The sequence below is a fragment of the Schistocerca nitens genome, chromosome 4 (genome assembly GCF_023898315.1).
Source record: "Schistocerca nitens isolate TAMUIC-IGC-003100 chromosome 4, iqSchNite1.1, whole genome shotgun sequence".
NCBI classification, from domain to species: domain Eukaryota; kingdom Metazoa; phylum Arthropoda; class Insecta; order Orthoptera; family Acrididae; genus Schistocerca; species Schistocerca nitens.
The window spans coordinates 894,016,967-894,089,055 of NC_064617.1; positions in this window are offsets into that span (position 1 = coordinate 894,016,967).

Consider the following 72,089-nt stretch of genomic DNA (forward strand, 5'->3'; position numbering starts at 1 on the left):
ATTTTTCTTAGCCTGTCTTTCTGAAACTGTCAGAGCATAGTATTGAATCCAGTCATAAGGTTGGAACACGAATCCTAGGTCGTGTGAAGCAAAATTTAGCAAAAAGGCAAACCTTTTGTCCTGTGTAACAGAAATATGTGTAGTGGGTATTTACGAGGGTCATTCATTAATTAAACTAATAGCTGTTCAACATAAATGGTACATTAAATGAATACAATATTTTGTCTATTTTCCCACGTAATGTCCACCACCTTCTATACACTTGTCCTATCTTCGTAAAACTTTTATTTCCACCACCTTCTATGCACTTGTCCTCTCTTCGTAAAACTTTTATTATCATCTCAACGACGAATCGTTACCTTGATAGCGAAGACAGTTTTGTACTTATTTCTTTATTTCGTAGTTGCCGTTGAACCTGATGTTACGCAAAGCCTCTTTTATCGGACAAAATAAAATCCGAAGTGGTAAGACAGCACTGGTAGGTGGAATTCACCAATACTTTCCAGCGTCAGTTGTGCCGTATGACCTCTGAAGTTATGAAGAAGAAACACGTTTTCCCTCTGCCATCCCGAACATTTCCTCTTCATCATTACCATGACATCGTTTTCAGTCGTGCCTGAGTGGTACAGACAGTTGATAGTGCACTTCTCGAAAAAAATCACAGAAAATTGGATCATGAGGACTCCAAAACATAATTGTGACCTTATCAGCCGATGGTTGCGCTTAGAATTTCCTACGGAAAGGCTACTCATGGTGTTTCCACAGCATGCTTCGACATTTGGATTCCGGCAGAAAATGATGTACGCAAGTTTCTTCGCAGTCTAAAATACTGTCCAAAAATTTATTACCTCCAGTAGTGGAACCATTTTTGAGATCGTTGAAAATGCGAAATGTCTTGTTCTCTGCAGTGAACGATAAGCCCTCTGGGAACCCATCTTATACTAGTACTGCGGTAGTTTCAGTTGGTTCTGAATTACTACATGAGTTGTGTCAACACTCGACAGCTTTTAGCAATTTCTGCAACAGTAAGTCGTCTGTCTTCTTGGATGAATGAATCAATACGAGCTTACTACGTTACCGTCGATACTGCTGCCGGATGCCCGGAGCGGTGTTTCGGTTACACTTTTGCGGCCACTTCAAAACTTTTCCATACAAGCGTAAAAACTCATGTGGTTCACACATACCGCTGACGCGTTGTTTGTTCATCTATGGGAATACTTTTGATCACTGTAAAGTTTCCGAAAGTAAAAATTGAAACTCAGAAGGATGGTTTTGAGAAGTACCTTTTCTCGCGTGGACACGCCATTGTAACTAAGACCCTCGACATCATTTTACGTGGAAGTTAACTGAATAAATGAGGTTGCCAACTAAAACTTACAAAAGTTTCAGTACACTAGATTTAGCATTTAGCTTTTCCTACAGTAGATATGATGTAAGTAGCCTGTTTATATGTTTGTACGTTGGCAGCGCTCTGCATTAATATCACTGAAAGCGCTGTGCGCCCTCTGTGGCTGGTCGGACTCGCAGTTAGAAGTTAATAGTTAGCAGTGTTAGAGGACGGCAGTGTTAACACGACGGTCTGCACATGTGTCCATCAGGCATATGTAATATGGGTTGGCCATGGATTGTAAAATGCGAGTAATGGATATAATGGATATATATAGTTATTGGAACTCGATGTCACGTGATTAAGGCGAAATCTACTAAATACATTGTCTGATCTTCAACATGCCTCTTAGTAGTTAGAGGCTACATTAGTTAGAATCTTTTTATTTAGCTGGCTGTATACTTGTTGTAGTGAAGAAGATTTTTTGTGGGGTAATGACATTTGAAATGTATGTGCTATTGTTAGGATTTCTTCTAGTTCAGGGCCATTATTTTGTGTTAATTAATAGACAGATTGCATTATTGTTGTATATTTTGGGTCATTAATAGATAAAATAAGTCCGAGCTGTATTTGTCAAGCACTATTCTGTAGGTCAGTGTTGAAACGATAAAGACAAGCCGGCCGGGGTGGCCGAGCGGTTCTAGGCACTACAGTCTGGAACCGCGTGACCGCTACGGTCGCAGGTTTGAATCCTGCCTCGGGCATGGAAGTGTGTGATGTCCTTAGGTTGGTTAGGTTTAAGTAGTTCTAAGTTCTAAGTTCTAAGGGACTGATGACCTCAGAAGTTAAGTCCCATAGTGCTCAGAGCCATTTGAACCATTTGATAAAGACAAGCAAAGTGACAAAACGTTCAGTTTTACTCAGCAGTTTAAGAAGGTTAACTTGCTTTCAATTTCACTCAGCATATATAAAGAAGTTTCAGTGTTTACCAATTTAATTACTGAATGATTCTCACATTAAGATATGTATCATGAGAAAACAGAATTACTAATGGATCATGTGAAGCTAACTGGAGCTTCAAATAATACCGAACAGCGTGACACGGACAGTACTGGAAAAATAACATATCCTACACGTAGAGATAAAACATCATCATCATCATCACTTAAGACTGATTATGCCTTTCAGCGTTCAGTCTGGAGCATAGCCCCCCTTATACAGTTCCTCCATGATCCCCTATTCAGTGCTAACATTGGTGCCTCTTCTGATGTTAAACCTATTACTTCAAAATCATTCTTAACCGAATCCAGGTACCTTCTCCTCGGTCTGCCCCGACTCCTCCTACCCTCTACTGCTGAACCCATGAGTCTCTTGGGTAACCTTGCTTCTCCCATGCGTGTAGCATGACCCCACCATCTAAGTCTGTTCGCCCTGACTGCTACATCTATAGAGTTCATTCCCAGTTTTTCTTTGATTTCCTCATTGTGGACACCCTCCTGCCATTGTTCCCATCTACTAGTACCTGCAATAATCCTAGCTACTTTCATATCCGTAACCTCAACCTTGTTGATAAGGTAACCTGAATACACCCAGCTTTCGCTCCCATACAACAAAGTTGGTCGAAAGATTGAACGGTGCACAGATAGTCTTGGTACTGACTTCCTTCTTGCAGAAGAGAGTAGATCGTAGCTGAGCGCTCACTGCATTAGCTTTGCTACACCTCGCTTCCAGTTCTTTCACTATGTTGCCATCCTGTGAGAATATGCATCCTAAGTACTTGAAACCGTCCACCTGTTCTAACTTTGTTCCTCCTATTTGGCACTCAATCCGTTTATATTTCTTTCCCACTGACATTACTTTCGTTTTGGAGATGCTAATCTTCATACCATAGTCCTTACATTTCTGATCTAGCTCTGAAATATTACTTTGCAAACTTTCAATCGAATCTGCCATCACAACTAAGTCATCCGCATATGCAAGACTGCTTATTTTGTGTTCACATATCTTAATCTCACCCAGCCAGTCTATTGTTTTCAACATATGATCCATAAATAATATGAACAACAGTGGAGACAGGTTGCAGCCTTGTCTTACCCCTGAAACTACTCTGAACCATGAACTCAATTTACCGTCAACTCTAACTGCTGCCTGACTATCCATGTAAAGACCTTTAATTGCTTGCAAAAGTTTGCCTCCTATTCCATAATCTTGTAGAACAGACAATAACTTCCTCCTACGAACCCGGTCATATGCCTTTTCTAGATCTATAAAGCGTAGATACAATTCCGTGTTCCACTCATAACACTTCTCCATTATTTGCCGTAAGCTAAAGATCTGGTCCTGACAACCTCTAAGAGGCCTAAACCCACACTGATTTTCATCCAATTGGTCCTCAACTAATACTCGCACTTTCCTTTCAACAATACCTGAGAAGATTTTACCCACAACGCTGATTAAAGAGATACCTCTGTAGTTGTTACAATCTTTTCTGTTTCCATGTTTAAAGATTGGTGTGATTACTGCTTTTGTCCAGTCTGATGGAACCTGTTCCGACTCCCAGGCCATTTCAGTTATCCTGTGTAGCCATTTAAGACCTGACATTCCACTGTATTTGATGAGTTCCGACTTAATTTCATCCACCCCAGCCGCTTTATTGCACTGCAATCTATTGAACATTTTTTCCACTTCCTCAAATGTGATCCTATTTCCATCATCATTCCTATCCCATTCTACCTCGAAATCTGAAACATTACTGATTGTATTTTCACCTATATTGAGCAACTCTTCAAAATATTCCCTCCATCTGCCCAAGGCATCCACAGGATTCACCAGCAGTTTTCCTGACCTGTCCAAAATACTTGTCATTTCCTTCTTACCTCCCTTTCGAAGACTGCTAATTACACTCCAGAATGGTTTTCCAGCAGCTTGACCCATAGTCTCCAACCTGTTTCCTAAGTCTTCCCACGATTTCTTCTTGGATGCTGCAATTATCTGTTTGGCTTTGTTTCTTTCTTCAACATAACTTTCTCTGTCTACCTGGGTTCTGGTATGTAGCCATTTTTGATACGCCTTCTTTTTCCTTTTACAGGCTGCCTTGACTGTGTCATTCCACCAAGCTGTTTGCTTCATCCTACTTTTACACACTACTGTTCCAAGACATTCTTTAGCCACTTCTAGTACTGTGTCCCTGTACCTTGTCCATTCCTTTTCCAATGACTGTAATTGACTACATTCAACTAACTGGTACCTTTCTGAGATCGCTGTTATGTACTTGTGCCTGATTTCCTTATCCTGAAGTTTCTCCACTCTTATCCTCCTACATATGGATCTGACCTCCTGCACTTTCGGCCTCACAATCCCAATTTCACTGCAGATTAAATAATGATCAGTGTCATCAAAGAATCCCCTGAATACACGTGTGTCCCTCACAGCCTTCCTGAATTCCTGATCTGTTATTATATAGTCAATGACAGATCTGGTTCCCCTGCCTTCCCAAGTATACCGGTGAATGTTCTTATGTTTAAAAAAGGAGTTTGTGATTACTAAGCCCATACTGGCACAGAAATCCAAGAGTTGTTTCCCGTTCCTGTTGGCCTCCATATCCTCTCCAAATTTACCCATAACCTTTTCATACCCTTCTGTTCGATTTCCAATCCTGGCGTTAAAATCACCCATGAGCAGAACACTGTCCTTGTCCTTTACTCTAACAACTACATCACCGAGTACCTCATAAAAACTATCCATCTTATCTTGATCTGTCTCTTCACAATGCGAATATACTGACACAATCCTAATTTTCTTGCTAGACACTATCAAATCTATCCACATCAGTCGTTCGTTTACATACCTTATTGCAACTACCCTGGGTTCCATTTCTTTCCTGATGTAAAGCCCTACACCCCATTGTGCTATTCCTGCTTTGACTCCTGACAGGTAGACCTGTAGATAAAACAGAAAAAATTAAATGTTGATAACCCTATGCCAGCGAGGATTTTTCCTCAGTTATAACGTACACACAAAGAGAAACGATCTCAATCGCTTCTTTTACAAGATACTAGGCACTGCCTTTCGTTTCTGATGCCAACGTCCTTTTCAGGGCGACGAACTGGATTTAACTACACCAGCCACATAGGTAAACACCGAAGCATTGTGCTGCTTGTAGCTGTGAAACTGCGTGCAGAAAGCTTAATTGCTACGTCATTCGCGCGAAGGCTGCACAAACAAAACTTAATTTTGCACTGAAAGGTTTTTCCACAGCGTACGATATATAACTGCTGACGACCCGTCTGGAGCCGCTGCGTTGTTGCTGAGCCGGAAGCTGGCGCGGCGTTCCCGACGCACTGGCGGAGTGTTAAAGGCTTCCGCACTGGGCGGCCATTACCACGTAGAGCGCCCCTTCCATCTCGCACGTGCCAGATAGCCGATAGCGTTAATCGAATACCTCTGTCGACCCCTGCACAGAGTAATGGGGCATTGTTTCAGTTTCCAATTTGCTGAGCGCCGGTCACTTTACCAAACGCCTGAGCGGATAACAGTGTATGCGCCATCGCCCTGCCTGTAATCCTCAGCAAGAGGATCTAAGAGACTGACAGATGGGTTCTGGTTGCTGCGTGTTACTGCCATCTGCTTAATCTGAAGGATTAGGACAAGAAAAGAGGACTTAGGGCGTAGTCCATAACTACACCTGCACTCGGAAGAATGGGCTTTAGTGTCATATAGTGCAGATAATCCGTGCACCGTTCTCAGACGTAAAGTGGAATTAAAATACCTGGTTCAGCCTGCTTTTGTGATGGTTATTTTATTTTTACAGTCTATCTTGGATAGAGAGACCAGACACTGAAACAGAGGATGACACGGCAGAACCTCGCACTGCACATTCACCTTTAAACAGTTGTACGAACAACAAATCTAGTGATGACTTCTCTTGGTTTAATGAAGTCTTTAGAGAAGAGGTACGGGAAACATAGGAGAGAAAGGAAGTTAGAAAACAAACAGCTATATTCCTTCAAATAATGCACGACAAAAGCTTCATCTGTGTTCAGACCCAATTTGGAAGAACTAATTGGTTTATGATTTTTACAGGTTTCAGACAAGGAAGTGTGGCTTCACCATTATTATATGGACGAAATTCTGGAAGAGACAAAATAAGCTGATAGAGGAAGAGAGATAAAGTTATTACTATGATGTTATTGTGGTCTGGGGAACAAATAGTAGGTATGTGCAAGAAAAAAAATCGACATATTAAATGAAAAAAAATTGAGAAATGTGGAATGAAATGCTGTATAGAGGAAAGAACATCTATGGTACTAACCACAGAAGACAGAGAAGGCAGTGAACAAATTTATTTCAAAGAATAGGATAATGAAGTCGTGGATAACATTAATTATCTATGAAATTTGATAATGGAGAATGCCGGAATGCAGGCACAAGTTAGCAAAAGGGAGCAACAGAGTAATGCATTTTACAAGTGTGACGGGCTTATAGTCTGGGGAAGGGATGTGGTTGTGAAGTATGAGGAGTCGTTCACAAGACGTACTCTACACCCATATTTGCATATGCATCAGAGACCTTGACAGTGACATGAAGACGGGAAACTAGAATCCAAGCCAGGGAAACAAAATTCCCAAGTAGTATATTCGGGAAAACGAGAAGAGATAGAGTGATAAATGAAGACGTTCGGAATGAAACTGAAGGAGGAAAGCTGAATAAAAGAAACGAGGACAACTGCTTAAAATAGTTTATATATGTGGAATGGAAGGCGACAGAATACCAAAACGAATGATGGACGCCAACTTTGAGGGCAGGAGGGACACCTAGAACAAAATAGGTTGACTCAATAACCACCAATTTAGGAAGAAATAATCTGGATTGAAACAAAGGAGTTGTAGAAGAAATATGGTAAAAAATTGGGGGAAGAGGAGAAGTGGCGTAAATGACTCAGCATGATCTGATGCTAGGTAAACAGGAGACGAAGAAGAAGAAGAAGAAGAAGAGCGACAAAATAATAATACCGAAATGAGTTACCAACGGATATAAAAGCAACTGAAACCTCAAGCGAAGGAAAAGCCACAGGACCCGACGGGATATCAGCTCGATTCTACACAGAGTATGCGAAAGAACTTGCCCTTCTTCTATCAGCAGTGTACTGTAGACCTCTGGAGGAGCAAAGCATTCCTAATCATTGGAAATATTTTTCAAGGGGCCTAGAACAGTCGCACAAAACTATAAGCCCGTATCTATGACATCAATCTGCAGTAGAGATTTGGGACATGTTTGATGCTCACGTATGACGACGTTTTTGGAGACCGAAAATCTCCTCTGAATCAACTTAGATTCCGGATACAACGATATTGTGAAACCCAGGTCGTTCTGTTCGTCCACGAGAGCCAGAAAGCAGTAGACACAGGTGCCCAGGTAGATGCCGTGTTCCTCGAATTCCGCACAGATGCCTAATGAAGTAAATACGAGCATACCGAGTATCAAATCTACCGTGTGATTGGATTGAAGAATTTCTAGCAAGAAGAACACAGTTTCTCATTCTTAACGGAGAGAAGTATTCAGACATAAAAGTAGCTTCAGACGTGCCCAGGGTTGCCAGATCAAACTGACAAAATTACCGAACACTGCTTGGTGAGAGGGCTGGGGATGAACACAATTAAACGCATGGGAAACATTGCAAATTATATTTAATATTACTAGGTAAAGCTATCTAGTACCCGTGGTCTAGGGATAGCGTCTTTGATTCATAATCAAAACAACTCTGCTCCTGCGTTAGAAACACACCATTGTTTAAATTTTGATTAATAATCAGGTTGGCGGACGAAGATTTCTGGCATAAGACGTCACCATCATTCTGCCAACGGCCTTGTCACAGAGGGCGGATGAGAGGACAGAGGTTTTGCCCTTGGGGCGGGAAACTGCCCCGAAAGGTGGAAGAATCAGCAATGATCAACGGTATGAGGATGCAGAAGGCAATGGAAACCATTGCATTAAAGACAAATAACATGTATCCACAGGACATGTGGCCTGTAACTGAAAAAGTATAATGATGATCTCTCCATTGGCAAAAGTTTCCGGAATCGTCCCCAACTCGAATCTCCGGGAGGGGACTGAGAGGGGGCAAGTGATTATGAGAAAGGATAACGTTCTACGAGTCGGGACGTGGAATGTCAGCATCTTGAGTGTAATAGGAAAGCTAGAAAATCTGAAAATAGAAATGCAAACGCTCAATCTAGACATAGTAGGGGTCTGTGAAGTGAAATGGAAAAAAGACATGGATTTCTGGTCACATGAGTATGGGGTGTATCAACAGCAGCAGAAAATGCTGTAACAGGAGTAGGATTCGTTATGAATTGGAAGGTAAGGCAGAGAGTGTGTTACTGAGAACAGTTCAGTGATAGGGTTATTCTTATCAGAATCGACAACAAACCAACACCGACAACAATAGGTCAGGTGTACATGCCGACGTCGGAAGCAGAAGATGGAGGGATAGAGAAAGTATATGAGGATATTGAGAGGGTAGTACAATACGCAAGGGTAGATGTAAAGGTAATGGTCATGGGGAACTGGAATGCAGTTGTAGGGGAAGGAGTAGAAGGGAAGGTTACAGGAGAATATGGACTTGGGACAAGGAATGAGAGAGGAGAAAGACTGATTTAGTTCTGTAATAAATTTCAGCTAGTAATAGCTGTTCAAGAATCACGAGAGGAGGAGGTATACTTCGAAAACGCCTGGTGATACAGGAAGATTTCAGTTAGATTCCATCATGGTCGGACACAGAGTCCGAAATCAGATACTGGATTGTAAGGCGTATCCCGGAGCACATCTAGACTCAGACACAATGTAGTAGTGATGAAGAGTAGGCTGAAGTTTAACAGATTAGTCAGGAAGAATCAATACGCAAAGAAGTGGAATACGGAACTACTGAGGAATGAGGAGAGACACTTCAAGTTCTTTTAGGTTGTAGAGACAGCAATAAAGAATAGTCCAGTAGGCAGTTGAGTTGAAGAGGAATGGACATCTCTAAAAACGACAGTCGCAGAAACTGGAAAGAAACACATAGGTACAAAGAAGGTAAAAATGCAGAAACCATGCGTAACAGAAGAAATACTTCAGCTTATCGATGAAAGAAGGAAGTACAAAAATGTTCAGGGAAATTCAGGAATATGGAAATAGAAGTCGCTGAGGAATGAAATAAATAGGAAGTGCACGGAAGCTAAGACGAAATGGCTGCATGAAAAATATGAAGAAATCGAAAAGAAATGACAGTCTGAAGGACTGATTCGGCATATAGGAAAGTCAAACTAACCTTCGGTGAAATTATAAGCTAGGGTGGGAACATTAAGAGTGGAACCGGAAGTCCATTGTTAAATGCAGAGGAGAGAGAGGATATGTGGAAAGAACACACTGAAAGCCTCTAAGAAGGGGAAGATTTCTCTGATGTGATAGAAGAAGAAACAGGAGCTGATTTAGAAGAGCTAGGGGATCCTGTGTTATGAGGAATTAAAAGAGATTTGCAGGACTTAAGATAAAATAAGACAGAGGGGATCGATAATATTCCATCAGAATTTCTAAAATCATTAAGGGAAGTGTCAACAAAACGACTATTCAAGTTGGTGTGCAGAATGTATGTGTCTGACAATATACCATCTGACTTTCGGAAAAACATTATCCACACAATTACGAAGACTGCAAGAGCTGACACGTGCGACAATTATCACACAATCAGATTAACAGCTCATGCATCCAAGTTGCTGACATCAATAATATACAGAAGAATGGAAAAGAAAATTGAGGATGTGTTACATGACGGTCAGTATTGCTTTGAGACAGGCACCAGAGAGGATTTCTGACGTTGCGATTGATAATGAAAGCAAGACTGAAGGGAAACCATTACACGTTCATAGGATTTGTCGACCTAGAAAAAGCGTTTGACGGTGTAATATACTGCAAGATGTTCGAAATTCTGAGAAAAATAGGGGTAAGCTATAGGGAGAGACGGGTAATATACAATGTGTACATGAAACAACAGGGAATAATGAGAGTCCACGACCAAGAAAGAAATACTCGGATTAAAAAGGGTGTAAGAGAGGGAAGTAGTCTTTCGCACCTACTGTGCAACCTGTACGTCGAAGAAGCAATGATGGAAATAAAAGAAAGGTTCAGGAATGGAATTAAAATTCAAGGGGAAAGGGTGTCAATGATATGATTCGCTGATGACATTGCTACTCTGAATGAAAGTGAAGAAAAATTACATGATATGCTGAATGGAATAAGCAGTCTAATGAGTACAGAATACGGATTGAGAATAAATCGAGGAAAGACGAAAGTAATGAGGAGTAGCAGAAATGAGAACAGCGAGAAATTTAATGTCAGGATTGACGGTCACGAAGTAGATGAAGTTAAGAAATTCTACAACCTACGCAGCAAAACAAACAATGACGGACGGGGCATGGAGGACACCAAAAGCAGACTAGCAATGGCAAGAAGGGCATTCCTGGCCAAGAGAAGTCTACTAGTATCAAACGTAGGCTTTAATTTGAGGAAGAAATTTCTGAGAATATACGTCTGGAGTACAACATTGTATGGAAGTGAAGCATGGAGTGTGGGAAACCCGGAACAGAAGGAAAGCAAAGCATTTAAGATGTGGTGCTACAGACGAATGTTGAAAATTACGTGGACTGATAAGGTAATGAATGAGGAATGAAGGCTTTCACGACCGGGTGACGTGGCTGTTGATATACTTTCCGGGATGTGAGGTCGTGGTCTAAGAACTTTTCTGCTCCTTACGTTTCGTCCAGGACTGCGCTGGACTTCCTCAGAGGCGCTGCTCCGCTGAGTCTTGCCGACTGACTGGTCGGGTGTTTTTTTTTTTTCTTTATTGTGGTTTTTATCACCTTACACAAGGCGGGCTGTCAGCAGCTGAATACGCCGCTCTTCAGCCTTGAGGTTTACAATAAGTAATACATAGAGGGGGCACAGAGAATACAATCAAAACAACGGGCAAAACAATCTAGACACTAAAAAACAAAAAACATGGAGCCGTTCACGCTGGACGAGAAAACATCACTAACACTAGTTGACACGGCGGACATAACAGGGATGATGGCGACGGTACACGTGAATAGTGGCGGCGTGACGGCGAACAAACACTAAACACAAACGAAGGCACACACACGAGACACTGATGGCGATTTGGTCGGGTGTCTGAGAGCGACTTACATATTGTGAGAAAGGGGGGCGTGGTTCAGGTGACACGTGATGAGCAGTGATAATCCATAGCAAAGATAAGGTTGACTATCGATTACCACCTTGTCAAAGATAAAAATTGTTAGCAATTTTGTAGAGCCACTGTCCATATATCACTAAGTTTATAGCCTCCTCTTTCCTATTAAAATTATCGTGATGTTTATAAATTTCAATAGCTTCTCTATATAGCCGTGGATAGTAATTTAACGTTGTAGATATAACTTCGGTATCCGAAAACTCCACTTGGTGGTTGCCTGGTTGAAGAGCATGTTCCGCTACAGCTGATTTTTCTATTTTTCCAAGTCGACAAAGACTTTTATGCTCTTTCAGTCGCGTGTTTACGCTTCTTTTGGTAGTACCAATGTAAACTTTACCACAGGTACATGGAATTTTATACACACCACATGTCGACAGGCGAGGGCGTTTATGCTTCACAGATCGTAGTACTTGACTTATTTTCTTTGTTGATTTAAAGACAGGTTTTATGTCATGTTTTCGTAAAATCTTACCGATCCGATCTGTTACTTTTTTAATAAAAGGGAGAACTACTGTATTTTTCTGTCGTTTGGTACAGTAGTTCTCCCTTTTATTAAAAAGGTAACAGATCGGATCGGTAAGATTTTACGAAAACATGACATAAAACCTTTCTTTAAACCAACAAAGAAAATAAGTCAAGTACTACGATCTGTGAAGGATAAACGCCCTCCCGTGTCGACATGTGGTGTGTATAAAATTCCATGTACCTGTGGTAAAGCTTATATTGGTACTACCAAAAGAAGCGTAAACACGCGACTGAAAGATCATAAAAGTCTTTGTCGACTTGGAAAAATAGAAAAATCAGCTGTCGCGGAACATGCTCTTCAACCAGGCAACCACCAAGTGGAGTTTTCGGATACCGAAGTTTTATCTACAACGTTAAATTACTATCCACGGCTATATAGAGAAGCTATTGAAATTTATAAACATCACGATAATTTTAATAGGAAAGAGGAGGCTATGAAACTTAGCGATATATGGACAGTGGCTCTACAAAATTGCTAACAATTTTTATCTTTGACAAGTTGGTAATCGATAGTCAACCTTATCTTTGCTATGGATTATCACTGCTCATCACGTGTCACCTGAACCACGCCCCCCTTTCTCACAATATATAAGTCGCTCTCAGACACCCGACCAGTCAGTCGGCAAGACTCGGCGGAGCAGCGCCTCTGAGGAAGTCCAGCGCAGTCCTGGACGAAACGTAAGGAGCAGAAAAGTTCTTGGACCACGACCTCACATCCCGGAAAGTATATCAACAGCAATGAATGAGGAGTTTCTGCGCAGAAATGGTGAGGAAAGGAATATGTGGAAAACACTGACAAGGAGAAGGGACAGGATGTTAAGACATCTGTTAGGACATCAGGGACTGATTTCCGTGTTACTAGAGGGAGCTGTAGAGGGCAAAAGCTGAAGAGGAAAGCAGAGAATGGAACCCGACCAGCAGATAATTGAGGACGTAGGTTGCAGGTGGTACTCTTAGGTGAAGAGGTTTTGCACAGGAGAGAAACTAAGGATGGGCCACTTCAAACCAGTCAGAAGACAGATGACTGAAAAAGAAAAGGTAGAGCATTACACAGGTTTTCGTTAACTTTTCTCTTTTGGTAAAAGTCGTTGCATGTTGTAAACTTCCAATTACAATGAATGCATAATATTCTGCTTTATCATATCGACACTCAATTTGTTTCTAGCGTCACACCATAAATGATTCAAGTGACTGAAGACTGTTTGCACGTAGGAATTGTTGCATGGAACCGCGATTATACTTTAGATAATATTTTAGTATACAGATCTCTTCGTATAAACTATTTTTATAAATGTCTTCTTCAGTACCTACCACCTTTGAAACGTGTACATATTTTGCATATGTATGAGCTACTTTTCCTTATCTATGTAATTGAAAAATTTTATCTTAACATTCCTTCGTTAGCTTTTGCTGCGAACAAGCAATCTTTCCTAAGTGATTCAATAGCCTCGTCTAATGTGACCATAATATTATACAATACTACAGAATTTATGTATTCGGATTCCAGAAGTTTTATACGTTTGTGAAATAAACTTAATAAAATATGTACAAAGTAAATGTAGTACTCCGGCAATCCCCTTTGCCGGCCGGTGTGGCCGTGCGGTTCTAGGCGCTTCAGTCTGGAACCGCGTGACCGCTACGGTCGCAGGTTCGAATCCTGCCTCGGGCATGGATGGGTGTGACGTCCTTAGGTTAGTTAGGTTTAATTAGTTCTAAGTTCTAGGCGACTGATGACCTCAGGAGTTAAGTCGCATAGTGCTCAGAACCATTTGAACCATTTGAACCAATCCCCTTTCTTCATTAGCGGCAAAAGACTGTAGGGTAGAAAATTATTACGAAATAACATTCGATGAAGTAAGGCACGCAACCGTGTAGCACGCTGGGTTCAGGATGGCTGCGTTTCTTCTTCGCTCTGATTCACAGCATAGCTGACTCTGCCAGCCGTGAGAACGGTCTCAAGTAACATTCAGTCGGTACGCAAATTCATGCCCCCTACGAATCTAAATAAACCATAGTAATTATCATCTGATTTTTTCAAACTTGTTACGCAATCTTTTGTCATTAAGGAAGGGATCCTGTCAAAATTTCAGAATTTTATCTATTATAGTTACGGAGATTGAGTAAATTACTTGTATATCCTAAAACCGACACTTACGTTTCAAAACTCAGTTAGGAACAATAACCAAATGTCTTTTATTATCATCTGAAGTCATAACAAAGCTCACAGTATATAAAATCACTTAATTGGAATTTTCTTTTCAAAACTTTAATCACTCTTCATTATGTAGTATAAAAATCATTCAGAATTATTATTTGGTTATTATTTTTTGTGTGAAATACGTGGGAATGAATGAGAGAGTTTATGCGGGACATACGTTAAAGCTTAATGTCATTTTATGTAAAACCTTATAAAACTGAACGGTGGGAAAATTGTGTTTGCAACCACGATGCTGATGACTTATGTCGATGTGTGCTTGCTTTTGCAGGAGAGCAGCCAGAATAAAAGTCCGAAGCGGAAAAAGTTTTTATATTAATTTAAAGAATATTTTGCCTTTCGTTCTACTTTATTAAACAATATATTTTAAATTGAAATTGTAATGACATAAATGACAATCTGATTAGTGGTTGGCTAAGGCAAGTTTTGCCGCGAGAATGATCTGGAAGGATTATTCTGATTGGTCATTCAGATCAATAGCCAGTCAGAATTAAGCAGTTCCCGTGTGCAGATACAGTAGTTAGATAATCAGAGAGGAGCATCGAGGGAGCCGCTCGCTAACCTGCTTCCGAGTAACACTATGCTAGATGTCTCCGCGAAAATAGTACATTAAATGAAGAGCTAGTGAGATCATGTAAAATAGAACGTGTCGTGACTAAAGCGTTTTAAGTTACGAACATTTTGAGGAAGTGTGATGTTTCGGAATTAACTAGTTGAAGCTTTATAAGCGTGAGATCTTTTGGTCATAGAGAAATTCCGCGTGGCATATTCCGTGTCCTTGATGGAATACTTTGGCGAGCGCTTCTGACCTAGAAGACCACTGAAACGAACGAATGTTCAACTCGCTAATAGTGGTGGGTCAGTGACTGTTAGGTCGCAAATTTAACAGGGTCGGACTTGCAGGAATTCTGGCTGTTTTTAGGTCTGAAATATGTTGAATAGACAGTGAACTTTGAATGATAGAGTATTGCCATAGTAAATACGGACTTGATAGCCATTTCATGTGCTTCCTTATGAATACAAAGACGTTAACAGAATTTTCGAATGCTTGCTACAATTAAACTGCATTCTCCTACAGCCCGAAATTTGTGAAAATGAACTTACAGGAACTGATTTGCAGCTTGAGTTGCGCGGCCTCTGTGTGGTAGGAATTAGGTAGTGGTGTTATGAACGGTGCTTTACACTGCCTAGCGTGTATCTGCTAATGCAGAGTGAAGGGCCGTCAGAAGGAAGAAATATAGAGGTAGGTGAACTGTTCAATGAAAATGACTGAGAGAGAGTAAGGAGACGAAAGAACGACAGAACGACCACGCCCCACTGGAAGACCAAATAAGCTTATTGCACTCATTCTTGCCCTCTTGGTGGAAGTACATTTTGGTCGCTTTTCCAGACAAGTAAAAGCCTTTCCACAGCTGGCAGCGAGGTTGGCCACCCTTATAAGGAGAGACACTGCAGGATATTCATTATCAAAAGAAAAGCATTCACTGCTCACCTGACAGAACATCACCAAAAATCTCAAGCACAATACTTTCAGTATGAAAATATAGTAATAAACTTCACAGTTTTGCTGCATTATGCAACGCATAGTATTGCAGTTAGCTTTAACGATATTTGGACTCAGACTTTGTAACTTCTTAAACACTGGTCAGGTTCGAACATAATTGAACGAATAATTTTCAGGACTATACAGGGCGTTCCAGAAATGTACAGACAAATTTCGATGAGGTATAGGGGTTGTCCTGAGTAACAAGTCGAGCATATGAATTCGTGACGGGAAGCGTCATCCAACAAAGCAACAGAGCATCGCATTCATAGGAGACGAAGCCTTTCTACGTGGCAGCAGCCAGCTCCATCTCCTCCACCGTCGATCGTGGCAGTCAGTCGTAATCACTGAATAACAAACAGCACTGCGAAACGCACCGCCTACGGTCCGTCAGCGTACAAACTCGCGTTAGCTGCCGAAGGGGTGTCCAGTGGCAGGCGCCAGCGCTTATAACTTCGACGCTCTATAGCCTCGTTGTATGGCGTGTCCGGACACGGGTTTCTACCCGTGATTCGTTCCTCAAGACACACTCTACAACCCTTCGAAGTTTTTAGCAACGTTTCTGGGACTCCCTGTATGCAACAACATCTGAAAGTTCCAAATAAAGTTTTTCTAGTGCTTTGACAATCGTACTCATAGTAAACTGGTGTTTCAGCTGGTTCTTCGTAAAAATCTAATATGTAATATACTATTCCATCTTTGTCATCAAAGATATTACTATAAATGGAAAAGATTTCTATTGGCTTTATTGAAGGTGTAAATAGATAATGAAAATGAACTGTTTTGATATTTTTCTTTTTTTTCGTTTCTACTGCTTCTATAGAATATCACACCAAAACAGTACTTATGACAGCCTCCATTGCTCTAACTGCAAATTTGAAGCCAACTCAAACATTATAGAGTACAGAAACTAATTTATTGCCACAGTCAGAGGAATTGTATCTGTAGCCACGCTTTACTGCATGACTGGTTTTAGTGAGTTCAACAGCTGCTATTTTTTTTAATATCTGGAAGCAGAAACAAGAAATTTACTGATGCAGATTGAAACAAATTTCTGATCGAAAAAGGTGTTTCTGGCCGTTTTGGTGTTGAAGAAGGACGTCCTGCAAATCATTCTTTACATTAAAAGAGCGTGAAAAAACAGACGATCTGGCCTGGTGTATTTCGTCTGCTTGACTAATCCAACTGGAAAGTCTTTCATCTTGTAGCCACCTCTTTTTTAAACACATAAGAACCATGACGACGTTTTGTGTTCTGGCGGAGAATCCATATCTTATAGTGGGTACATAATATCCTTTCCAGTGGTTCTCTGACAACCAAAATAATAACACGTAACAACAAAAGGTCTTAAAGAAGGTACCTGTATCTAAAGAATTTTTTTGCCATAAATCAAGGCATACGTACGATTAAAATTATCCTGTGGTACACTAATATTAACTTACCATATCAGTAGAAATCTTTCTTTCTGTTATGTTTTATTAGTTCTCAAATTGGTTAGTTACGATAAGTAACACTGCAACCAATAATGCCAAAACGGAACTGCATTCAGCTCTAGGGTTCAACTGATTGATCGGTGCGTGGCGTAAGATGTTGATCGGTGCGTGGCGTAAGATGTAGGGCGCCGGGCGGCGACAGCCGAATGCAGAGAACAAAGAGACGAACAACGATCAGTCGAGGTCCCGGATGCAGCAGTTGCCGGCTGGCAACTTTGTATCACGTGTTAATGACTTGATTTTGCGAATCAATCAATAAATTAGCGATATGAATGGAATTCTAAAATTATAGAACGACTCGTATTTCGGTACTGAACGGGGAACACGGGCTGAAATACTGAACAGTTCGGTAGATAACCGAATACCTGACAACGCAGAGCGCACCCCGACGGAGTGTTATAAGATCATTACCTTTCGCACTATACGTAAAAACGACTTAGTCAGTAACGTCGAAAATCCATGAGGCTTTTCGCGGATGATGTCTTACAAAGGGAAGTCGCCACACTAGAAAATTGTAGGGAAATGCAGGAAGACGAGCGGAAGATCGACGCTTGGCGCAAAGAGTGGCAATTGACCCTCAGCATAAACAAATGTAGCTTATACGTAGACAGAAAGACCCATTATTACATGATTACACGATTGCAGAGTAACCACTGGAAACAGTTACTTTCAAAAGAGATCTGGGAGTATGTGTATGGAGCGATTTAAAATAGAATTACCACATAAAATTAATCTTGGGTAATCAGGTGTCAGACTGAAACTCATTGGGAAAATCCATAGGTGACGTAGTCCATCAACAAAGGAGGTAGTTCGAAAAACGCTCGTTTGACCAGTACTTCAATATTGGTTGGCGGTGTGGCAGCCGTACCAGAGAGGATTGATAGAGGAAATAGAGAAGATCCTAAGAAGAACAGCACGTTTAGTTACAGTTTCATTCACGGAGATACTTAGGCTCCAGTCGCAGACGCTGCAAGAGGGGCGTCCTGCATCATGGCGCGGCTTACTGTCACAGTTGCGAGGGCTGCGTCCGCCCCCGTCAGTTGAGTGATCAGCGCGGCGGAATGCCACGCCAAGGGGCCCGGGCTCCATTCCTGGCTGGGGCAGGAGATTTTTCTCCTCGTCATTATTTCATCCCCATCTCCGACGCGCAAGTCGACCGATGTGCGTCGAATGCAGTATGTACATGCCTTCGACGGCCGAACTTCCTCGAATGGGTGACTCCCGGCCCACAGTGCCGTAAGCTCATTTCCATTTCCGAGGGCTGCCCCCGTAGAACAGTCAACGCTTGTACTTCTCCCTCCTTCGTGTATCTCGCGAAAAGACCGTGAAGACAGTATTAGAAAGATTCGATTCCACATGGAGGCTTACCAGCAATCGTTCTTCCCGGGAATCATTCGTGACAGGAAAGGAAAAAAATGGAAATTGACACTCGTACACAAGGTACTCTCCGCCGAACACCTTAAGGTGGCAGGCAGAGTATATATGTTGACGTGGGTTGTACACCTACGGTACCGGCCAAAAAAAAAAAAAAAAAAAAAAAAAAAAAACAAGCACAGAAAATCATTACAGCAGCGGTTGTAATTTTCCACAGAAAAGCGTTTGTTTGCTCTAATTAAGACAGTCTAGGTCAGTGGTCGCAATTTTTTCTGCTTAAGAGCCGATACTGACATTATAGAACGGCACCTCGGACTTCACATTTACTGATCTTATTAGTAATTGCTAACTACACTCCTGGAAATGGAAAAAAGAACACATTGACACCGGTGTGTCAGACCCACCATACTTGCTCCGGACACTGCGAGAGGGCTGTACAAGCAATGATCACACGCACGGCACAGCGGACACACCAGGAACCGCGGTGTTGGCCGTCGAATGGCGCTAGCTGCGCAGCATTTGTGCACCGCCGCCGTCAGTGTCAGCCAGTTTGCCGTGGCATACGGAGCTCCATCGCAGTCCTTAACACTGGTAGCATGCCGCGACAGCGTGGACGTGAACCGTATGTGCAGTTGACGGACTTTGAGCGAGGGCGTATAGTGGGCATGCGGGAGGCCGGGTGGACGTACCGCCGAATTGCTCAACACGTGGGGCGTGAGGTCTCCACAGTACATCGATGTTGTCGCCAGTGGTCGGCGGAAGGTGCACGTGCCCGTCGACCTGGGACCGGACCGCAGCGACGCACGGATGCACGCCAAGACCGTAGGATCCTACGCAGTGCCGTAGGGGACCGTACCGCCACTTCCCAGCAAATTAGGGACACTGTTGCTCCTGGGGTATCGGCGAGGACCATTCGCAACCGTCTCCATGAAGCTGGGCTACGGTCCCGCACACCGTTAGGCCGTCTTCCGCTCACGCCCCAACATCGTGCAGCCCGCCTCCAGTGGTGTCGCGACAGGCGTGAATGGAGGGACGAATGGAGACGTGTCGTCTTCAGCGATGAGAGTCGCTTCTGCCTTGGTGCCAATGATGGTCGTATGCGTGTTTGGCGCCGTGCAGGTGAGCGCCACAATCAGGACTGCATACGACCGAGGCACACAGGGCCAACACCCGGCATCATGGTGTGGGGAGCGATCTCCTACACTGGCCGTACACCACTGGTGATCGTCGAGGGGACACTGAATAATGCACGGTACATCCAAACCGTCATCGAACCCATCGTTCTACCATTCCTAGACCGGCAAGGGAACTTGCTGTTCCAACAGGACAATGCACGTCCGCATGTATCCCGTGCCACCCAACGTGCTCTAGAAGGTGTAAGTCAACTACCCTGGCCAGCAAGATCTCCGGATCTGTCCCCCATTGAGCATGTTTGGGACTGGATGAAGCGTCGTCTTACGCGGTCTGCACGTCCAGCACGAACGCTGGTCCAACTGAGGCGCCAGGTGGAAATGGCATGGCAAGCCGTTCCACAGGACTACATCCAGCATCTCTACGATCGTCTCCATGGGAGAATAGCAGCCTGCATTGCTGCGAAAGGTGGATATACACTGTACTAGTGCCGACATTGTGCATGCTCTGTTGCCTGTGTCTATGTGCCTGTGGTTCTGTCAGTGTGATCATGTGATGTATCTGACCCCAGGAATGTGTCAATAAAGTTTCCCCTTCCTGGGACAATGAATTCACGGTGTTCTTATTTCAATTTCCAGGAGTGTAATATACACTCATGCTCATAAGGATAATGCTGATACATGGCGAAACAACGCTCTGGTGGGCAGTTTGCGGGTTTAAATCACCTCGGGATATAACCATGAGGTGCATTTGACCTGCGGTCGTCGCACGGTGGCGCTGGCAGCAGTCCACATACACAGAGGCGAGTTGGTGCATCTCAGAGTACGGTGTAGCGAGTAAGTGTGCAGACGTTTTCAGACGTGCTAATGGTGACTGTGTGTTGATGACGTTAGGAGGGGTAGAATACTAGGGCGACTGGAGGCTGGCCAAACACTGCAGGTCGTAGCACGGGCCGTCCGTGCGCCACAAAGTGTGGTCTCAAGATCATGGCAACGATTCCGGCAGACAGGAAACGTGTCCAGGAGCTACAGTACGGGACGGCCACAGTGTACAACACCACAAGAAGATCGATATATCATCATCAGTGCCCGCATACGGCCACGGACTACTGCAGGCATCATAACTCGGGACCTTACCGCAGCCACTGGAACAGTTGTCTCCAGACACACAGTCTACAGACGACTGAACAGACATGGTTTATTCGCCCGGACACCTGCAAGGTGCATTCCGCTCACCCCTAGTCACAATAGAGCCCGTAAAGCCTGGTGTCAAGAACACAGTACATGGTCATTGGAACAGTGGTCCCAGGTTATGTTCACGGACGAGTCCAGGTATAGTCTGAACACTGATTCTCGCCAGGTTTTCATCTGGCGTGAACCAGCCCCTTAATGTTCTTGTGTAACTGGATAACCTCTTTTGATGCTAGTCAGTTGTCAGGATGAGCATTACTGCAAAGGGCATTTGATTCTAAAGCATTATGTCAGGTTGAAAAACACTAAATAAATTACTTTTTCTCTCTTAACAATATGTGGCCAGGGTGGGTTCTTCCTTGGCTCGGGTATGAGGTAGAATGAAACAGCATTTTTACGTAAGATAACTTTTATTGAAGATTTGTACAATGGTTTCCTTACTGGATTGTTCTGGCTGGGAGAGCGGCAGCTGTGTCGTTTACGAAGCCTTCTGCTTGCGTGAGCGGCGGCGTCTGATTACGCCTGGAAGTGTGTACCTCGTGTCGCCGTCTCACCCAGGTGACTGGAGACGCGAATCGCGAGATGGCCCGTTTAATTATTGAGGACGAAGTCTGAATCAGATGGTGATAGCTTGGATGTGGTGTCCCAGTGTTTCTCTTCTCTATGAGACCGCATGTGGCAGTGTTGTGCGTCGGCCAGCGGAGCGGCGCGGCGGGGGAAGGCCAGTGTCCCGGACTCGAACAACGGACTCCAGCTTCGTCTCCTTCCCGTCCTCACGAGTCACCTGGGTACGTAAAAATCAGTCTTCAAATGCCTTCTAACTTCTGTCTTCTGGCGGCGAGGCTGCTGCTTGTTAGTCCATTACAGCGGCGGACTTGGTGCTTCTGTGTACGATGTAGTCTCTTCCTGCATGATGGTCTTCAGCACCGACTGAACTGTACTGGAACTGAACTGAAAACTACTGCTCTCGGGCCCACTGCATTTCGCGTATTTATTTCATTCTGTTCACTGGAGGAGAACGACTTCACGGTCATTGCCTCTTCTGTCACGTTGAAAAGCTTCTCGAAGAATCTTATAAACGTTGGTCATTGGCTCTTGGGATGTAGACGAGGGCCTTTGATCACATGTGACAATTGAGAAACACGTGAGCCGGTCGGGCGATGCCCTGACGGCTGAATCGACAAAAAATGGTTCAAATGGCTCTGAGCACTATGGGACTCAACTGCTGAGGTCATTAGTCCCCTAGAACTTAGAACTACTTAAACCTAACTAACCTAAGGACATCACAAACATCCATGCCCGAGGCAGGATTCGAACCTGCGACCGTAGCGGTCTTGCGGTTCCAGACTGCAGCGCCTTTAACCGCACGACCACTTCGGCCGGCTGAATCTACAGCTTCCGCTTATGTGGGGAGGGCGATGGCTTCTCCTGAACGTGCTGACTTCATGGTCATTGGCTCTTCTGTCACTGCTGCTCTGCCCGCTGTTTGCCAGTGTGTAATTCTCATAACTAAACGAAGTTTTCATTTATTTCCTAATTTCTACTTCACTTCACATTGATTTCATTAATTTATTTACCTCTGCCCGCTGTTTGCCAGTGTGTAATTCTCATAACTAAACGAAGTTTTCATTTATTTCCTAATTTCTACTTCACTTCACATTGATTTCATTAATTTATTTACCTATGTTAAGTACCACTCAACACTTGAAAGGGACCTCTTTGGAGATCGTTGTTTGATGGTGTGGGGTAGGTTTATGATTGGTGCATGTACACCCCTGCATGCCTTTGACAGAGGAATTGTAACAGGTCAGGTGTATCGGGACGTCATTTTGCACCAGTATGTCCGCCTTTTCAGGGGTGCAGTGGGTCCCACCTTCCTCCTGATGGATATTAAAGCACAGCCCCACCGAGCTGCCATCGTGGAGGAGTACCTTAAAACAGCAGATATCAGGTGAATGGAGTGGCCTGCCTGTTTTCCAAACCTAACCCCATAGAGCACGTCTGGGATGCTCTCGGTCGACGTATCGCTGCACACCTTCAAACCGCTAAGACACTTCAGGACCTCCGACAGGCACTGGAGCAAGAATGAGTGGCTATAACCCAGCAGCTGCTCGACCACCTGATCCAGAGTATGCCAAGCCGTTATGCGGCCTGTGTACGTGTGCTTGGTGATCATATCCCATATTGATGTCGGGGTACATGCGCAGGAGACAGTGGCGTTTGGTAGCACATGTGTTTCGGGACGGTTTTCTCAACTTATCACCAATACTGTGGACTTACTGATCTGTCTCGTATGTGTTTCCTATATGCCTATGCTGTTAGCGCCAGTTTTGTGTAATGCCACGTTGTGTGGCACTACGCTCTGCAATTAACCTTAATTTATGTGCATGAATGTAATTAAATGACTCAATTACTAAAATATCCAACGTTTCGTCATGTTGCTGCTGCTAGTCTCAGGGCGTAAATCAGGCGGAGAGCGGATGCTAATATGGCGTTATTAACAATATAGTAGGAACTTCGATGTCAAATTGTATGATTTTATTGGCTCTAAAATACCACTAGTCGATGTAGCGAGAGGAGGAGGGGATGTACAGCAAACGACTTGCACGTTACCCGGTTTGCTGGTAACTGGTGGCGCGCCGCGAATCGACAACAACCTTGTTGTGGTCCGTGTTTTCCTACTTTCAGAGGCGAAAACACGAGGCGAGTTGTGCCTGCGGTGTTTGTTCAGCCGGTAGCGGCAGCTTCCAGTGAGGCCGTTGCCCTGCGATCGTATTTGGCCCGCCGCAACGGGAACGCAGTCAACCAGGCCGTCGGGAGCCTGTAGCCCTACTGTCTGTTATTCGCTGTTTCTGGACTTCAGCTGCCTCTCTTATTTTGCGTTTGTGCATCCTCGGCGATCTCCCGAACTGGTAGTGATGGATCCGTGGCCATAAACCGCCGGACGGTTGTTTACGGAAATTGAGTGACCTATGCGTACACATCGGGAAACACACATACACTCCTGGAAATGGAAAAAAGAACACATTGACACCGGTGTGTCAGACCCACCATACTTGCTCCGGACACTGCGAGAGGGCTGTACAAGCAATGATCACACGCACTGCACAGCGGACACACCAGGAACCGCGGTGTTGGCCGTCGAATGGCGCTAGCTGCGCAGCATTTGTGCACCGCCGCCGTCAGTGTCAGCCAGTTTGCCGTGGCATACGGAGCTCCATCGCAGTCTTTAACACTGGTAGCATGCCGCGACAGCGTGGACGTGAACCGTATGTGTAGTTGACGGACTTTGAGCGAGGGCGTATAGTGGGCATGTGGGAGGCCGGGTGGACGTACCGCCGAATTGCTCAACACGTGGGGCGTGAGGTCTCCACAGTACATCGATGTTGTCGCCAGTGGTCGGCGGAAGGTGCACGTGCCCGTCGACCTGGGACCGGACCGCAGCGACGCACGGATGCACGCCAAGACCGTAGGATCCTACGCAGTGCCGTAGGGGACCGCACCGCCACTTCCCAGCAAATTAGGGACACTGTTGCTCCTGGGGTATCGGCGAGGACCATTCGCAACCGTCTCCATGAAGCTGGGCTACGGTCCCGCACACCGTTAGGCCGTCTTCCGCTCACGCCCCAACATCGTGCAGCCCGCCTCCAGTGATGTCGCGACAGGCGTGAATGGAGGGACGAATGGAGACGTGTCGTCTTCAGCGATGAGAGTCGCTTCTGCCTTGGTGCCAATGATGGTCGTATGCGTGTTTGGCGCCGTGCAGGTGAGCTCCACAATCAGGACTGCATACGACCGAGGCACACAGGGCCAACACCCGGCATCATGGTGTGGGGAGCGATCTCCTACACTGGCCGTACACCACTGGTGATCGTCGAGGGGACACTGAATAGTGCACGGTACATCCAAACCGTCATCGAACCCATCGTTCTACCATTCCTAGACCGGCAAGGGAACTTGCTGTTCCAACAGGACAATGCACGTCCGCATGTATCCCGTGCCACCCAACGTGCTCTAGAAGGTGTAAGTCAACTACCCTGGCCAGCAAGATCTCCGGATCTGTCCCCCATTGAGCATGTTTGGGACTGGATGAAGCGTCGTCTCACGCGGTCTGCACGTCCAGCACGAACGCTGGTCCAACTGAGGCGCTAGGTGGAAATGGCATGGCAAGCCGTTCCACAGGACTACATCCAGCATGTCTACGATCGTCTCCATGGGAGAATAGCAGCCTGCATTGCTGCGAAAGGTGGATATACACTGTACTAGTGCCCACATTGTGCATGCTCTGTTGCCTGTGTCTATGTGCCTGTGGTTCTGTCGGTGTGATCATGTGATGTATCTGACCCCAGGAATGTGTCAATAAAGTTTCCCCTTCCTGGGACAATGAATTCACGTTCTTATTTCAATTTCGAGGAGTGTACCTCTCGAAACCTAATAAGGGCGTTTCATGTGGTGCGGTGATATCACGAGGCTACCTTGAACGCCATTGTAGGCTTCGCTGCCAGCGTCTGGGCGCATCACCTTCGAGGGCAGCTACAAAACAATACTGCGACGACTTCAGCGGAGCGTATTTCAGTGGCACACCGGTGCCTTTCGCAGTGCACCTGTCGACGGATTACTGGTGGTTCTCTGGGTATGTCCGATGAATATCGTGGTACGTTACAGGGTAGCGCTGTATTGAATGGGGAGTGGACAATATGATCTTGTGTACGAGATCACCGGAACTCATATCACTGATAAAAAGCATTAACGAGTCTGAAAGTTAGAGGAATGGCAGTCTTACTGGGATACCAGAAGCACTGCAAGGCGGGTTTACAACATTTTTCCCAAGCATGAGGAACAGGCTCAAACTGCACGACATTTCCATCGCATGGGATGTAGTACAACATCAATCTCTGAATGTGGAAAGAAAGGCTCCGCTGATCACGTCGTTTTCAGTTGCCCCATTTTTCAGGTAGAGACAGTCTGCACACGGTTAAACTGCTATCTGAAAACAATTGTAAGTGACGAAAACTTGTGGGCTACAGTTAATATTGAAACGGAACTTGTTGTATCGTTCCAATGTTTTATTAACTTGCTAGCACGCAGAAATTATTAGCAAGAGTTTCTTCTCTTGCAAGTAATACCTCAGCTGGTGTCCAAAAGGAGAGAATGGACTAAACAGTGTTATTTATTGTATTTTTTTCTGTTGTGTACCACGTTTCCCATTTTCCTTTCCTTTGTGCGGCCTGGACGGTATAAATGAGTAAGTGTGTGAACTAGAAGAAAGCTTTAGGCACAGATTATAACACTGCGTGAATGGTCGTTCTGGGGTAGGGTAGTACCAACCCCGAAGCGTGAACAAGTTTAGCAGAGAGCAAGTTTGCAGGTCAGGGCAAAGATGACACGTAGGCGCGCGAATTGGCTCTGTCAGTTTGGCGCGCCACCCCCACCACGTTTGTAAGCGGAACGGTTAGGCGAATTCGATTAGAGGAGCACTTGTTCCTGGGTCGTGGTGCTGGACAGACACGGAGACGCAGCTCTCGTTTTGGTAATGTTAACATAGGTATTAGATTGTCTGAAATCTGCTCTACAATGAAGTCCAGATGTTGAAATCAGGTGCGAAATTACCACTGTACCCCATAAGGGAATGGATTTTCTTAATTTACTCGAATTTCAGTAGACCTTGCGTTAGTGCCTTGTTCAGGCAACGCACCATGTGTCTTAAGCTCACGGTCACGTTGTTGCTCTGTGCTTAACGGAAATTCACTCATTCAATGTATTTTAATCTGCTCTCCCATTTACAGTAATATTTTGTGGATTTTTATTTATTTTCCATATGTTTTCTTTGTGAACTTGCTTTCGCACTACGTGGTCGGTTGGAGCAACCGCCGCACTGATAAATTGTGGTTTCATGTGCCTTAAGCTCACGTTCACGTTATTGCTCTGTGCTTAACGGAAATTCACTCATTCAATGTATTTTAATCTGCTCTTCCATTTACAGTAATTATTTGGGGTTTTTTTAAATTTATTTTCCATATGTTTGCTTTGTGAACTTGCTTTCGCACCACGTGGTCGGTTGGAGCAACCGCCGCACTGATAAATTCTGGTTTCATGTGCCTTAAGCTCACGTTCACGTTATTGCTCTGTGCTTAATGGAAATTCACTCATTCAATGTATTTTAATCTGCTCTTCCATTTACAGTAATATTTTGGGTTTCTTTTTTATTTATTTTCCATATGTTTCCTTTGTGAACTTGGTTGAAATGGCTCTGAGCACTATGGGACTCAACTGCTGTGGTTATCAGTCCCCTTGAACTTAGAACTACTTAAACCTAACTAACCTAAGGACATCACACACATCCATGCCCGAGGCAGGATTCGAACCTGCGACCGTAGCAGTCCCACGGTTCCGGACTGCGCGCCTAGAACCGCGAGACCACCGCGGCCGGCTTTGTGAACTTGCTTACACGCCACGTGGTCGGTTGGAGCCACCGCCGCACTGATACATTGTGGTTTCATGTGCCTTAAGCTCACGTTCACGTTATTGCTATGTGCTTAACGGAAATTCACTCATTCAATGTATTTTAATCTGCTCTTCCATTTACAGTAATATTTTGGGTTTTTTTATTTATTTTCCATATGTTTTCTTCGTGAACTTGCTTTCGCGCCATGTGGTCAGTTGGAGCAACCGCCGCACTGATAAATTGTGGTTTCATGTGCCTTAAGCCCACGTTAACGTTATAGCTCTGTGCTTAACGGAAATTCAACAATTCAATGTATTTTAATCTGCTCTTCCATTTACAGTAATATTTTGGGTTTCTTTTTTATTTATTTTCCATATGTTTCCTTTGTGAACTTGCTTTCGCGCCACATGGTCGGTTGGAGCAACCGCTGCACTGATAAATTGTCGTTTCATGTGCCTTAAGCTCACGTTCACGTTATTGCTCTGTGCTTAACGGACATTCACTCATTCAATGTATTTTAATCTGCTCTTCCATTTACAGTAATATTTTGGGTTTCTTTTTTATTTATTTTCCATATGTTTCCTTTGTGAACTTGCTTTCACGCCACATGGTCGGTTGGAGCAACCACGGCACTGATATATTGTGGTTTCATCTGCCTTAAGCTCACGTTCACGTTATTGCTCTGTGCTTAACGGAAATTCACTCATTCAATGTATTTTAATCTGCTCTTCCATTTACAGTAATATTTTGGGTTTTTTTTATTTATTTTCCATATGTTTTCTTTGAGAACTTGCTTTCGCGCCACGTGGCCGGTTGGAGCCACCGCCGCACTGATAAATTGTCGTTTCATGTGCCTTAAGCTCACGTTCACGTTATTGCTCTGTGCTTCATGGAAATTCACTCATTCAATGTATTTTAATCTTCTCTTCCATTTACAGTAATATTATGTTTTTTTTATTTATTTTCCATATGTTTTCTTTGTGAACTTGCTTTCGCGCCATGTGGTCGGTTGGAGCAACCGCCGCACTGATAAATTGTGGTTTCATGTGCCTTAAGCTCACGTTCACGTTATTGCTCTGTGCTTAACGGAAATTCACTCATTCAATGTATTTTAATCTGCTCTTCCATTTACAGTAATATTTTGGGTTTTTTTAAATTTATTTTCCATATGTTTTCTTTGTGAACTTGCTTTCGTGCCACGTGGTCGGTTGGAGGAACCGCCGCACTGATAAATTGTGGTTTCATGTGCCTTAAGCTCACGTTCACGTTATTGCTGTGTGCTTAACGGAAATTCACTCATTCAATGTATTTTAATCTGCTCTTCCATTTACAGTAATATTTTGGGGTCTTTTTTTATTTATTTTCCATATGTTTTCTTTGTGAACTTGCTTTCGCGCCACGTGGTCGGTTGGAGCAACCGCCGCACTGATAAATTGTGGTTTCATGTGCCTTAAGCTCACGTTCACGTTATTGCTCTGTGCTTAACGGAAATTCACTCATTCAATGTATTTTAATCTGCTCTTCCATTTACAGTAATATTTTGGGTTTTTTTAAATTTATTTTCCATATGTTTTCTTTGTGAACTTGCTTTCGTGCCACGTGGTCGGTTGGAGGAACCGCCGCACTGATAAATTGTGGTTTCATGTGCCTTAAGCTCACGTTCACGTTATTGCTGTGTGCTTAACGGAAATTCACTCATTCAATGTATTTTAATCTGCTCTTCCATTTACAGTAATATTTTGGGGTCTTTTTTATTTATTTTCCATATGTTTTCTTTGTGAACTTGCTTTCGCGCCACGTGGTCGGTTGGAGCAACCGCCGCACTGATAAATTGTGGTTTCATGTGCCTTAAGCTCACGTTCATGTTATTGCTCTGTGCTTAACGGACATTCACTCATTCAATGTATTTTAATCTGCTCTTCCATTTACAGTAATATTTTGGGGTCTTTTTTATTTATTTTCCATATGTTTTCTTTGTGAACTTGCTTTCGCGCCACTTGGTCGGTTGGAGCAACTGCCGCATTGATAAATTGTAGTTTCTGTCTGAAAATGTATTGTACACGATGAATAATCATACGATAGTGAGCGAGTGTAAAATAGGGAAAGAATAATCGTGTGTGTTCTGAGTTTCTGTTGGCTACTGAAACTTGGCCATGTGGGTTGAACAGCATTCAAGTGATGTTTCTTGTGCACCCCCATAACGAGTTGATTTGTTGGCGATGTTGTGGCTTCAGTAAAATTCTCGTGCTACTAGGAAAAGTAACGGATTTTAACGCCCACTGATTTGATAAAGATTTGTGAAATACTCTTCCACCCTGACCTAGTTTTGCTTGTATTCTCTTTGCGAAACTTGTTCTGACTAATCTATAGTAACTGAATGTAATAACAGAGGGCTTAGGTATAATTGTGCGGTTGTATAGAATTACATTGAAGCCAGGTCTGCACTCTTCTGTCCCATTCCATAATTACGTGGCGGAACTGAACCATGTTAACTAGAGACCGGTTTTGATGATGTACATTGCAAGAAAAATACGACTAGTTGTTGAAATACCATCGGTACTGAGTAAATATCAATTAATCTCTACCCTCGACTGATTATTTACTCCTTCCATCATAAAGAATAGGAGGCAGTCAGTACCACAGTCGAATTCTGGGTCATGAAAGCAAATAAAAGCTATATAATGCCTATTAAGCCCTGTATAGGAGCCTTCTGTAGTGGTTTCAAAAAAATGCGTTATCCGTTGCGTTCAAATTTGTTTTTTTTTTTTTTTGGTAATCAGTCTACTGACTGGTCTGATGCGGCCCGCCACGAATTCCTTTCCTGTGCTAACCTCTTCAGCTCAGAGTAGCACTTGCAACCTACGTCCTCAATTATTTGCTTGACGTATTCCAATCTCTGTATTCCTCTACAGTTTTTGCCCTCTACAGCTCCTTCTAGTACCATGGAAATCATTCCCTCATGTCTTAGCAGATGACCTATCATCCTGTCCCTTCTCCTTATCAGTGTTTTCCACATATTCCTTTCCTCTCCGATTCTGCGTAGAACCTCCTCATTCCTTACCTTATCAGTCCACCTAATTTTCAACATTCGTCTATAGCACCACATCTCAAATGCTTAGATTCTCTTCTGCTCAGGTTTTCCCATAGTCCATGTTTCACTACCATACAATGCTGTACTCCAGACGTACATCCTCAGAAATTTCTTCCTCAAATTAAGGCCGGTATTTGATATTAGTAGACTTCTCTTGGCCAGAAATGCCTTTTTTGACGTAGCGAGTCTGCTTTTGATGTCCTCCTTGCTCCGTCCTTCATTGATTATTTTACTGCCTAGGTAGCAGAATTCCTTATCTTCATTGACTTCGTGACCATCTATCCTGATGTTAAGTTTCTCGCTGTTCTCATTTCTACTACTTCTCATTACCTTCGTCTTTCTCCGATTTACTCTCAAACCATACTGTGTACCCATTAGACTGTTCATTCCGTTCAGCAGATCATTTAATTCTTCTTCACTTTCACTCAGGATGGCAATGTCATCAGCGAATCGTACCATTGATGTCCTTTCACCTTGTATTTTAACTCCACTCCTGAACCTTTCTTTTATTTCCGTCATTGCTTCCTCGATGTACAGATTGAAGAGTAGGGGCGAAAGGCTACAGCCTTGTCTTACACCCTTCTCAATACGAGCACTTCGTTCTTGATCGTCCACTCTTATTATTCTCTCTTGGTTGTTGTACATATTGTATATGACCCGTCTCTCCCTATAGCTTACCCCTACTTTTTTCAGAATCTCGAACAGCTTGCACCATTTTATATTGTCGAACGCTTTTTCCAGGTCGACAAATCCTATGAAAGTGTCTTGATTTTTCTTTAGCCTTGCTTCCATTACTAGCCGTAACGTCAAAATTGCCTCTCTCGTCCCTTTACTTTTCCTAAAGCCAAACTGATCGTCACCTAGCGCATTCTCAATTTTCTTTTCCATTCTTCTGTATATTATTCTTGTAAGCAGCTTCGATGCATGAGCTGTTAAGCTGATTGTGCGATAATTCTCGCACTTGTCAGCTCTTGCCGCCTTCGGAATTGTGTGGATGATGCTTTTCCGAAAGTCAGATGGTAGATCACCAGACTCATATATTCTACACACCAACGTGAATAGTCGTTTTGTTGCCACTTCCCCTAATGATTTTAGAAATTCTGATGAAAAGTTATCTATCCCTTCTGCCTTATTTGACGGTAGGTCCTCCAAAGCTCTTTTAAATTCCGATTCTAATACTGGATCCCCTATCTCTTCTAAATCGACTCCTGTTTCTTCTTCTATCACATCAAACAAATCTTCACCCTCATAGAGGCTTTCAATGTATTCTTTCCACCTATCTGCTCTCTCCTCTGCATTTAACAGTGGAATTCCCGTTGCACTCTTAATGTTACCACCGTTGCTTTTAATGTCACCAAAGGTTGTTTTGACTTTCCTGTATGCTGTGTCTGTCCTTCCGACAATCATATCTTTTTCGATGTCTTCACATTTTTCCTGCAGCCATTTCGTCTTAGCTTCCCTGCACTTCCTATTTATTTCATTCCTCAGCGACTTGTATTTCTGTATTCCTGATTTTCCCGGAACATGTTTGTACTTCCTCCTTTCATCAATCAACTGAAGTATTTCTTCTGTTACCCATGGTTTCTTCGCAGCTACCTTCTTCGTACCTTTGTTTTCTGAAGTGTCGGCAGAAGTGCCAACACCGTGTTGTTTGACGAAGCCGAAATGCACGCTATAAACTCACGCAGGCTGGCGTGAGGTCTGAAACAGGATACGTAATGAATGATGCTTCATTAGATACATAGCAAAGGAGAAACGGCGCCTTGCTAGGTCGTAGCAATTGACTTAGCTGAAGGCTATGCTAACTATCGTCTCGGCAAATGAGAGCGTAATTCTCAGTGAACCTTTCCTAGCAACGTCGGCTGTACAACTGGGGCGAGCGCTAGTAAGTCTCTCTAGACCTGCCGTGTGGCGGCGCTCAGTTTGCAATTACTGACAGTGGCGACACGCGGGTCCGTCGTATACTAGCGGACCGCGGCCGATTTAAAAGGCTACCACCTAGCAAGTGTGGTGTCTGGCGGTGACACCACATTTTCCTTCCCAACTTCTGTGATGGCCCTTTTTAGAGATGTCCATTCCTCTTCAACTGTACTGCCTACTGCGCTATTCCTTATTGCTGTATCTATAGCGTTAGAGAACTTCAAACGTATCTCGTCATTCCTTAGTACTTCCGTATCCCACTTCTTTGCGTATTGATTCTTCCTGACTAATGTCTTGAACTTCAGCCTACTCTTCATCACTACTATATTGTGATCTGAGTCTATATCTGCTCCTGGGTACGCCTTACAATCCAGTATCTGATTTCGGAATCTCTGTCTGACCATGATGTAATCTAATTGAAATCTTCCCGTATCTCCCGACCTTTTCCAAGTATACCTCCTCCTCTTGTGATTCTTGAACAGGGTATTCGCTATTACTAGCTGAAACTTGTTACAGAACTCAATGAGTCTTTCTCCTCTTTCATTCCTTGTCCCAAGCCCGTATTCTCCTGTATCCTTTTCTTCTACTCCTTCCCCTACAACTGCATTACAGTCGCCCATGACTATTAGATTTTCGTCCCCCTTTGCATACTGCATTACCCTTTCAATATCCTCATACACTTTCTCTATCTGTTCATCTTCAGCTTGCGACGTCGGCATGTATACCTGAACTATCGTTGTCGGTGTTGGTCTGCTGTCGATTCTGATTAGAACAACCCGGTCACTGAACTGTTCACAGTAACAAACCCACCTTCCTATTCATAACGAATCCTACACCTGTTATACCATTTTCTGCTGCTGTTAATATTACCCGATACTCATCTGACCAGAAATCCTTGTCTTCCTTTCACTTCACTGACCCCAACTATAGCTAGATTGCATTTCCCTTTTCAGATTTTCTAGTTTCCCTACCACGTTCAAGCTTCTGACATTCCACGCCCCGACTCGTAGAACGTTATCCTTTCGTTGATTATTCAATCTTTTTCTCATGGTAACCTCCCCATTGGCAGTCCCTTCCCAGAGATCCGAATGGGGGACTATTCCGGAATCTTTTGCCAATGGAGAGATGATCATGACACTTCTTCAATTACAGGCCACATGTCCTGTGGATACAACTTACGTGTCTTTAATGCAGTCGTTTCCATTGCCTTCTGCATCCTCATGTCGTTGATCATTGCCTTTAGGGGCAATTTCCCACCCCTAGGACAAGAGAGTGCCCTGAACCTCTATCCGCTCCTCCGCCCTCTTTGACAAGGCCGTTGGCAGAATGAGGCTGACTTCTTATGCCGGAAGTCTTCGGCCGCTAATGCTGATTATTAATCAAAATTTTGACAGTGGCGGGGATCGAACCCGGGACCGAAGACGTTTTGATTATGAATCAAAGACGCTACCCCTAGACCACTTTTTTTTTTTTTTTTTTGTTTTTTTTTATTTTTCTTTGGGTCTCCTTCCTCCCCTTCAACCCATCCTTTACGCTCTCCAAGTGTTGCCTTCTCGGCCTGGCTTCTCCGCCTTTAAGAATGAATGTGTAAGTTGATGATGTGGAAACGCGCTTCTTCTGAACGACGAACGAAGTATGCCCCTTCTGTTGCCTTTGTTTGCAACATGGCTTGAATAAAAATAAAAGTAAATTCCATTGAGAAGGCAGTCTCATAATTGTTGTGGAAATGTAACTGCATCTGTAAATTTTGTTCTCCGTGCGTGGAAAAATGGAAAGAAGCAAACTCATTATTCCTGATAAGTATAATGTCCTTTTTCAGAAGGTAATGAAGTAAAATAGGCTTCTTCTGCTTGAGTTTACACTTGATTAACATAAATGTATCTTCTTGTGAAAAGAAAAGGAAAGAAAGACAGAAACTAAATAAATGGTGTATACCAGTTTCATCACTGCGTTTCACCGAAACCAAAGTAATAGATACACAGAGGCTTAATTGGTCTATACTAATGATCTCCTCTAACTACTTTCTGTTGGAAATCCTCCTCCTGCTACGTGAAGTACAAACTTTAACCAAAAATCATTCGTCTAATATACGAAATGCTTGGATGCGCAATGTAAATTACGCATTTCCATTGGTTATAGGATTGTTTTAGTTAAAAAGTTTGCGTAATTGTCTTTGTATTTTTTAGTACACATCAACTTGTGGTGCTCAGTTGTAAGGTATACCCAGAAGTCCTCCCTATTGCTTGATTCTTTTGTTAGGACGTAATGCATCGTTTGGCCTTTCAACCAGTGAATTGCATTTCGTTTGGTTTTAGGGTAAGGTAGACCGTCAGGGTTTAAAAATTCAGCAGTCGTAACGGCATTGGGCGTAGTTCTGCTGACGCTCGCTATCTTTTGTCTTATGTAGAGCCATATTTCTTTTACCCTGTCACACAGCAATCTATGCTCTTCGGTATCTGGTATTTTACATAATGGACACAGCGGTGACTCGGCCAATCGGATAGAGTGAAGTTTAGAGTTCGTCGTAATTTTTCTGTTGACAGCAAAGTACCAGGTCGATTTGACATACGTTGGCAAGTTCCGGCAGTGAATATTTTCCCATATTGTTTCCCAGTTATAACAAGGATACTTTTGTTCTACGTCGTTTCTGGGTTTGTCTTTCATCAAGTTAGTATAAAGTTCTTTTACTTTCATTATGTCTTTGCCAGGAATCCTTGCCTGTATATAGCTGTATTCTACGAAAAAGTATTTCAAGTGGTATAGCCCGTTGGGTATGTGTTGGACATTTATAGGTGCACTGACGTCAGCAGGAGCTATTTCGTTTAACAAATGTGCAGCAAGGGTACCACTTGGCTCTTTCCATTGTTTGTATGTGGTAGCAAGGTATAAGGCTTGCGCTTTTTTGCTGACATCGGTAAGATTTAACCCACCACGTTTCGTAGGGAGCATCAGAATGTCATATTTGACTTTGAAAATACGTCCGCGGCTCACAAAGTGTCCTAGTGCGGATGCGATGCTTTTCAACAAAGTCGCAGGTGGTGGCAGAACTTGTGCTACATAATTAACTTTGGATGTGATGTATACATTTGCCACTGTTACTTTTTGAAGTTCATCGAGTTTCCTAATACTATGTGCTTGTACAGAGGCGCGTATGCTGTTAAGTAATTTTCGATAATTCACAGCAATAGTGTGTTTGATATTTCTTTTAAAATCTATGCCGAGACATTTCATGGTTACAAGCTCGCGTAACAGATCCAGCGTTTGCGTCCCAATTCCACGGCCGATGTTGAAAATCCCCGACTTTGTTCTATTAAGTTTTGCACCAGATGCCTGTTCATATTTTGTTACTATTCGTAGTGCGCTCTGTACTTCAGCGCCATTCACGACTAGGAAGCCAACATCATCAGCGTATGCCTTGCACACGATCTTTTCTCCATGTATTTGTAGTCCTTGTAGATGTTTCATAAGGGAGGCAAGCAGGGGCTCGATGGCGATGGCGAAGAGTGCCATTGACATCGGACACCCTTGCCTAATGGAGCTGGTGACGTCAATCGGGCGGCTGATGTGCCCATTGATGACAAATCTGGCTGAGTTTTTTCTTAATGTATTGCTTACTACCGCAATGAATCTAGGTGGGAAGCCCATTGCGCCCATGGTGCGAAGGAGAAAACTATGGTTAACTCTGTCGAAGGCTTTGTCAAAGTCGAGTGAGATGAGTGCACATTTTATTTTGCAGACGTCGGCCGTTGAGATTAGGTCCCTGTAATCACAGAGGGTCTGGAGAATTCTTCTGTCTTTGCCCACACTTGTTTGATAAGGGCCAGTGACGCTGGTCATTGTGCTTTTCAGCCTGCGAGCGAGGATGCGGCCAAAGATTTTGTAATCGCTGTTTAAAAGCGTAATTGGCCTCAGAGCGCTTACAGATTTCGTATTGGTAGTTTTTGGCACTAGCACTACGAGTCCCTCACGAAATTCTTTCGGGATGTCATTCTCAGGGTTTAGCAGTTCGTTGCAGATGAGAGTAAACTTGCCTTTTACGAGGCCACTGAATCTGCGATAAAATTCTGCTGGAATTCCATCTGCCCCTGGAGACTTATTTTTCGTGCTTCCATATATAGCTTCTTCGACGTCTTCTTCAGTCACTTCCGAGATAAGAGTTTGTGCTTCCGCGTGGCATACTTTGCCCTGGAGGTTAACCATTAACTCGTCTTGAAGCTGTTCGTTAACCGGCTGACTAGACATTAAGGATTCAAAATGCTGTACGATTGCCTCTTTAATCTCTCTTTGCGTCGTCAGCTTCCTTCCATCATCAGTTGTTATTTCAGATAATATCTTGCGAGACGCCCTTTTGCTTTCACGAATGACATGATAAATGGAAGTAACCTCGTGCTGGGCTATGTTCTGGGCACGCGACCTTATTTGGTAGCCTTCCAGTTGTTTGCGCCGTAGTGCTAAAATTTTTGCTTTAATGTTGTTAATTCTTTCGTAGTTGTTCACAACTGTTGCATCGCACTTGTACAAATCCCTTAGACACTGAAAGTAAAATTCTATAGTTGATTTGTACCAAAAGTTTTTGTCTTTGGAGTAGTTTATGAAAAACCTCCGTATTTTAGGTTTGGCATGTTTCAGCCACCAGTCAGTGCCAGAGTTGTACGAGCTAAATTTGCTTTCACACTCTCTCCATACCTTGTGAAATGCCTCCTGACAAGCATGGTCTTCCAGATGTGACACATTGAGCTTCCATGTGCCTCTACCTCTGAATGTCCCTTGTTTTATCAGATTGATTGTGCATATGTATGCAGCATGATCGGAAAAAACGGTAGGCCATACTTCAGACTGCAAAATGAGGTGTTTCAAATTGTGCGTGACATATATCCTGTCGAGACGGCTCGCCGAGTGACTTGTGGCGTGGGTGAAGCCAGGGGCTGCACCGTGCATATGTTCCCATGAGTCTATTAGTCTTAAGTCATTAACTATACGTTCCAGTTCAGTACACTTGTTGAAATTGGGAGTTTGGTCTTTGGCATGCAAAACACAATTAAAATCCCCTCCTAGGATAAGGTGTTCATATCGAGTTCCAAATAGTGGGACAATTTCTTCTTTAAAGAACTCCGTTCTGCGGTGCCTGTTACTGGATCCTGAAGGGGCATACACGTTAATGAGTCGTATTTTGTTGATTGTGGCCGCTATGCCTTTACTGTTTGGTAGTTTTACTACATCTTGGACTACTATGCCCTCCTTTGTGAGCAGAGCCGTGCCCATTTCCGCTCCATGCCCTGGGTTTGTAATGGCGTTGAAGCCAGGTACGTTACCAAGCTCAATGTCCGTCACTTCTTGTAAAAGTATAATGTCACTGTCAGAAGCATATATAAAATCTTTTAAGTTCTGTAGTTTAAAGGAGCTATGAATCTTATTAAGGTTTACTGTCGCGATTTTGTATGCTTGTATGTCAGACATTCTTCGTTCTACTTGATCTAACTTTAAAAGACATTCTTCTGTTTTGTCTCGCAAACGTCAGGTTTAAAACGCATCTTAATAATATTCACCGGTAGCAAATGTTTCAGCGGTGTGTCCTTGTTCTTTAGAATGTTCGTTCGCGGAGACGTCGTCGTTGAAGAAATCAGCCACCTGTGAGGCTAGCTTACAGTCTGCCTTAGTTTCTGAAACTTCTGTCATTTCAGCGTCGGCATTGTTATGGTCGCTTTCGTCTGCCCAGCTGGTTGAGGTTGTCGTCGTGGGTGGTACGAGTGAAGCTTCATGAGAGTGACTTGTTTCTTGAGGGTGGTTAGATGCTTTCTTTGTTGGCTTTCCTTGGACGTCTCGTTTTTCCAGCGCAGAAGGGGAACGCTCCACAGAAACTGGTGTCGCTTTCGCGTTGCTACAGATCTGTTGGTTTAAGGTACTTCCTATTTCCTTCGCTTTTTGTCGGAGTGTGGGAGCTGTCTCCTCTGCACCTTTGCGTGCCAGCCGGCGTTTCTTATTTTTCTTCGGAGAATTGCCTCTCGACGGACTTTCTTCAGTATCCAAGTTAGTGTCGCTTTCCTGCAAGGTGTGTCGGTCTTCAGCTTCCGGCGGATCAGCTGCCTTTACAATTGCAGGTGCCTGTGTCGGTGGAATTTCAACTGTTTCCGTAGATTGGCGGGACTCTTGTAGGTCGTCAGCTATGACGGCACTGACGTCCATCGGAATTTCAGTGTTTGGAGAAGTTGTATTTGGACACGATTCAGGGGCTGAGGAGACAGTCGGCCGTTCACGTGCCACGGCGGCGTAGGTTCCAGGCAGTGTTGTCATCGCCGGTGGCCTGGCGGCCTCGCCGGCCGGCAGCTGTGCTACGCGCCGCTGTATACATTGTGCGCGAACGTGCCCAGGCTTGTTACAGGCGGCACAGGTTCGCGGTTGGTCGTCATAAATTACAATCCCTCTATAGCCGCAGACATTGATGTACGACGGGATGTGCTTTTGTAACTCTACACGAAGCTGCCGTACGCCATTTAGTACTGGGAATTTATGCGCGCTTGACCATTTCTCGGCAAAGTTGCTGAGCACTTTCCCGAAGGGTGAAATTACAGCATTAATTTGGTCTGTTGTAATCTCAAAGGGTAGCTCGAAGATTCGAATTGTGCGAATGCCAAAACCAGCATGTGCAACGGTGACTTCACCAACGTTTCCAACGGAGTGCTTAAATTTCATGACACCTCCGGAAGACTCAACTATTTTCTCGCACAACTCGGAACTACGCATTTTAACAAACACGACACAAGCTACAATCGACAGGTGGATCCCAATTACATCATTAAAGGAGAGCTTCACATCTTCTTCTAACCAATTTTCTACTTCAAACGACTTGGGTCTGGCATATCGAGGATCAAAAGTAAGTTTCAACGTATCTTTTCGACTTGGTTGAGCCATCACTGCATGCTACTCATTACTTCTCGAAGCGTGCTATAAACAGAGTTTTAAGCCGCAGCAAGCGCAAGACTTACCGCGCGGAAGCACAGACGGCGCAGCGCACACCACACTACGTCCTACCTCCACGCCGTCCGCCGGCGAACTGCGACCACGGGTCCACCTCAAATTTCAATCGGTTCGTTAAAACCTTCCGCTAGAAATTATTAATATCCAGCAATAACTCGCAGGGGCCAGTAATTTCGTGGACCACACGAATTTAAGAAACCATTTACTACAGACGGTAGCTTGCAGGAGCGATAGGACATGTCAAAGCGACGGTAATCTACCTACTTAGGTGGACTTATACAACCACTAGTACTGGAAAGGTTACGTTGCAATATGATTGCACACAGACTATGTAAGAGGTAGCTGCTTAACTTTCATTTCAAATTGTTCAAATGGCTCTAAGCACTATGGGACTTAACATCTGAGGTCATCAGTCCACCAGACTTAGAACTACGTAAACCTAACTAACCTAAGGACATCACACAGATTCATGCCCGAAGCAGGATTCGACCGTAGCAGCAGCGCGGTTCCGGACTGAAGCGCCTACAACCGCTCTGCCACAGTGGCCGGCTAACTTTGAGTCTATTTGATCAAGTGGACGTTCTGAATACTAAAATAATGTCAACAGATCACTAGAAGTGTTTCCTCCATTATTTATAATGATAGATAAGTATAAAATTAATTAAGTAAATCTTTAAATTACAGAAATATATGAATTACCAAGAAACATTTTTCTAAAAAATCAAGCAAAGAAAGACAGAAAGAGGCAATGGCCACACACACAGGTATGCGTAGACTAGAGGATTGCCGAGGCACGCACATAACAGACCGGGCAATGTAGCGTAGTGTTGCGAAGAAAGGTTTGGAGTAGATACAGTTTTAGTTAATCGGCAAATCTCGAGATATTCGAGGCTGCCAGTAACATATCTTGTTCAGTAAGCTAATTTTTCAATTTTCTGTTTTATTTCTGCATTAATATTGGCAATGGTTGCTCTTAACATAATTAATTACTATATGTAAAACATAAATCACTGTATGTCACCATGATTATTTAATATGTACGACCTGTCTAGAGCTTCCAGATAACAGTTCATAACTTCGTGGCAACAAACTGAAAAGGAAATTGAACTGAACTGGTCATAAGTCGCCTGTCCGTTGTTTACGGAAACTGCGTGACCTGTGCGTGGAGCCACACACCTCTGAAAACTTACCAAGGACGTGTCGAATCCAAGCCACACACGACTGCTGCTGTACTGTGTACGATGTAGAGGCTTATCTCACTAGGGGTAAGACAGATACTGCCTACAGGAAAATTAAAGAGACCTTTGGAGAAAAGAGAACCACTTGTATGAATATCAAGAGCTCAGATAGAAACCCTGTTCTAAGCAAAGAAGGGAAAGCATAAAGCTGGAAGGAGTATATAGAGGATCTATACAAGGGCGATGTACATGAGGACAATATTATGGAAATGGAAGAGGATGTAGATGAAGATGAAATGGGAGATACGATACTGCGTGAAGAGTTTGACAGAGCACTGAAAGACCTGAGTCAAAACAAGGCCCCGGGAGTAGACAACATTCCATTAGAACTACTGACAGCCTTGGGAGAGCCAGTCCTGACACAACTCTACCATCCGGTGAGCAAGATGTATGAGACAGGCGAAATACCTTCTGACATCAAGAAGAATTTAATAAATCCAATCCCAAAGGAAGCAGGTGTTGACAGATGTGAAAATTATCGAACAATCAGTTTAATAAGCCACATCTGCAAAATACTAACGCGAATTCTTTACAGATGAATGGAAAAACTAGTAGAAGCCGACCTCGGGGAAGATCAGTTTGGATTCCGTAGAAATATTGGAACATGTGAGTCAGTAATGACTCTACGACTTATCTGAGAAGCTACATTAATGAAAGGGAAACTTACGTTTCTAGCATCTGTAGACTTAGAGAAAGCTTTTGACAATGTTGACTCGAATACTCTCTTTCAAATTCTGAAGGTGGCGGGGGTAAAATACAGGGAGCGAAAGGCTATTTACAATTTGTACAGAAACCAGATGGCAGTTATAAGAGTCGAGGGGTACGAAAGGGAAGCAGTGGTTGGGAAGGGAGTGAGACAGGGTTGTAGCCTATCCCCGATGTTATTCAATCTGTATATTGAGCAAGCAGTGAAGGAAACAAAAGAAAAATTTAGAGTAGGTATTAAAATCCATGGAGAAGAAATAAAAACTTTGAGGTTGACCGATGACATTGTAATTCTCTCAGAGACAGCAAAGGACTTGGAAGAGCATTTGAACGGAATGGATACTGTCTTGAAAGGAGGATATAAAATGAACATCAACAAAAGCAAAACGAGGATAATGGAATGTAGTCGAATTAGTCTGGTGATGCTGAGGGAATTAGATTAGGAAATGAGACACTTAAAGTAGTAAAGGAGTTTTGCTATTTGGGGAGCAAAATAACTGATTGTGGTCGAAGTAGAGAGGATATAAAATGTAGACTGGCAATGGCAAGGAAAGCGTTTCTGAAGAAGAGAAATTTGTTAACATCGAGTATAGATTTAAGTGTCAGGAAGTCATTTCTGAAAGTATTTGTATGAAGTGTAGCCATGTATGGAAGTGAAACATGGCAAAAAGAGAATAGAAGCTTTCGAGATGTGGTGCTACAGAAGGATGCTGAAGATTAGATGGGTAGATCACATAACTAATGAGGCGGTATTGAATAGGACTGGGGAGAAGAGAAGTTTGTGGCACAACTTGATTAGAAGAAGGGATCGGTTGGTTGGACATTTTCTGAAGCATCAAGGGATCACCAATTTAGCATTGGAGGGCAGCGTGGAGGGCAAAAGTCGTAGAGGGAGACCAAGAGATGAATACACTAAGCATATTCAGAAGGATGCAGTTTGCAGTAGGTACTGGGAGATGAAGAAGCTTGCAGAGGATAGAGTAGCGAGGAGAGCTGCATCAAACCAGTCTCAGGACTGAAGACCACAACAACAACAACAACAACAACTGTGTTCCAAACGCGCACCAACCAGATTTTACGCGTGTGGTTACAATGTTTTCGGTTATCAGTGTTTGAGGCTCGTGACATACAGTGAGTGGTGGCACACGTGAGCAGCGGCGGCATCTGCACTCCATAGCCAGGCTGTGGTTCTGGCTTTATAAGCTGCACGCTGTTGTTTCCTAGCACTGAGACTGCGTCTGAGTTACTCCTCTGCGTCCGCATTTACGCTACTACTCTTCAGCCTGGAAGTGTAGCCGGGAGGGGTCATTACGACAAAAAATCAGGATTTGTCTGAAATTCATCGCTAGAAGCGCGCAGCTCGCCTTCTCTTCTCATTGCCTGTTTAAAACCAGTTGTAAAGACATAATCTCGTATTCCTGTTCAATAGCATGACGGCTGCTGTGAACGGTACATGAAGGCTTACTTGCGTAACAGTTAGTTCCGGCAGCCACTTTTGCTAACGCGTTTGATGATGTTATTAACTAACAATCTGTATGGAACGTTTTTATTGACGTATAATAACAACTACGACACAGGTGATTAGCAGGCCCCACTTGCAAAGAAAGAAGGTTATTGACACAGTTTCTACAAGAAGCCCAAACCCTTGAAAATGGCTTAAGGTGTTAAATGATTAATTTGAGATAAGGAAGTAATTCTTGAAAATGAGTATTTCGTTTTTTACTTACGTTGGCGAGTTACTATTAAAAGCGCGCAGCGACAGTTGTTTAAACAGTTTCAAAATTATCCAAATAATCTGTGATATTAAACTCAGTAATCCGTGATAAAGACTGTGGTTGGTAAAAAATATTTAGTTTTTCGTTGCCATAAGTTAGGGCCAATTGAAGAGCTACTCGACCGAATAGTAGCGGCCCCGTCAAAGAAAACCATCATAACGGCCGGGAGAGCGGTGTACTCACCACACGCCCCTATCGGTATCCTCATCTGAGGATGACACGGCGGTCGGATGGTCCCGATGGGCCACTTGTGGCCTGAGGACGGAGTGCTGCTGCTGCTGTCACCATAAATTGCATCAAAGTGACACGCATTCGTATCAAGGCTTGCATTACGACATAGTGCACTGGCGTAACTGAACTGTAGGTTCAAAACAATATATCTCCGCTGTTTGCACACGTTGTTGTTGATAGAGATGTTGTTGTTGCCCTGCCCCGCAGAAGTAGTTATATGTCCATATAATTCCTGTGACATATTTCATTTGAAAGCTAAATTTTCATTTTGAAACGAATTACGATCTACAATAGAACTAGATTTAAATTATGTCTTCAGAAATAAAATAATGCAAACTCTTGAGAACATTAAATAATTGTTTTTTATTTACTTTCATAGAATACGAAATGTATTTCACTTATGTAGTACGTTCGTGTATCGAATAATGGGTACAATCATTCAGGGTAAATGAACGTCTTTATGCATTTAACATGTAACAATGTTATTAACTGATTTTATAATTTCACAGCCATGTCCTGCGGAATACAGATGGAATCTTATAAGTTTACATTGTCTTTGAAGTGGCACTGAGCTGAAGGAGATCCTCAGTTAACAGTGGTGTTGAAGTTCGTCTGTAGTATGACGAACAGCCTACATCTACCCATACAGAGTTATTCCGTTATGACGTTACAAACGTTCAGGGATAGTGGAGAAGGGTAGATATTTCAATATGAGGTAAGGGACCTGGTTCCGGAAACGATCGAGTCGAAAGTTATAAGCGAAAATTCTTCTGATCTCTCTGATACTGGAGTACACGTACGGTACTATTGTTACTAAGACTGCAGGATAGGCACCTTCCAGACGTCTTAATATGGATCAAAACAAGTAAAAATATGCAGTAAATGTTGTTGTTGTTGTGGTCTTCAGTCATGAGACTGGTTTGATGCAGCTCTCCATGCTACTCTATCCTGTACAAGCTTCTTCATCTCCCAGTACCTACTGCAACCTACATCTGTCTGAATCTGTTTAGTGTATTCATCTCTTGGTCCCCCTCCACGATTTTTACCCTCCACGCTGCCCTCCAATACTAAACTGGTGATCCCTTGATACCTGAGAACATGTCCTAACAACCGATCCCTTCTTCCGGTTAAGTTGTGCCACAAACTTCTCTTCTCCCCAGTCCTATTCAATACCTCCTCATTAGTTATATGATCTACCCATCTAATCTTCAGCATTCTTCTGTAGCACCACATTTCGAAAGCTTCAATTCTCTTCTTTTCCAAACTAGTTATCGTCCATGTTTCGCTTCCATACATGGCTACGCTCCATACAAATACTTTCAGAAACGACTTCCTGACACTTAAATCAATATTCGATGTTAACAAATTTCTCTTCTTCAGAAATGCTTTCCTTGCCATTGCCAGGCTACATTTTATATCCTCTCTACTTCGACCATCATCAGTTCTTTTGCTCCCCAGATAGCAAAACTCCTTTACTACATTAAGTGTCTCATTTCCTAATCTAATTCCCTCAGCATCACCCGACTTAATTCGACTACATTCCATTATCCTCGTTTTGCTTTTGTTGATGTTCATCTTATACCCTCCTTTCATGACACTGTCCATTCCGTTCAACTGCTCTTCCAAGTCCTATGCTGTCTCTGACAGAATTACAATGTCATCCGCCAACCTCAAAGTTGTTATTTCTTCTCCATGGGTTTTAATACCTACTCCGAATTTTTCTTTTGTTTCCTTTACTGCTTGCTCAATATACAGATTGAATAACATCGGGGAGAGGCTACAGCCCTTTCTCACTCCCTTCCCAACCACTGCTTCCCTTTCGTAAGCCTCGACTCTTATAACTGCCATCTAATTTCTGTACAAATTGTAAATAGCCTTTCGCTCCCTGTATTTTACCCCTGCCACCCTCAGAATTTGAAAGAGAGTATTCCAGTCAACATTGTCAAAAGCTTTCTCTAAGTCTACAAATGCTAGAAACGTAGGTTTGCCTTCCCTTAATCTAACTTCTAAGACAAGTCGTAGGGTCAGTATTGCCTCACGTGTTCCAATATTTCTATGGAATCCAAACTGATCTTCCCCGAGGTCAGCTTCTAGTAGTTTTTCCATTCGTCTGTAGAGAATTCGCGTTAGTATTTTGCATCCGTGACTTATTGTGACTGATTGTTCGGTAATTTTCACATCTGTCAGCACCTACTTTCTTTGGGATCGGAATTATAATACTCTTCTTGAAGTCTGAGGGAATTTCGCCTGTCTCATACTTCTTGCTCACCAGATAGTAGAGTTTTGTCAGGACTGGCTCTCCCAAGGCCGTCAGTAGTTCTAATGGAATGTTGTCTACTCCCAGGGCCTTGTTTCGACTCAGGTCTTCAGTGCTCTGTCCAACTCTTCACACAGTATCGTATCTCCCATTTCATCTTCATCTACATCCTCTTCCATTTCCATAATATTGTCCTCAAGTATATTGCCCTTGTATAGGCCCTCTATATACTCCCTCCATCTTTGTGCTTTCCCTTCTTTGCTTAGAACTGGGTTTCCATCTGGGCTCTTGATATTCATGCAAGTGGTGCTCTTTTCTCCAAAGGTCTCTTTTATTTTCCTGTAGGCAGTATCTATCTTACCCCTAGTGAGATAACCCTCTACATCCTTACATTTGTCCTCTAGCCATCCCTGCTTAGCCATTCTGCACTTCCTGTTGATCTCGTTTTTGAGACGTTTGTATTCCTTTTTGCCTGCTTCATTTACTGCATTTTTATATTTTCTCCTGTCATCAACTAAATTCAGTATTTCTCCTGTTACCCAAGGATTTCTACTAGCCCTCGTCTTTTTACCTACTAGGTCCTCTGCTGCCTTCACTACTTCATCTCTCAGAGCTACCCATTCTTCTTCTACTGTATTTCTTTCCCCAATTCCTGTCAATTGTTCCCTTATGCTCTCCCTGAAACTCTGTACAACCTCTGGTTCTTTCAGTTTATCCAGGTCCCATCTCCTTAAATTCCCACCTTTTTGCAGTTTCTTCAGTTTTAATCTACAGTTCATAACCAATAGATTGTGATCAGAGTCCTCATCTGTCCCTGGATATGTCTTACAATTTAAAACCTGGTTCCTAAATCTCTGTCTTACCATTATGTAATCTATCTGAAACCTGTCAGTATCTCCAGGCTTCTTCCATGTATACAACCTTCTTTTATGATTCTTGAACCAAGTGTTAGCTATGATTAAGTTGTGCTCTGTGCAAAATTCTACAAGGCGGCTTCTTCATTTCTTCCCTCCCAATCCATATTCACCTACTATGTTTCCTTCTCTCCCTTTTCCTACTGACGAATTCCAGTCACCCATGACTACTAAATTTTCGTCTCCCTTCACTATCTGAATAGTTTCTTTTATTTCATCATACATTTCTTCGTCATCTGCAGAGCTAGTTGGCATATAAACTTGTACTACTGTAGTAGGCGTGGGCTTCGTGTCTATCTTGGCCACAATAATGCGTTCACTGTTTGTAGTAGCTTACCCGCACTCCCATTTTTTTATTCATTATTAATCCTACTCCTGCATTACCCCTATTTGATTTTGTATTCATAACCCTGTATTCACCTGACCAGAAGTCTTGTTCCTCCTGCCACCGAACTTCATTAATTCCCACTATATCTAACTTTAACCTATCCATTTCATTTTTTTAATTTTCTAGCCTACCTGCCCGATTAAGGGATCTGACATTCCACGCTCCGATCCGTAGAACGCCAGTTTTCTTTCCCTTATAACGACGTCCTCCTGAGTAGTCCCCTCCCGGAGATCTGAAAGGGGGACTATTTTACCTCCGGAATATTTTACCCAAGAGGACGCCATCATCATTTAATCATACAGTAAAGCTGCATGCCCTCGGGAAAAATTACGGCCATAGTTTCCCCTCGCTTTCAGCCGTTCGCAGTACCAGCACAGCAAGGCTGTTTTGGTTAGTGTTACAAGGCCAGATCAGTCAATCATCCAGACTGTTGCCCCTGCAACTACTGAAAAGGCTGCTGCCCCTCTTCAGGAACCACATGTTTGTCTGGCCTCTCAACAGATACCCCTCCGTTGTAGTTGCACCTACGGTACGGCCATCTGTATCGCTGAGGCACGCAAGCCTCCCCACCAACGCCAAGGTGCATGGTTCTTGGGAGGGGGGGGGGGGGGGGGGGGTAGAATCTCAGTTACCTGCTCGTAACAAATAACATCAGAAAATATTGTCTCCAAAAATATTGTCTCCAAAATGAATAGCTTAAAAGCTATGAGCACCTATTCAGCACAAGAAATGTGTTTCACAGTAGGGAAGACGAACAAATGCACATAATTCTTAGTGTACGCACTTAAGAGCCCATATTTACTGGACTTTTTTTTATTTTTACCCATACTAACATCTCTCAAAATAAGTAAAGCAAAGAGTTGGTAGTAGAAGAGATTTGTTATACAGTATTGTAAATGAACAAGTGCTTATATACCTCCTAAGGAAGTCCATGTTTATAAGACGTTTTTCGTGTTTTTGTCCATCCTCTAACCTCTGAATGTTTCCTACCCTGCAGTGTTAGCAACAACGCTACAGGTGCACCTGTCACTGTGTCAGAGACAACAGAGCAATCACCGCTTATAACTTTCGAGTAGGTCGCTTCCGGACCAGGGTCTCGAACCTCAGATTGATACATTTACCCTTCTCCATCATCCCTGAAAGTTTATATCATCACAGAATCACCACGACTACCTGTACCTTGCAAACCTCTGTCTCTGCATAACAGAGCGTACTTCCTATTGTACCATGTATTTGGGTTAGTTGCCTTTCCATTCGCTCATGGAGTGCATGAAATATGGCCGCTTAAACGTCTTTGTACACGCAGTAATTACTTTATTTTCATCTTCACAACAGTAAGAAAAGGGATACGTACACGTGTTGTAGAATGTGCCTCAATTCTTAACTAATTATTCTTGACATTTTGTAAGTAAGCTTTCACGGAACAGCTGACGTCTACCAAGTATATGCCAGCTCGGGTCGCACAGAGTTTCCATATCGCCCTCCTTCAAATTAAACGTATCTGTGATCATTTGCACTGATCATTCGTATGTACATTAGGCCTACCTGATGAAGACCCCACATATTTGAGAAATTAAAAATGCAGAGCAGCCACAAATCGCATGATCAATGAATTTGACATCCAAGCCTAATATTCTCTTCGAGGAGCTCTGAATGTAAGTTTCTACAACAGACGGCTGTCAGTGACGCTGGCTGTTAATATTATGGATCACTACTGCTGTCTTCCTTGTAGGCGGCTTTGACCTGTGCTTTCCCCAAACGGCTCGTTACAATTTTCTTTATTCGAGCGATCTACGGTATATTATGGTTAAAATAGAAGCCAAACAGTCGCAAATTTTGTATGGCATTTGATACGGATTCCACGGGGCCTTGTGCCTTGTTTAAGTTTCACGATTTCAGACATTTTTCTGTATCATTGAACTGATGACTTTATCGTTCGTCTTTCCAGTGGTAAACGAACATTTGAAAACTGGTTTCAGCACTTCTACTTTTTCTTTACTGCATTCAGTCGTCGGATCTCTCCCTAACTGAGAACTTTTGGAGTATTATTGGCAGGGCTCTCCAACCATTTCGGGATTTTGACGAGCTAATGCGCCAGTTGGACAGAATTTGGCACGATATCCCTCAGGAGCACATCCAACAATCCTATCAACCAGTGCCAAGCCAAATAACTGTTTGCATATGGACCAGAAGCGGATCAACGCGTTATTGACTTGCTCAATTTACCATGTTCTTTCTCTTGAATAAGTCGCCCAATGTTTCTGATATTGTAATCACTATTTTGCACATGTACATGACATCTACTGACTTCCGTTCCTTACGGATAATTCTTTAATGGTGCATCTATTTTTCTTTTTTAGTGTTAGAGTGTATTTAGTGGTACATATACCACACGTTTGACAACTGGTGGGTAACATTCTCAGGCTCCTGCTGAAAGATGCCGTCGTAAGCGGAGAAAATATCAAGCGTAAGTTAGCACAAGTGGTCGACTATGATGTTTGTACAATCCCCGGCTTTCACCGTGCTTTCGGCTACTACCACAAGTCCCATGGAAGCCCTCGTGAGTGCCCCCACTGGTTCCCGTCTGTGGCGCGGTCCGTGTTTCGAGCAGCTGTTGCCCCGGGTGACTGCTTATCAGGATTTAAGACACGGTCATCGAACGCCTGTAACAAGAAACGTGAATGATACAACCACACGACACGTATCCATTGATCCACGGTGCAAACTCGGTGATCCCGTGACCACTGTAGTCATAATTGATGTTGTTGTTGGGTTAATGCGGGAAAACGGAGGGATCTCCGTTGCGAAGTCCCATCCTCAATGACCGCCGCCTGTCCTGCTTTATAGAGCAGCCACGGCTTCGACGCCATGTCAGTGAATTTCCCTAGCCAGCCGCTGTGACCGAGCGTTTCTAGGCGCTTCAGTCTGGAACCGCGCTGCTGCTACGGTCGCAGGTTCGAATCGTGCCTCGGGCATGCATGTGTGTGATGTCCTTAGGTTAGTTGGGTTTAAGTAGTTCTAAATCTAGGGGACTGATGACCTCAAATGTAAAGTCCCATAGTGCTTAGAGCCATTTGAACCATTTGAATTTCCCTATTTGCAGCACGTACCGTCGCCTGAATGTTTCCCCATTCATATCTCCTTCACCTGTGTATTTTTCTCACCGCGTCACGTGCCCTAAACACCACAAGGCGGTTTTAAGTTTCGCGGTGAAAGTTTGGGCCCATCGATGTATCTCATTCAGGAATTAAGGACAACGTCGATGCATCAAAACTAGTTTGAATATTGTGGCAAAGTGAATATTGTTGCGGGACCTCAGAGTAACCAAAAAGTAAGAAGGCCAATCCACGGAACATTTACCTGTACACGGCTATGGAAATACCTTTTGTGCTTCTGAAGTGACTGGAGCTCATATCAATTGTTGTTCAGCCATGACCACGTGTCTCAACGCACGCGTTACATCATAATCCGTTGAAGAATACGGGTGTGGAGTTAAAATCATTTTTCCCCATTTTCTACAGGAGTTGTTTATGACTGAGATCTAACTGCTGCTGTAATACAACTCTGTGTGCTGTATTTTTTGGAGTGTGGATAATTCAGGCAAGTAGACAGGTGCTGTTGTTAACTGATGACCGCATGTTGACAGATTCCCCATTTTTTCATTTGCTTTGTTTATAACTGAGATCTAACTGCTGCACCACTGTGTACTACATTCCTTGCAGTGTCAATTTCTCGGGCAAGTTGACGGTTGGTTACTGTTAAATCGTCTCCCACACTATCCATTTCGATGTCCTTAAATTTTACTGCGCGAACAATTCTTTTCCGAGTCCGCTGACCGGTTTCTCTGAGGAATTTTCTCTAAGATTTCAAATGAATCCGTCTTCCAGTTTGGATACACGGATAGCATTTCTTTTCTCTGCGTATTCTTTTGCAGATGTAAGTACATATTTTCACTCTAATTTAAGTGTTCACCCTACACTAACTGCAGAACTGATATGGATTTCTCTACACTTAAAACAATTTGTGGAAAAGATTAAGTAACTAAACTAACAGACACCTGATAGCTTTTGTTCGCAAATATAGCAGCGAAACGTTTGTTTACTCCTCACTGTGATCCTTTGAAGCTTTTGAATACGACAAACTAAATACACACATGTAAACTTCAATGCAACACGTTGCTGAAATGTTGTCCACGAATTGTATTAGCTAGCTCTAAGGTAGTTAGCTGCAGAAGCATTCAATTAGCTCAAATGTCGAATGCCGAAGTGGTATTTGTATAAAAAGTTAATAGATTCATTGCGTCACCACATCCGAATTAGGTATAATTTAGTTTACAATGTTACGTCATATATAGGCGATTCCGTTTGTTGAATGTAGCTTATACAATATTTTTGCTTTGAGAGCAGATGCTGTGTATGAAATTTAACGTGAATACTATAAAAATACGCTCAGATAAAACAGACAGAGCGAAGCGAAATAGCCGGCAATAATTCAAACGGTGCATTTACAATATAGCCCCCACGCCAGAAAAAGCACATTGGAAAGCGTTTACGATATTTAAATGAGGCACGTGCAACTAGAACGATACGTAATTCCCTTGGTTTTTAATTTAATCTCAAATTAAACACGCATAACTCAAATACTGACAGAGACGCATCTGTGCCTGATTGTACCAAAAGGCCTCCCTGCGTTAGACTTTTAAATGTGCTGCTTGTATTTCAGAACTTTTCTCCTTTCTATTTTTCTTGCTCGTCATCGTTTTTCTTGCTTCTTCAATTTTTGTTCGGCATTTTTCCAGAAAAAACGATCAAAATTAAACTTATATAATGGTTAGAGATATATGTAGTTTTTGAACACAGCAAGTGGTCGATACATTTTTTTTTTTTTGTACTAACTGACCCCTTTTATTGTTACTGTTTCTAACCTATATTAAACTAGTCATTAAAATATCAGAGTTTTAGACTCTCAACTTGACGTAATATCATGCACTTGCTTACACATGTTCTTTGTCTGCTCATAGAACTTTACAACGTTTTACAAGATTCACTCCCCATTACCAGTGAGCTCCCTACCGCCGTTGGATAAGCAGCAGCCAGCAAATCAAATGGTTCAAATGGCTCTGAGCACTATGGGACTTAACTTCTAAGGTCATCAGTCCCCTAGAACTTAGAACTACTTAAACCTAACTAACCTAAGGACATCACACACATCCATGCCCGAGGCAAGATTCGAACCTGCGAGCAGCCAGCAGCAAGTCGTACTCTTAGCTCACATATTTGTTTCATAGTTTAATTCTTAATTTCTTTGCGTGTTTTTGGGTACATGCATAGTTCAATTCACAAATTTCGGGCGTATTATAGTATTTGAGAGTTGTAGCATCACTTTTAGTACCCATATAGTGTAAATTCGCGTAGTCGTCAGTCATCTGTTTGCTTTGAACGGCATGTGAGATAAAAGAGAGGAAAAAATTGGTAGGGATGGATAGGGACTACGCCTATTGTGTACGGATTCAGGGGGAATTGGCCACCGTCCGTAAACAGGTGGAAGTTGTGTTGGCCGTGGTCGACAGGCTCCAGGCTGTTGCCCTGGGCCCCGGTGGCATTGGGACACCCGAGGCGAGCGCTTTGGCGCCTCTGGAACCTGTAGCATCGCCTGGGATCTCTGATGCCACTGCGCCCTCGGATTTGGACGTCCCTGCCAGTCGACACTTGCCTGACGGTGATCGGCGAACCGTGGCGGCGTCGCGAATCCCTGGGCGGAGGGCGAAAGTTGGTGCTGGCCACAAGGCTGTACCCTTAAGCCTCCGTAACAGGTTTGAGATACTGACCACTGTTGAAAGCACTTCTGAGCCAGCAAGGGCGGCCTCGCCTGTTGCGGCAGTGGCCGGTCTTCCTGAGAGGTCCGGACATGCGCAGAGGGTGGGATTGCTTGTCATTGCATTGGGAGTTCCAGTGTTAGGCGGGTGATGGAGCCCTTTAGGGATATGGCAGGTATGGACGGGAAGAAAGCCAATGTGCACTCTGTGTGCATACAGGAGGGAGTCATCCAAGATGTGGAAAGGGTCCTTCCGCATGCCATGAAGGGTACAGGGTTCAGCCAACTGCAGGTAGTGGCTCATGTCAGCACTAAGGACGTGTGTCGCTATGGATCGGAAGAGATTCTCTGGTTTCCGGCGGCTATCTGAGTTGGTGAAGACTGTCAGTCTTGCTAGCGAGAGGAAGGCAGAGCTCACCATCTGTAGCATCGTCGACAGGACAGATTCTGGACCTTAGGTACAGAGCCGAGTGGAGGGTCTGAATCAGAGGCTAAGACGGTTCTGCGGCAGTGCAGGCTCCAGATTCCTCGACTTGCGCCATAGGGTGGTGGGGTTTCGAGTTTCGCTAAATAGCTCGGGTGTCCACTACACACAGAAGGCGGCTGCACGGGTAGCAGGGGCTGTGTGGCGTGGACTGAGCGGTTTTTTTGGTTATACAGTCTCGCAAAAGATCAAAAAGGGCTCCAGTCTCAAAGGGTACATGGCAAACAAACGACACGAATCGACCAAGCAACAGTCGGTATTGCAGTTGTAAATTGCCGTAGCTGTGTTGGAAAAGTACCAGAGCTCCAAGCGCAGATAGAAAAGAAAGCTGAAATCGTTTTAGGAACAGAAAACTGGCTAAAGCCGGAGATAAATTCTGCCGAAATTTTTACAGTGGTGTTCAGAAAGGATAGATTTAAAAAAATAGGTGGTTGTGTGTTTATGTCTGTTGGTAGTAGTTTATCTTATAGTGAAGCTGAAATAGATAGTTCCTGCGAATTACTATGGGTAGAGGCTATACTCAACAACCGTACCAAAATAATAATTGGCTCCTTCTACAGACCCCCCGACTCAGATGATATAATAACTGAAAGATTCAAAGAAAACTTGAATCTCATTACAAATAAGTACCTCACTCATACGCCGGCCGGAGTGGCCGAGCGGTTCTAGGCGCTACAGTCTGGAACCGCGCCACCGCTACGGTCGCAGGTTCGAATCCTGCCTCTGGCGTGGATGTGTGTGATGTTGGGTTTAAGTAGTTCTAAGTTCTAGGGGACTGATGACCTCAGCAGTTAAGTCCCATAGTGCTCAGAGCCCACGCATACAGTTATAATTGGTGGAGACTTCAATCTACCCTCGATTTGTTGGCGAAATAGATGTTCAAAGCCAGTGGTAGACAGAAAACATCTTCCGAAATTGTACTAAATGCTTTCTCTGAGAATTACTTTGAACAATTAGTTCATGAGCCCACACGAATTGTAAATGGTTACGAAAACACACTGGACCACTTAGCCAGAAATAATCCTGATCTAATAGAGAGCGTCATGGTGGATACAGGGATTAGTTAACACAAGGTCATTGTAGCGAAGCTCAAAACCATATCAACCAAAACCACTAAAAATAAAAGCAAAATATATCTATTTAAAACAGCAGATAAAAATTCGCTTGATGCTTTCCTAAGAGAGTCTCCATTACTTCCAAGCCAATTATGTAAGTGTGGCTCAAATTCAAAGATACGGTATCGACAGCAATAGATAGATTCATACCGTATAAGTTAATAAGAGACGGGGCTTATCCACCACGGTACACAAAACTCGTTAGAACACTGTTGCAGAACCAACGAAAAAAAGAGATTCTGGTCGTATGTAAAGTGCACCAGAGGCGAAAAACAGTCAATACCGTCACTCCGCGATAGCGACGGAAATGTTGCCGATGATGGCGATACTAAGTACAGTTATCCGTAATTCCTTCACGAAAGAAGACGAAGTAAATATTCTATATTTCGAAACCAGAATAGCTGCTAGCATGAGTGACATAAAAGTGGATATCTTAGGTGTTGCGAAACAACTCAAATCACTTAAGAAAGGCAAGTCTTCCGGTCCATATGGTATACCAATCAGGTTCCTTTCAGACTCTGCAGACACAATAGCGCCTTTCGTAGCAATCATATACAACCGATCACCTGACGAAAGATCTGTTCTTAAAGACTGGAAAGTAGCACAGGTCACACCAATATTCAAGAAAGGATATAGGAGTAACCCATTGAATTACAGACCCATATCACTGACCTCAAATTGCAGTAGGATTTTGGAGCATATACTGTACTCGAACATTATGAATCACCTTTAAGAAAATGACTTATTGATACATAACCAACACGGATTCAGAAAATATCGTTTTTGTGCAACACAGCTAGTTCTTTATTCACATGAAGTAATGAGTGGTGTCGACAAGGGACCTCAAAAAATGGCTCTGAGCACTATGGGACTCAACTGCTGAGGTCATTAGTCCCCTAGAACTTAGAACTAGTTAAACCTAACTAAGGACATCACAAACATCCATGCTCGAGGCAGGATTCGAACCTGCGACCGTAGCGGTCTTGCGGTTCCAGACTGCAGCGCCTTTAACCGCACGGCCACTTCGGCCGGCTGACAAGGGATCTCAGATCGATTCCATATTCCTGGATTTCCAGAAGGCTTTTGATACTGTTCCTCACAAGCGACTATTAATCAAATTGCGTGCATATGGAGTATCGTCTCAGTTGTGTGACTGGATTCGTAATTTATTCTCAGAGAGGTCATAGTTCGTAGTGATGGACGGTAAATCATCGAGTAGAACAGAAGTGATATCTGGCGTTCCGGAAAGTAGTGTCATAGGCCCAATGCTGTTCCTGATTTACATAAATGATCTAGGTGATAATCTGAGCAGCCTCCTTAGGTTGTTTGGAGATGATGCTGTAATTTACCGTCTAGTAAAATCATCACACGATCAATTCGAATTACAAAATGATCTAGAGAGTATTTCTGTATGGTGCGAAAAGTGGTAATTGGCACTAAACTAAGAAAAGTGCGAGGTCATCCACATGGGCACTAAAAGAAATCCGATCAATTTTGGGTATAAGATATATCGCAAAAATTTAAGTGCTCTCAATTCGACTAAATAGTTAGGAATTACAATTACGAGCAACTTAAATTGGAAAGACCACGTAGATAACATTGTGGGGAAGGCCACATAAAGACTGCTCTTTGTTGGCAGAACACTTAGAAGATGCGACAAACCCACTAAAGAGGCAGCCTACATTACATTGTCCGTCCTCTACTGAAGTGTTGCTGCGCGGTGTGGGATCCTTACCAGGTAGGACTGACGGAAGACATCGAAAAGGTGCAAAGAAGGGCAGCTTGTTTCGTGTTATGGTGAAATAGGGGTGAAAGTGTCACTGATACTATACTCGAGTTGGGGTGGCAGTCACTGAAGCAAAGGCGGTTTGCGGCGAGATGTATTTACGAAATTTCAGTCACCAACTTTCTCTTCCGAATGCAAAAATATTTTGGTGACACCCACCTACTAAGTAGAAATGATCATCATAATATAATAAGAGAAATCAGAGCTCGAATGGAAAGACTTAGGTGTTCCTTTTTTCCACGCGCCATTCGAGAGTGGAATGGTAGAGAAGTAGTATGAAAATGGTTCGATGAACCCTCTGCCAGGCACTTAAGTGTGAATTGCAGAGTAACTATGTAGATGTAGATGTAGACACGAAATCTGCCCTCGTATGTTATGGAGATAAAAGCACAAGTTGTAACCTCCTGAATGTACTGCTTTTAAACTTTCGCACGTGATTCGCGCAGCCTCACTGCAGCCGTCTAATGCCCGAGCGAAGTATTGTACAGCAGAGATACTCGTAGAACCACAGCCGTTCTATTCGCGGGATGTTAGGAGGGGGAGGAGGAGGTTATTGTTTAACGTCCCGTCTACAACGAGGTCATTAGAGACGGCGGGATGTTGAAGCCGAGGGAAGAGGAGGGGAACGGTATCTCGTCTACCCAAAGTGTTTTGAAATCTTGTTCGCGAAAGCATGTTATTCTACGCGAAACATAAGTAATGTGAGTACGTAATATGTAAACCAGAGGCATGCATCATACCTGCGCGGCCCGCTCAGGACGGCAATTAGCATACTCAGTAATAAAGCCGCATTATAAAAAGGGAGGAAGGGATAATGTAGACAATTTTAAACATGTGAATCTTCAGGTTTTGGCGGCGCAAAGACTGTTCCATTAAGTTTCGGGTGTGCAGCCGCAAGAAATCTCCTTCTTCTAATATTTCGACTGTATAACGTTCAGCCATATTCAGAGTGAGCCGCAAGAGTGCCGCTCCAGTAATTTTTTTTTTCTTTATTGATTTTCAATTCCCCCCGAAGGGGGCGGGCTGGCAGCAGCTTACTACGCTGCTCTACAGCCTCCGCTCCAGTGCTCGTTTCGTCCCTTTATACTGTTGTACCGCGCGACTGCGAATGCGGCCACAGATGCAAATGCGCCAGAGACGTTGGTCGGCGGCAGAGACGTGCATAATGCGCGATTTGTATCTATGACTCCGCAGTTGATCTGTGCTGGCGAATCGATATATCATTGTGAGCTGCACTGTGACGACGTCTTTGCTAGTTTATTACAGCAAGTGCCGGATTCCATGATTTATCAAGATTGAAACCACTATCTCTATTAATTAAATTCGTCGTCAAGCGAATTTCAAGTGCCTCCTTCACTGTCGAGTCCCAAAAGGATGATGTAGTTGCCAAAATTTCGACGTTGTCATACAACATAGTGTGAGTCGTGAGAGCGCACATTATTTCTGACGAAAACAGTCTGCAAGATGAACTTTCCCACTTACATAGAGTGTTTGAAGACAATGGGTACTCTCCACAACAAATACAGAGGGCACTGAAAATGAAACCGAAAGAGGCCACAAAGAAAGCAGATGAAGATGAAGAAACCTTTAAATCGATGGCCTTCCTGCCATATGTGGGTAGCCTCTCATCAAAAATAGGACGCATTCTCGGCAGACACAAAGTAAAAGTGATTTTTCGTCCTCCTCCCAAGACAGCTGCACTCGTGGGCTCCGTCAAAGATGATTTGCTGCTCCGAAAATCTAGAGTTTACAAAATTCCATGTGAATGTGGCCTTTCTTACATCGGACAAACAACTCGTACTGTCCAAGAAAGATGTGCAGAACACCGGAGGTACACACGACTTTTAGATCCTAACAAGTCGTCAGTGGCAGAGCACTGTATTGATAATGTGTAACCTCCCCCTCACTTATCGACCTTAATGACAGTGAAAAATTAGACCGCGTGTACCTAATGGAAATTTGGGAAAGCAATCGTCACCGAAGTTAATCTGTCGGTAAAGAGGGAGGAAAGGGTTACATCTAAATGAAAGGAAAAATGCAAATGAAACTGGTGGAAATTAATTTTGAAAAGGGGTAAAGTTAATAAAGAAAGTAAGTGTGCGGCCGTTACGTTAGCAATTAACTAGCGGTAATTAGATATTTGAGATTTGGGGGAAATTACGGTCACCAGTCCTAAGGACAATTACTATAGTAACTGAAAAAGAAAGGTTATTACACATATAATTAGCACTAGAAGCGTGGCAACTGAAGGTTGACACGTGTAGTGTGAAAACTGAAAGTTTGTCAGAAGTAATAAATTTCGCTACACTCTGACTTAATTTAGCAAAAGAATTAATAAAACCGGAAAATCGAAAGTTAATTTAGTGACTGAAGTTAATAGTGAGCTTTCTTTCTAAAGCACATCGAAATTCAGTAAAATACGGTTAGTATTGGACTACCTCAACAATCATTTCAAAAGCAACTTGACTCTACACGATTTAGAAATAAGAGATTTAACTTCGAACTTGAATTAAATGATTCTGAACAATTAACAAGAGTAAAATTTAGTACGTACCAAGCTGAGTTGCAGTCACAGGTAAGCTAAAATATGCTAACAAAACTCGCTTTCTTAATTTGTGCTCGTGTAATCTAAATATTGTAGCCAGCTATAAATACTTTAACTGAACTTTGAAAATAAAGCAGTGAAATTGAATTATATTATTTTAATGCTGACGTTTGAATTTCAACGACACTGGGGTTCATTTCGGAAAAGGAAGGGACCCTGCTTGGCAATTGGGACAATGAGCAACAAAGGTTCATGCTAAGTTGCTGTAATTTTGTGATGCAACAATTTTAAAAGCTGAGGTCTGCCATACAGTTCTGAAACTTTACGTGCTTTTAGTCTTCCTTGTTGGTTGATTGAAGGTTTGAAGTCGCCGATCGAGGAGGTGGCGACAGTCACTCATTGTCGGCCGTCGCTGTTGCAGAAGCTGGATGTTGGCGCGCCTTCTTCTCGACACGGTCACCAGGCGAAACGGGCTCTTGATGTGTGCCAGCTAATGCTTCCCGTCCGCGACACCGTGCTAGAAACTACCATAGCCAGTCGATCGCAATTACTTGCTGCCAAACCCTGAAAGCCCGGCAACTTGCGGGAGAGTCACACAACACACCTGCTCAATCGCACTACTCCAACCAGACTCTCCTCTCGCTGCCCGCGCTCCACGCGGCAGAGTTAACACTACCAAAGATCCTACACACTTTCGTTCTTCACATGACCTATCGATGTATTCGTTCGATAGCATAGTTTTCCCTAGGCAAGACCCAGCGTAAAATACAAATAATATTTTCAAAACAAACCAATTATACATCGACATAAATGCATAAATATATATATATATACAAATATTAAAACAATTACAATATATAAAGACACAGAAATGTTATATCTTCAGGTAACAAAATAAGGAAAAAATTATGGTACAATAGATGGAAATAGGAGGATATGCATTTCCGGCGTTACAAATGGTCACAGTATGTTGTATGACAACGTCGAAATTCTGGCAACTACATCATCCTTTTGGGACTCGATAGTGAAGGAGGCACTTGAAATCCGCTTGACGACGAATTTAATTAATAGAGATAGTGGTTTAAATCTTGATAAATCATGGAATCCGGCACTTGCTGTAATAAACTCGCAAAGACGTCGTCACAGTGCAGCTCACAACGATATATCGATTCGCCAACACGGATCAACTGCGGAGTCATAGATACAAATCGCGCATTATGCACGTCTCTGCCGCCGACCAACGTCTCTGGCGCATTTGCATCTGTGGCCGCATTCGCAGTCGCGCGGTACAACAGTATAAAGGGACGAAGCGAGCACTGGAGCGGCAGTCTTGCGGCTCACTCTGAATATGGCTGAACGTTATACAGCCGAAATATTAGAAGAAGAAGGAGATTTCTTGAGGCTGCACACCCGAAACTTAATGGAACAATTTTGAACTTATTTCTATGCATCAGTGTTTGCTTGACTTATTGACAGGGCCGTGGATGTAAAGATAGTTCATAGTGGTGGATGGTTAAATAGGAAGGGGGGCTGACCCAGGGATCAGTGCTGGGGCCGCTCCTGTTCCTTATTTATATAAATGATATGCCGTCTAGTATTACAGGTGATTCTAAAATATTTTTTTGCTGATGACATTAGCTTGGCGGTAAAGGATGTTGTGTGCAACACTGGCACTATTTCAAATAGTGCCGTTCAGAGCGTAAGTTCATGGGTTGTACAAAATAAATTGACGCAAAATCACAGGAAGACTCAGGTTTTATAGTTTCCAGTACACAATTCAACAAAATCTGACGTTCTAAGTACGCAGAATAGGCGTATGATTACTGAGACTGAACAGTTCAAATTTCTAGGTGTCCAGTTAGATAGTAAACTGTCATGGAAATCCTATGTTCAGCACCTTGTTCAAAGACTTAATGCTGCCATTTTTACTATTAGAATAGTATTCGAAGTAAATTCTCAGAAATGGGCGGTTCGGGCAATAAGCGGTGTAAGTTCACGAAGCTCTTGCCGACCCCTGTTCATTAGTCAGGGTATTCTGACATTGGCCTCTATATATATATATATATAATTTACGATTATTCCCTTTTGAGTGAGCGATTGAACTTGAGTAGTCATGATTTATTCTTCGTTCTTCCCAAATTCCTTTCATACGTTCACTGTGTTCTCCCTTGAGTTCTTCCGACCATCCTTTTCCCGTTCTGTTCTCCGTATGTTCTTCTTTAAGTGTGTGTTTCTGTATGATGTTTCTAAATTGTTCTCTATTGTTTATGTTGTCTTGTGTGATTCCCAGTTCTTTAATATTTTCTTCTGCTTTGATCCGCTTTGTCTTGTTTTTGCTCTTGTTTACTATCCCAAAGATTCGTCTTGTGAGCCTGCTTTTATTCATCCTGCCGATATGTCCATAACATTTCGTCCTTCTCTTTCTAATGGTGTCTGTTACTGCTTCTATGTCTTCGTATATCTCTCTAGTTGGCTTCTTCATCCAAATACCTTCCCGAAACACTGGTTCATATATTTTCCTCAAAATTTAAACCAAAAAACTACAAAGAACGAAACTCGTGTAGCTTGAAGGGGGAAACCAGATGGCGCTATGGTTGGCCCGCTAGATGGCGCTGCCATAGGTCAAACGGATATCAACTGCGTTTTTTTTTTAAATTGGAACCCCATTTTTATTACATATTTGTGTAGTACGTAAAGAAATATGAATGTTTTAGTTGGATCACTTTTTTTTCTTTGTGATGGATGGCGTTGTAATAGTTACAAACGTATAAGTACGTGGTATCACGTAACATTTCGCCAGTGCGGACGGTATTTGCTTCGTGATACATTATCCGTGTTAAAATGGACCGTTTACTAATTGCGGAAAAGGTCGATATCGTGTTGTGAGCCTGCTTTTATTCATCCTGCCGATATGTCCATAACATGTGATCAAAATGCACAACGGGCTTGTGCTATGTATGCTGTTCGATATCCTGGACGACATCATCCAAGTGTCAGGACCGTTCGACGGATAGTTACGTTATTTAAGGAAACAGGAAGTGTTTAGCCACGTGTGAAACCTCAACCACGACCTGTAACAAATGATGATGCCCAAGTAGGTGTTTTAGCTGCTGTCGCGGCTAATCCGCACACCAGTAGCAGACAAATTGCGCGAGAATCGGGAATCTCAAAAACGTCGGCGATGAAAATGCTCCATCAACATCGACTGCACCCGTACCATATTTCTATGCACCAGGAATTGCATGGCGACGACTTTGAACGTCGTGTACAGTTCTGCCACTGGGCACAAGAGAAAATACGGGACGATTACAGATTTTTTGCACGCGTTCTATTTAGCGACGAAGCGTCATTCACCAACAGCGGTATCATAAACCGGCATAATATGCACTATCGGGTAACGAAAAATCCACGATGACTGCGGCAAGTGGAACATCAGCGACCTTGGCGGGTTAATGTATGGTGCTGCATTATGGGAGGAAGGATAATTGGCCCCCATTTTATCGATGGCAATCTAAATGGTGCAGTGTATGCTGATTTCCTACGGAATGTTCTACCGATGTTACTACAAAATGTTTCACTGCATGACAGAATGGCGATGTACTTCCAACATGATGAATGTCTGACACATAGCTCGCGTGCGGTTGAAGCGGTATTGAACAGCATATTTCATGATAGGTGGATTGGTCGTCGAAGCACCATACCATGGCCCGCACTTTCACCGGATCTGACGTCCCCGGATTTCTTTCTGCGGAGAAAGTTGAAGGATATTTGCTATCGTGATCCACCGACAACGCCTGACAACATGCGTCAGCGCATTGTCAATTCATGTGCGAACATTACGGAAGGCGAACTACTTGCTGTTGAGAAGAATGTCGTTACACGTATTGCCAAATGCATTAAGGTTGACGCACATGATTTTGAGCATTTATTGCATTAATGTAGTATTTACAGGTAATCACGCTGTAACATCATGCGTTCTCAGAAATGATAAGTTCACGAAGGTATATGTATCACATTGAAACAACCGAAATAAAATGTTCAAACGTTCTGTACTTTAATTTTGAAAAATCTACCTGTTACCAACTGTTCGTCTAAAATTGTGAGTCATATGCTTGTGACTATCACAAAGCGAAAAAAGTGGTCCAACTAAAACATTCATATTTCTTCACCTACTACACGAATATGTAATAAAAATGGGGGTTCGTATTTTAAAAAAAAACACAGTTGATATCCGTTTGACCTATGGCAGCGCCATCTAGCGGGCCAACCATAGCACCATCTGGTTTGTCCCTTCAAGCTAGACAAGTTTCGTTGTATGTAGTTTTTTCGTTTGACGCTTATTTCGTGAGATATTTTGACCGGTCACGATCAATGGACCGTCGTTTCTTGTTAATAATAACAGCTTATTGCCAAGATTTAGCAGCTTTCATTCAGTTAATACTAAGCAGAAATACAATCTGCATTTCGATCGCACTTCCTTGACACTTGTGCAGAAAGGCGTGCAGTATTCTGCAGCGTCCGTTTTCAATAAGCTACCATAAGAATTAAAAAATATTACCAGTAATCAAAGCGCTTTCAAATCAAAGCTGAAAAGTGCCCCCATGGACACTCCTTGTATTCTGCCCGGGAGTTCCTTGAAACCCTCTTGTTGATATGCTCCATAAATCACCAAACATTTTTAATATTGATTTTATGAGTCTGTTCCTTGTCTTTAAGTTCTGATTCAATCGTAACAAGATTTAACCACTCTTTATTCGTTGCTGAAATGGCGTTATGTACTATAAGCTGCTGCTCAATTTATTCTTTATTTTGCGATCATTCTGCATCAGAGACCATTTTCCATCACCTGTTTTTCGTAAGCAATGGATACAAAAAGTTTCAAATGAAATTGATGTTTCAAAGTCTTACTAAAATATGAACTAACAACACTTACAGGTTGTTTATTTATATAGGAAACTGGTTTCCTCTATGAGTCTGCGGTCATTGTGGATATGCTGTATATAAAACAGTCTAGATCGCTTATTAAAATTGCTTTATTTGGTACGAACTTCGGCTACTGAAATCATTAACTACCAAAGAACTTAGAACTTATAAATGAAGTTCCTGTGTCAGTATTAAAAAGGATAGTTGCTAAATTATTTATTTTTGTAAGTAGACGCCCCTACTCCCACTATAATAGCACATCAACCTAAAGGAGAAATATTGCATACGCTATCTACATGTAAATCACGTAGACTTTGTTCTGTATGTTTTAATTTCACTATATGTAGAATTTTCAGAAGTACCAATTTCGCATTGGCTTAAGAAAGTTTGGTACACCGCTTAAAAAGCGATTCACAATGGTCAGTGCGTCAAGCGTGGAACGATAATCTGGCGTGCAGAATCGACTTGAGTGTGTCTCACTTCTTTGTCTTACAGCTGTCTTTAATTTCATCTCTCACACATGAAATCTACACTATGGTAAGATGTTTGTAAATACTTTTGGAAACGACCTAGAGCAGGGATGCTCAATCTTTTTATAACTGTTATCTTTCCGAGAATTGTTTAATACAGCAATGGCGTAACGTCAAATTAATAATAGAACTCACTCTTGATACTGCATGTTACTCTTCTTTGTGCTTATTTTGGGCGTGTTTAGACAAATGATAGAGCATGCATATTCTAAGATTTGATAGTGGATATAAATTTGGGCTCTACTGATCAATGAAAGAAAAAAAAAACATGCTTCCACTTTAATATTCTTTATTTCTAACTAGAAACAGATCTTTCATACAGCAATCACGAAATTAACATTTTAGTTTATCTAAATGAAACAAAAATATGTGTCATTTGTCCTATTGCAAATTCGATCCCAAATAATTTATAATAAGAGCATACTTTTCAACTTTTAGCAGAACGCAAGTTGAACTCGAGTCATCTGACACATGGTTCTTCATTGAGTCTTTTACGTGATTCATTTCCGAAAATATTCACGCACGGGCATAGGCAGATGGAAATACTGTCAAGGTAGCAAACACTACTTTCAGGCTGGACGTATCTGGAATTGAATTCCACGTTTGCATAATTTTAATGTCGGTATTCTTGCTCACATTGCCTTTCTAACTCATTTATTCCCAATTAATTTCTTGTTTCGATAAATTTTTGAGTTCATATTGAACTAGACAAGAAATCAATGAGCTGCATTTCAAATTCTTTAATGTCCAACAAATCAAACTGAGACGCTTTCAGTTTATCCAGTGAAGTCGCATCTGAATGTATAATAAATTTTAGTGTTTTCAACACTTTTTGAACTGAGAATATCTCTATGAAATGCCTTAGATTGAAAAATGTATTACTGTAGAAAATTCTTTAGTGACTTATTCTTGGTCTGGCTTTTCTTATAACTCCAAATCAATTGTAATTTTTTTCGAATATGCGAAGGTACTCGTGTACAGTAAAAGCAGAACTCCTTGAACGAATACAGTTAAGAAGTTCACATTCACAGGACATGTACTTTAGCATGTTCTGCAGAAATGATTAGCAGTTGAACCATGTCGGTCAGCAGGTTCAAGGTCAACATGGATATCCTTGCTGAACAGTACCTACCGGTAAAATGTGCCTGTGGCTCTCGTTGTCGCTACAGACAGAAGGAAATGGATCAGTGTGAGTTGAGCGGACGTGAAGGTGCCTCGCAGTCGTATGCACGAACCACACCGTCAAATCAGTGAGTTTGAAAGAGGGCGCGTTATTGGCATGAGAGTATGTGACGCATCCATCCGGGAAATTGCTGCTCTTGTGGGAAGAAGTGTCTCGTCAGAGGTGTCTACACAATGGTTCACGGAAGGCCGTAGACACGACGATACAGGTCAGGTCGAGCACCACTACCACTCCCTGAGAAGACTCATACCTCATCCGAATGGCACTACAAGACAGACCTGCATCCTCTTCGGCTCTGGGGCAACATTGGAATAGAGCAACGCATCACACATTATCAGGTATGATAGTCTGACGCTGTTCATTATGGCATGGGTTACGTGCGCGCCTTCACATCTCCAGCTACCTTTGACGGATGTGCAGACACATGCTAGCCGGCAACGGTGTACAGAACAACATCACTGAGTACAGGAATGGCATCAGATTGTGTTTTAGGGTGAATCCAGGTTCCGTTTGTTTGAAAATGATGGCCGCACTTTGGTTCGCTGAAGACAGGGAGAGCTGCATCAAAGTGACTGCTTTCGCACAAGACATACAGCGCCAACTTAAGGCTCAAGGCCATGTGGTGTGGGGTGGTATCGGGTGCTACCACGAATCGCAGTTAGTACATATCCAGGGCGCTGTAAGCAGTGTGACCTACGTGAACGACATCCTGCGACTCGTTGCCTTCCTGCACAACAGCCCAAACTCCATTTTTCAGCAAGACAATGGACGAGCACATGTTGCTGCACGAGCTTGTGTCTTCTTGGTGTCACAGCCTTTTGCCCTGGCCCGCCATATCACCAGACATGTCGCCAATCGAAAATGTGTAAGGTGTGGTGAAATGACGGGTGCAGCAGTGTGACCCAGTGCCGATCACCACAGATGAATTTTAGAACCAGGCGAATGCAGCATACTGTACGATTCCAAACTTGAAGTTGAGCCTCAAAACCGAGAGAAAGATCTTTTATAACAATAACTGTCTTGGTTGTGCCTTAAAGCTTTACATTCAAATCATGCTGACACATGTCGGCAAAAAACACATATCTTCCATCATGGTGAATATTGCACAGTTCTCCCTCATTTTGGAAAAACAGTCTGATTTCTTTCCAATAATTCACAAATCTTTAAAGTACGATGCTGCAGCTCAAGCAGCGAACATTGTTATACACTAGTAAGCCATTGTACACATGGCTATACAAATTGTTGTGTCATTGGAACATACTAGCAATGATATTTCGAAATCGATTCTTCTTTCATGTAATTTACAACACAATATCGAACAAACACAGCTAAACGGGCAGAATTAGTTAAAACTGTAGTGTCGTCAAGGCGCAACGAAATATAAGGAGAGGTACTGATGACATTTTGTTGTCGTTTATTTTTACATTTCCCGCCAGTTTTAGGATTCTGTAATTAGTTCGTTGCCTTTACTTTCCTTTCTTTCCCTTCTACTTTCAATTACCTACACTGGTGTCCAAAGTGAAAACAACAAATGGAAATTTTCCAAGGTAGCGTTTATTTTGCCGCGAAACACTATAAACAGGCGATAGTAAACTAGAAACAATGTAATGAATACTGAATGTAAATTACTGTAACATGCATAACGGCAAACAAAAATGTTTTTCGTTTTTTCCAGTTTAATGGATTTGCACACACATTCACACAACTGCTCAATATGTTCCGTATGGGGTGCAAGCTCCTTTTGCAGCAATACAGGCCTGACAGCAATGAGACGAACTAAATAGAAACCTAGTCCCAACACGGCATCATATAGCGCTCTTAGAAAAATAGTTCCGAGACTGTTACCTGAAATGCTCCTCCATGATACTGACAAGAGGGAGATTGAGCTAATAATTAAATCACTAAACACCAAGAACTCTTATGGATATGACGGGGTATCTATCAGAATACTGAAGTATTGTTCTATGTATGTTAGCCCAGTACTTAGCCATATCTGTAACTTTTCGTTTAGGAGTGGTCAGTTTCCTGACCGATTAAAGTACTCGGTAATGAAGCCACTTTATAAAAAGTGATATAGGGATAATGTTGACAATTTTAGACCTATTTCTTTGCCATTGGTGTTTGCTAAAGTTATCGAGAAGCTTGTATATACAAGGTTACTGGAGCATTTAAATTCACATTATTTGCTGTCAAATGTACAGTTTGGTTTTAGAAATGGTTCAACAACTGAAAATGCTATATTACTGCAGAAGTTGGACCATTATGGAGTAAGGGGAGTAGCTTACAATTGGTTCGCCTCTTACTTTAAGAACAGAAAGCACAAGGTAATTCTCCGCAATATTTAGAGTGGTAGTGATGTTCAGTCCCAATGGGGCACTGTTAAGTGGGCCATTCCCCAAGGGTCAGTGCGGGGGCCACTGCTGTTTCTTATTTATATAAATGATATGCCTTCTAGTATTACAGGTCATTCAAAAATATTTCTGTTTGCTGATGACACCAGCTTGGTAGTGAAGGGTCTTGCGTGTAACATTGAAACAGTATCAAATAATGTAGTTCATGAAATAAATTCGCGGCTTGTGGAAAATAATTTGATGCTAAATTGCAGTAAGACTCAGTTTTTACAGTTTCTAATTCACAATTCAACAAGAACCGATATTTTGATCAGACAAAATGGGCATATTATAAGCGAGACGGAACAGTTTAAGTTCCTAGGCGTTCGGATAGATAGTAAGCTGTTGTGGAAAGCCCATGTTCAGGATCTTGTTCAGAAACTAAATGCTGCTTTATTTACCATCAGAACATTATCTGAAATAAGTGACAGTTCAACACGAAAAGTAGTCTGCTTCGCATATTTTCATACGCTTATGTCATATGGTATTATTTTTTGGGGTAATTCTTCTGATTCAAAAAGGGTATTTTTGGCTCAAAAAGGGCTGTTCGAGCTATATGTGGTGTAAGTTCGAGAACCTCTTGTTGACCCCTATTCAATAGTCTGGGAATTCTGACATAGCCCTCACAGTGCATATTTTCTTTAATGTCGTTTGTTGTTAGCAATATTAGCTTATTCCCAAGAGTTAGCAGCTTTCACTCAGTTAATACTAGGCAGAAATCAAATCTGCATGTGGAATGCACTTCCTTGACTTTTGTGCAGAAAGGAGTGCAGTATTCTGTTGCATCCATTTTCAATAAGCTACCACAAGAACCCAAAAATCTTGGCAGTAGCCCAAACACTTTTAAGTCTGAACTGAAGAGTTTCCTCATGGCTCACTCCTATTCTGTCGAGGAGCTCCTGGAAGAGCTGAAAAATTAAGCAAATTCCAGTGTTACATTGTTGATTTTCTGTATTTAAAATTACGACTTGTCGTCTGAATATGTTTCTTATATTTCGTTTTATCTGTTTCTACTATCGTGTTATAATTTCATGTATTGACTCGTTCCATGACCATGGAGACTTCTTCTTAATTTGGTCCCACGGAACGAGACATATATAAATAAATAAACATGTTATGAGTTATGTCATCTATCTCATGTTGAGGCAAGAACGCCTATTCTTACTGCAGAGCTGCTCGCTACTCTTGGAGAGTGGTTAGTGGATGCTGATGTGATGCAATCTGTCTCGAGCGCATCTCAGACATGCTCTATGGGATTGAAATCGAGAGAGCAAACAAGTCACGCCATTTCCAAGAAAAATCAACGACCTACGCTCTATGAGGTCGAGCATTATCATCCATCAGTACTGAGTCTGGGCCCACAACACCGCGAAACAATCGCACATGAGGTCCCAAGATCTCGTCACGAAATCTGACAACAGTTAAACCTTGCTGATTCAAAAGTACAATTTCATGAAGAGGTGTTCCAGTGGTCAACATAATCCCTGCTCACATCATTAAGGTTCGTCCTCCATATCTGTCTCTTTCCACAATGTTTGGTTCGTGAAATCCTATTCCACGTTCCCTCCAGATGCGAATCCGTCGAGAATCACTCTCCAGAGTAAATTGGGACTCGTCTGTGACAAGAAAATTGGCCCACTGTTCGACCATCTAGGTAGCATGTTGACGATTCCACTCTAGACATTCTCCCCTGTGAAGGCACGTCAGAGGTACACACACAGCAGGTCTCTGACAATAAAGGCCACTCTTCCAAAGCCTTCAGTATACCGTTTGCCTCGATGCAACACGTCCAGTAGATGTTGCGTTGTCAGATGACAGTTTCTTTGGAGTACTATGGTGGTACCGTCGTGCCTACGGCCAAATAACGGTCCTCTCTTTTTGATGTCACACGTGGTCGGCCCTGCCCTGGTTTCAGGGTACAGCTTCGATCTCTATAAATCGTCGCCAAATCCGAGAAACAATAGAACGATTCACATTAAGACATCAGACCACATCAGTTTGTCCTGCTTCCATTCTTCCTATGGCCCTCCACCATAGAGAGTCTGGTAGACATCTCCTGTGTGCCATACTACACCGACTATGACTGTACACACCGATTGTGGATGTGGGACTACGCAGTAAACACTCCCCGTTTTGACAGGTGCCCTGACTTCATCGTTTGGGTGGTTTTCCATTGACCAGAATTCCATCCTCCGTGCAGAGTATGATCGTACGGACAACTGTTGATATCTTGTATGATTATATCGTGAATTAGGCACAGGATGGTGAAAGAGCAATTTCTGCTTTAATTTTGGACATCAGCAATATGTATCACAGTTGAGGATTCCGTGTGGTGTCTGGAGGAACAGACCCCACAATTCACATAACTAATTCGCCTCGTCGGATAATAAATCCACAACCTTCAGTGGGGATGCACATTTTTGAGACTTCCATAGGGAATCTAAATCTAGCAAACATGGAGGCACTTAAGTAGGCCGTAGAGCGCTCCGAGGTGTTACGAGCATTTCTGATGAGCACTGTGTCCGGATGGCGCAATGGTTAACGATACTCGGGTTTGAGATCCGGTTCAGCACACATTTGCACTGGTCGCCACTGATTCGGCACAACGTCAAAATACAGCTGACATCATTAGTTCCTTCACTTTCCTTTCTACCCTCTCTATCTTCAATTACATACTTTGTCATACGTTGACTTCTGTGCAAACCAAACTTGGATTATCAGTTTCACAGAGGAAATCCTAATGATGGGAGTCACAGAGTATGTCTTGCAATGAGTTAGCTCTACTGTGCGCAGCTGACAGTATAACTTCCTCCTAGGAATACCAGTATTGGAGCATTGGACACTTGGGAGGCCAAGTCGGGGAAGGTGAAGTCCCTGGCCGATGTCTGGCTGCTTAGGATGGCGTCTTCCAGATTACTGGTGTAAATCATGGTGTTCGCTCTGCGTCAGAACTGCTTGCAATGGCTCAAGGAACTGAACTGGCAGAGAGTGGCTGGGTGCCATTCAAAATACACGCCAGGTGTTGGTACATGATTTGCGGAGGTAAACAAGCATCTTCGTTTGTGATACTCTTGTGCAGGACGTGAACGCTACTGGTCTCAAGGCCGCCGCGTCTCGTGGCGCATCCAGCATCCCATGTTTCAGTGGTACCAGCTGGAGTTCCCCTTCAAAACAGACAGCGGGTTTTGACACAAGCCAGCTTGTTAACTGGGTATGTCGTGCCAGCCATACTATTTGCATCTGAGTGTGCCAAGGGAGTGTCTCCTGCAGAGCCAAAGTATGAGAAACTTGCAGACAAGGTCTGGGTAGCGGGTAGCTGACATTGCAGGCGAAAGCCTGCTGTACATCCTGCACCTCCCCCCACCCCTTCCCCACCGCAGGGAAAGACAGCACAGGAACTTTCATGTCAGACAGAGATTCTTGGTCCCTCCTCTGCGAGGGAAGAGACGCCGGTGCCGTTTCGCATACTGAGGTCCTGGAGTCAACGAGTTGTCCCAGTGGAAAAGGCACTTCAGTGTTGTAGTCGCTGTCTGTGGCTGTGGGTGCCTTTTGTAGCTGAGTCCCTGTCTCTCGAACCATAGACCCGTGGACCTCAAGGACCTTACGAACACTAACAAGGACGTCCCACTTGTGCCTGTAAAAACTGGGGCTCGCTTGGACGGGAACCATCTGGAAAAAAATTTTGAAAGAAAAAGAACATAAGGTCTTCGTTTTGAACAGGCTTATCGCCGTCGATGATGGATCCTTGCTACTGAGAAGACTATCTACTTATGTGTACATTTACAGGACAGACCAACCATCGATCCCCTTTATGTTATCCCTAGAAACAGCAGTTACCAACCCGAGGAAGACATGGCGAACTTGGGGGACGTCATGTGTCATCTAGTGGACGAATTTTGTCGTTTGGCCCAAATAGATGTAGACCCGTAACCAAACACGCCGATTCAGCAAATCAAATGACTGCTCCTTTTGATCTGCTGTTACGCCTTCTGTCATCTCTATTACTTTTCTAAAACTTTGCTCTTGCGTAGTATCTTCACTTGCGGCTTTTACATGGTAACCCTCCAGCTGGGATCCCAATCCGTCATTCTTTGGAACTTGATTTATTGATAATTGTGTTAGTTGACACTCCTCTAAAGTACTTGCCGCTTCGAAAGGAATTCGTAAGGTTCAAAAAATGGCTCTGAGCACTATGGGACTTAACATCTGAGGTCATCAGTCCCCTAGAACTTAGAACTACTCAAACCTAACTAACCTAAGGACATCACACACATCCATCCCCGAGGCAGGATTCTAA